Source organism: Pelodiscus sinensis, chromosome 4 (assembly GCF_052426305.1).
Source record: "Pelodiscus sinensis isolate ZL-2025 chromosome 4, ASM5242630v1, whole genome shotgun sequence".
Classification (NCBI taxonomy): domain Eukaryota; kingdom Metazoa; phylum Chordata; order Testudines; family Trionychidae; genus Pelodiscus; species Pelodiscus sinensis.
The window spans coordinates 8,887,497-8,959,585 of NC_143055.1; positions in this window are offsets into that span (position 1 = coordinate 8,887,497).

The following is a 72,089-nucleotide window of genomic DNA, read 5'->3' on the forward strand; positions in this document are numbered from 1 at the left end:
GTGTCTGAGATGTTTGTCCAATGTACATAGCAGATGGACACTTTCGGCACATGATAGCATAGATTATATTTCTGGATGCACAGGAATATGTGTTCTTGATCTTATAACTCACTTGGTTAGGTCCAATAATGGTATCAGCAGAATGAATATGTTGCAGAAGTTTTCAGAGACAGCAGAGTAGGAATAGTGTGGGTAGAAGAAACCAAAAACAATTCATTGTTTTTCAGCAGCAGTGAACAGAGTGGTTGTTGGCTAGATTCAGAGAATACGCAGCACAATGGACATAATTTGCTAATGAATTAGTTTGCCTAATACTGGTCTGAAGCCAGGCATAATTTCTGACATTTTGGCAGCATTGCCAGAGGTCTGACTGCAGCAACTCAAAATATTAACACGCAATTTGTTTAATATAGTCAGTGCATTCTCTTTGAGAGTTTTGACAGAGTGACAGGAAATAGGCACAAATTTCAGAAAACGTTTAGCGGGCTTTCTCCTTTTGTTAACAAAATGAATCGTGAATGCCAGCTGATCAACATGATCAGTATGTGGAGTACTTCCAGGTGCAATTTTTGCCCTGTATGCAGCTGGCCCCCAGATGCAAAATCTCATCACAGATAGTGGAGGAAAGATCTCATTGTTTTCCACAGCTGGCTTACTGACCTCAGTATGATGTGTGAGGAAGTGATCAAATTTGGATAATAGCACTAAAACTCCCTGTAATGGGATGGATGCCCCACTGCATCTGGAAAGGGGTTAAAACAGGCTGGAGGGAGCCCTAGCCAATCAAGGGGAGGCTTGTAAAAAACCAATCAGAGGGTGGCTCATGAAGGCAGCCCTACTTATAAGGAGCTGCTCAGCAGAGCAATGAGCAGTTGGGTCCGGACCAGGGAGGGTGTAGGATTGGTTCTCAAAAGGAAGCACTTTAGAGGGAGTAGTGCTGGGCAGGCACGGGGGAGTGGGAGAGAGGCTCCAGCTTGATTCCTGCCAGGCTGCAGGTCAGGATATGCAACCAGGATGGTGCAAGTCTCACAGTGGAAGTGGCCCAGGGAACGGGAAACAGTAGAGGGAGAGAAATAGGCCAGGACAAGGCTGCCACCGCAGGGTCCGTGGGCCAGGACCCAGAGTACGGGGTGGGCCTGAGTCCCTACTCCCTTCCCATTATACCGCACCTTGACACCAGAGAAGGTGGCATGGACAGACTGTGGCTTGCCCCTGAGGCAGAGGGGCTAGGCTGGAGCTTCAGATGGCAACAGTGGCAGGTGAGACTCAGGACTGCTGGATACTCCCAGAAAGGGGGCTGAAGATGAGTGGAGGAGGGCTGTGTCCTAACGAGGCCACTGTGGTCCTGGGAATGATGCAGGCCCATAGCAGAACATGGGGAGAACGCAGAGGGATGCAGGGTGAGACAACAGCCAGGAAGGTGTGACCTGCTGAGAGCTAATTCCTCATGTGACCAGCAGGAGGCACCACAGCAGTGACTTGCAACCCTGTTATACTCCCCAGACATGTCCATTGAGAAGACGAGACGTTTTTTCATCACCCCGGAGCAATGGGAACCCTCTTTCAGCAAGCAATGTGGTGATCTCCACAACTCGCTTTAATACTTGCCAGGACTGCGTCTCACTTGGAAACTGGAGTGACAACCCAGAGTCGTCATGCAGATTAACCTGAGCTATACAAATGATCCCTGCAGATCAAGAGTCCAAGCTACTCTCATGCTCTGTACTTCAAAAAATAGAATGAGCTCAACCCATCAATCCATTGCAGAGCATGCGTCTTGTCTGAAGAGGCAGGCTGGGCCACTATACCATATGGAGAAAAATTCCCTGCTATAAATGGTTTTGGTATCCATCGCCCTTTCCAGGAATGCAACCCAGACGTGCATCGGGGAGCCCCTGTAACTCTTTGTACCACAGTCTCTTTTCATTAATTACTTTTCATGTAGAGAATCCTCCCTTGTATTCCTGACATGCTATTACTTACATAACATTAGTAGAGCAATTTATCTGTAGCTTGTGCCTTGGGTGTCCGGTTAACTGAGTCATACCAGCTTCCTACGGAGAGAAGATGGGGGCTTTGCGACAAAAACCAATGCAGCAGCATGTCCTGGGTGGTGGTTTTATGCAACACTGTGTACACATGATGTTTATAAGTGGTGTTGATTTGGGATGGCCGAGGTCGGTGTAAGATTATGTATGTGTTTGTGGTGGGGAGTTGCTCCTGGTGTTTGAGGTGGGAGACAGGACCCAGCCATGCAAGTGCACCAAACACACACTGGTTAATCCAGCCCTGCATCCAGAGCAGTAAATAAACTGTCCACCAGCCCCAGTAACTAATGAATCTGTGAAACACCAGCAATGTTCTTACTTCAAATATCCAATCTGGGCAATCCAAACTGGTGTTGCCTATTATGGCCAGTTTCCTCTTAGAAGTCTGTAATGCAGTGGATAGAGATCTTGTTAGTCTTTTATTGCTATTTTGGGGTGGCCTGCTACTCCAGAGTCTCAGTAACAAGCCGAATCTTTTGAATTAATTTAGAATTTAGGATAAGGGATCTCATTGATGATGTTAAATGCTCTGGTTATCAGAAGGGAGCCCCCTGACACCGTATCTGATCACTGGTGATTTCTCCCCAAAAGAGAAACACTTGGGCTATGTCTACACTGGCCCCTTTTCCGGAAGGGGCATGGTAATTTTTGAGATCGTAATAGGGAAATCCGCGGGGGATTTAAATATCCCCCACGGTATTTAAATAAAAATGTCCGCCGCTTTTTTCCGGCTTTTAGAAAAGCCGGAAAAGAGCGTCTACGCTGGCCCCGATCCTCCGGAAAAGGGCGCTTTTTCTGGAGGATCGGGGCCAGTGTAGACGCTCTTTTCCGGCTTTTCTAAAAGCCGGAAAAAAGTGGCAGACATTTTTATTTAAATGCCGCGGGGGATATTTAAATCCCCCGCAGATTTCCCTATTACGATCTCAAAAATTACCATGCCCCTTCCGGAAAAGGGGCCAGTGTAGACGAGCCCTTGGGCTGTGTCTACACTGGCATGAATTTCCGGAAATGCTTAAAACAGAATAGTTTTTGTTATAAGTATTTCCGGAAAAGGAGCGTCTACATTGGCAGGCTGCTTTTCCGGAAAAGCCCTTTTTCTGGAAAAGCGTCCATGGCCAATGTAGATGCGCTTTTCCGGAAAAGAGCCCCGAGCGTCATTTTCGCGATCGGGGCTTTTTTCCGGAAAAGACTACTGGGCTGTCTACACTGGCCCTTTTCTGGAACAGTGTTCCGAAATAAGGACTTGTGCCCGAGCACAAGAATATTTTTTCTGGAATAGCGGCTGATTTTGTACAGTAGAGCATCGTTGCTTTTCCGGAAATTCAAGGGCCAGTGTAGACAGCTCGCAGCTTATTCCGGAAAAGCGGCTGATTTTCCAGAATAAGTGGCCCAGTGTAGACACAGCCTTAGAGTCTAGATTAAAGTTCACTGATACAGTGTAAGAATTTAAATTGACAAGTGCATGAACAAGAGCAACAATCAACAAATCCAACCCCCACCCCAAAACAGAAAGAAAGACAAAGATCCCCAATGCAGGCAAGATATTTATATGATACAAAAGTGTCTGTGTCGCCGATGGTGGTACTGGTGCTTGCGACCTTCTACCTTTGGGCTCAGGTTAGCCCTCAGGGAGGAAACGCAAGTGATCCCTCGCAGATGTATCAATTGCCCTCGGTGGAATCCTAGACTGTTACCACAGGAGCCAAGGCGGATGATGAACGGTGGTACAGTTCTGGTATGATTCTCGTTGGGCCTTCACTACAACGGAGTGTTTCAAGGACGATGACAATGCTATGGTCCGAAACGGGTAGAGATTAAACACCTCTGCCTTCACCACAGCATGGTGTGGTAACCCACCGCAGTTGTGAATGATGCCTTTTCCCTTGGTGGCGCTGTCAGGCTGGAATACTACTCTTGAAGGGTAACCATCACTGGATCCTGATCCCTCGATACAGAAGTGGGCCCTCAATGGCGTTAGACGCTGCCTCTCTGACACACGCTGTCCTCACCGACACAGACGGAACACTGACCACACCCTCCTTTGGGGTGCAGTGCTTTTGTAGAATCTTTGGCGGGAAAACTTGTGTAGGATGGTGTGCACAATTTCGGGCTGGGTGCAAAGGATCGGCGTGCCTGGTGCAAGCCTCTTCATGCCTTGTGCACAGCTTTTGCATGCATGTGCATAAGTTGGTAATGAGCACAAAGACTTCTGGTGGGAAACAAGTCCAGATCTTTCCACAGAGTTCTGATGGTAATCTATTTTGTTTTCCAGTCACTGATGATAATCGCCATTTTAAGTGTGCACCTTACCCAAATTTTGTACACAGCAATTGCACTGTAACCATTATGAACAGGTCAACATTATAACATTAGAGTCCCCCTAACAGGCCTCTGGCAATTCTAACTGGTGGCCTATTTGATTGCAGAACCTACTCAGAAACATCTTACCTTAGATCTGCATGAGAGCCGCCTTCTGCCATGGAACAGTAGGAATCAATGGTACAGAAGGGCCGTCCCTTCCCAACTGCTTCTGTTCATTCTTCTTTGCAGCTGTAGGGATCCCCATGCTGGTCATGGGCAGATTTCTGCAGCAGGTGGAAGGGATTTAATGACAAGACAAGGGCCTAGTTTGGAACGGGGCACTGAACACATGTGAAAGAGATGGTCTTGGCTCCAAAGAATTGATAACTTAGGGAAATGAAACAGATTTCTTTTTAAATGTTTTCTCTGTCTGGATAAGTTAGTCACAGGGTACAGATCAGAAGGGTGGGTTAAAACAGCATGACAAGTTTCCTGACAGCATGTTAAAACAGCATCTCTCTCTCTCACACTCTCTCTCTCTCACACACACACACACACACACACGCTCAGCTGTAGGATTTGCATAACTTATAGAACCATAGAACACTTGAACTGGAAGGGACCTCAAGGGGGTCATCAAGTCCAGTCCCCTGCCCTCACGGCAGGACCAAGCACCATCTAGATCATCCCTGATAGTTAATAGCAGGTTAGATAGATGCCTATCTCCAGTGAAGGAGCTTCCACAACCTCCCTAGGCAATATATTCCAGTGTTTAACCACTCTGACAGGAAGTTTTTCCTAATGTCCAACCTAAACTTTCCATGCTGCAATTTAAGCCCATTGTTTAAGCCTCCTCGCTAGAACACTCTCTTTTAGGAATTTGACAACTGCTATCATATCTCTTCTCAGTCTTTTCTTTTCCAAACTAAACACACCCAATTCTTTCAGTCTTCCTGCATAGGTCATATCTTGAAGACGTTTAATCGTGTGTTCTAGACCTTTAAACTTCTTTGTTTCCCGAAAGCAAACAGTCTCCAGGATATTTGCAATGCGTACACCAACTTAGTATGAAAAGGAGTTAGCGTTGACAGCTGTTGTGCCTAAGCCTGTCTGGCATTAAAGTTCTGTAGCACCAAAGACACAAGCTTTGAGCTGTGAGCCTAGTCTGAGAGAATAGCAGCATGGAACAGTTTAAAGTATAATTTTAACGTACCAGAAGGGAGACTGTGTAAAAACACTAGTGAAGACATGGCACTTTCTGGCTTGCATCTGTCAACTCTCATTTTCAGTTATAGCTTGAGGGTGGAAAAGTACATGTCTCACTGACAAAAGCTGAACTGGGAAGGTTCCAAAGAAGTCTCTCAATCTCGTTTTATACTTTTATTTCAAACAATAAAACAAGCAAATAAATGTCCCCATAAACCCACATTTTATTATGCACACAACAGAGGCAGTCAGAACTCCATGGCTGTGTCTAGACTGCATCTCTTTTCCGTAAAAGGGATGCAAATTAGACACATCGCAATTGCAAATGAAGCGGGGATTTAAATCCCCGCCTGCTTCATTTGCATAAACATGGCTGCGGCTTTTTTCACGAGGAGTAACGGTAGTTCGAACTAGGAAGCCTAGTTCGAACTACCTAGTTCGTGCCCCGTGTAGCCGCGCTGCACGGGGTTCGAACCAGCGGGGTTTTAAAAATGGCGGCTCCCCGCTTATGCAAATGAAGCCTGGGAAATTCAAATCCCGGGCTTCATTTGCAAGTGTGGTATGCCTACATTACCCTCCTAGTTCGAACTAGCGGGGTAGTGTAGACATACCCTTAGAAAGTTTTTCCTAATGTCCAACCCAAACCTCCCTTGCTGCAATTTAATCCCGTTGCTTTGTGTTCTGTGCTCAGCAGTCAAGCAGAACAATTTCTCTCCCTCCTTCTTGACACACTCTTTTAGGCACTTGAAAACATGTCCCCTCTGTCTACCCTTTTCCAAACTAAATACACCCAATTCTTTCAGTTTTCCTGCATAGGTCATATCTTCTAGACCTTTAAACTTCTCCTTTGTTACCTAAAAGCAAACAGTCTCAGATATTTTAGATATCTCAAATATTTTAGATATCTCAAATATCTAAAAGGGTGTCACAAGGAGGAAGGAGAAAATTTGTTCCCCTTGGTTTCTGAGGACAGGACAAGGAGTAATGGGCTTAAAGTGCAGCAGGGGAGGTTTAGATTGGACATTAGGAAAAAATTCCTAACTGTCAGGGTGGTCAAATATTGGAATAAATTGACAAGGGAGGTGGCGGAATCTCTCCCTCTGGAGATATTTAAGAACAGGTTAGATAGACATCTGTCAGGGATGGTGTAGACGGAGCTTGGTCCTGCCTTGAGGGCGGGGGTCTGGACTCGATGACCTCTTGAGGTCCCTTCCAGTCCTATGATTCTATGATTCGCAATGCTTACACCAACTTAAGGCAACACAAAGTGAGCAGATCATAGAATCATAGAATACTAGGACTGGAAGAGACCTCGAGAGATCGAGTCCAGTCCCCTGCCCTCATGGCAGGACCAAAAACTGTCTAGACCATTCCTGATACACATTTATCTCACCTACTCTTAAATATCTCCAGAGATGGAGATTCCACAACCTTCCTGGGCAATTTATTCCAGTGTCTGACTACCCTGACAGCTAGGAACTTTTTCCTAATGTCCAACCTAAACCTCTCTTGCTGCAGTTTAAGCTCATGCTTCTTGTTCTATCCTCAGAGGCCAAGATGAACACGTTTTTTCCCTCCTCCTTATAACACCCTTTTAGATATCTTAGATACAGACATTCACCAAGGTGCTCACAACAAGAGCATGTACAGACTTTCAGACATAGGTCTTGTCCAGGAACACACATTAATGGCACTGTTATTACTGGATTAGGCAGTGTCTTTAAACTGTATCAATGCAGGTTACCAGGGTCTGCATCCACGGGAGCACTCTGCCAGTAGAGAGACTGCTGTGTGACTCATCGTGAGGGTTACTGCTGGGTCAGCAAATGACGCACATCTGCTCTATATGAGTTGGCTCCAATCTGATGATATCATTTTCATTCTTATAAAGATCACTTATTTATATAAAGAGGCCACTATCTTTTATTTCCAAAGCAGACTTGTACAGCTAATTAGCTAGAGGGTTTAGTCATCATTGGAACTATTATTGGAACTATTGTGTCACCATTGTACTCTTATTGTCGGCATGGAGACTGACCAAAAGGTGCATCACCTCTGATTTGATCTAATGGGTCATCCAATGCATTTAACGTGGATGTTTGACCGTAGGTCTTCCTCCTCTCCAACAGACTTTATTAACTCCAGGCCAGCAGTCAGGCAATGCGTAAATTAACTGAACTCCAGTGAAATCTGAGGAAAGCTAAGCCAGTAGTTACCTGGGAAACAGCCAGTATGTCATCTTTGACAATTTTTCCTTTCTTAATGTATTGGAATCACCAATTTTATTGTCTATTTTACACATTTTTTACATCTGTTGGAGAAAGAGAGGATATCTTGATGCTTTTTAATAACACCAAAGAATTGTGGGACACCTGTAAATCAAGGTTACTTACTGGTAAGGGTTGTCCTATGGGAATTGTATATCCATGTGTGGGATAAAGCACTGAGTCACAGAAATTCTATCTAAACTGTGCCTTATTGGGGCTGTGTGATTGTCTTCTAGAGGACACTTAACATGCAAGTGTGTATAAAATTGCAGACCTGCAGCTCCTACCCACCTCTGCTCTCTCTCCAGAGTCATGAATCCCAAAGGTGAGGCGAGCCCTCTGAGATAGAAGGTAAGGTGGGTAGGAAGAGGGAATGCACTGAGGTGACTCTGAAGAACATCAGGTACAGTGAACAGCCTTTGTCTGTTCTTCAAGACTTTGTGCCTGGGAGAGAATATTGTGCAGGGCCACCTGCAGTGGAAGGCGGGTCGAGGAGTTCTTTAATTTAACAGGGAACAAAACACTGCATGGCCATAGCTAGCTTATTAGAGAGACAAGGTCTAATGCAGTGGTCCCCAACATTTTTTGGGGGGCCGTGCATGCGCCATGCGCCCAGGGGTAGCACTAGGTGGGTGCACATAAATGCCCCGGCGGGTGCCATGGCACCTGCAGGCACCACATTGGGGACCACTGGTCTAATGTATCATGCTTAGTGGAGATATCCACCAATTCTTCATGGCTACTGTAGTGGTCCATGACTCACCACCATGGCACCTCCTGCTGGTGAATTGGCTTAGTCCAGCCTCAGAACACACCCTCTCTTCATGCTGTTTTGCCAGTTATTACCTTTTTGTCTGTTGTCCAAACTCATCCGGCCCTGCATCACACCCAGACCTCAGTACCGCCCGTGGAAGTGATCTATGCTCTGGGGCCTTCCCCTCTCAGGGAACCCCCAACCTCTGATCCCCACCTTGCCTCAATGACCCACTGCCAGTCATCAGCTAGCCCCTGCCTCAGGCAAATTTCAGTCTGAAATGGCCACTCATCATTGGCAAGAAGATGCAGACCTGCAGCCTTCGCCTGCCCTGGCCGCTCCTCAGCAGCCCTAGTACCACTCTGAGCCATGGTTGCTGGGCCTTGGCCTGGGATTTATTCAGACATGAGCTCCCTTGGCTCACCTTGCCCTCCCCTAGGGCGGCTCTGTCAAAGAGATCCTGCTAGCAGGCAGCTGGGTCCCTCTCCCTTCAGTGAGCACTTCCTGACTAGACATCTGTTGATACAGCACTGTTGGGCTTCCAGCTGCTACAAGCCCTCTCCCAGTTAGCTTCCAGCCTCAACTCTTTCCCAGGGCTGGTTTAATCCTTTTCATTTCAGTGCAAGGCAATCTCTCCATCACGCTACTTGGCACATTTTCCATATAGGCAACCTGTCCTAGCGCACGTCTTCACTGCGTTGCTCCCCCAAGAGAGCTTGAGTACAGTATCTTGAGGATACTAACCTTCTCCAAGGAGCCATGGCCACACCCAAATAACCATGGGTATGTCTACACTACCACCCTAGTTTGAGGGTGGTTTCCTCATTAGCATATTTTCTGCCACAAAAACTCGTCATGTAGACGTTGCCTTTAAGTGTATTGTGGTAAACCAAAGGCAGCGGGCTGCAGGAGTTTGGTGAGTGGGTTCCTGTTCCCTGCATAGGCTGCTAGAGGCTGCTGCTCAGTAACTAAGGGTATGTCTACACTACCACCCTAGTTCGAACTAGGGTGGTTAATGAAGTCAACCGGAGTTGCAAATGAAGCCTAGGATTTGAATTTCCCGGGCTTCATTTGCATGTTGCCGGGAACCGCCATTTTTAAATGTCCGCTAGTTTGGACTCCATGCCCGCGGCTACACGCGACACGAACTAGGTAGTTCGGATTAGGCTTCCTATTCCGAACTTCCTGTACTCCTCCTATTCCGAACTACCTGTACTCCTCTGCCACAGTATTTATAGGCAGAAGGCTTGTTTGCTATGGAAATTTTTGCTGCCGACTGTGTCCTCGTGTGCTTGTCTGGATTGTTGGAAAACCCTCGGTCCCACTCCGAACATATGTGGCATCCTGATGCCGCTGTGATTTCAGAAAGGCAACCTGTTCAGAGGCTTTTGTGCTGAGATCACACACATTGCTTGTGCCCATGGTGGAAAGAGTGGAGCTATCTAATTCAGACCCTCATAGCTGTGGGGCTTCCGTGTGCCACCTGTGGGTTCAGGACTAGGACACAAGCACTGAGTGGTGGAACTACATTGTCGTGCAGGCCTGGAGTGAGGAGCAGCGCGCGCTGAGTTTTCACGGGAGGGACTAGGCACTAAGCTTGTGTCAATTCTTTAGCACTAAGACACACAGAGGCGCTCTTGCTCCCTGGAAGCTGGCTCTTTGAAACTGCTACAGAATGGTAAACAAATCAATTTGGCATCAGCATGTTGACGGTCAGTGCTGTGATGGATGATAATTAGTGTGGTAAAAAGTCTCAAGGGGGCAGCCTTGTTAGTCTGTAATTGTATAAACAATGAGCAGTCGTATCACGGCGCCACCCTACGGTACATCTACACTGCACGCATATTTCAAAATAAGCTAGTCCAGAATAGTTACTCCAAGATAGCTTATTTCAAAATAGCACATCTACACTGCAGGGAAGCCTCAAAATTAGTCCAAGGCAGGCTTCCCTAATGTACATGTGCTATCTCGATTTAGAGCCCCAGGAGGCACTGGGGAAGAATAATTTAGAATGGCCCTGGTGAGAGGCTATTTCAAAATAGCAGCAGTGGAGTATCTACACATGCCTTATTTCAAAATAGCTATTTTGGAATAGGCATTATTCCTTGTAGAATAAAGTTTACAGATTTCAGAATAAGCCGTCTTATTTCAAAATAATTTTGAAATAATGGAATGGCTGTGCAGACGCTCACATTGTTATTTCGAAATGACGCTAGTTATCTTGAAATAATGGTGCAGTATAGATGCACTCTCAGGGTATGTCTACACTACCACCTTAGGGGACGATGGAACGAGGTGTACCGGTAGTTCAAATCAGAAAGCCTAATTCGAACTACCTACTCCGTGCCGCGTGTAGCCGCGGGCACGGAGTCCGCATTAACGGGCATTTAAAAATGGCGGCGCCTGGCAAGATGCAAATGAAGCCCGGGATATTTAAATCCCAGGCTTCATTTGCAACTTCGAATGCCTACATTAACCACCCTAGTTCGAACTAGGGTGGTAGTGTAAACATACCCTCATAGACTAACCAATTTATTCAGTCATGAGTTTGCATGGGTGAAACCCACTTCATCAGGTGACTTGGAGTGGAAATTACAGAATTCGGGGCATGTATAAGAGCAAAAAACATTACTTGTCAATTGTAAGAAGTGTGTTGATGAAGCTAACTTAATTAGTGAACCTGACTTAATTAGCTTCATTAAAACTCCTCCTACAATTGACAGGTAACTTCTTTTGCTGTAATATATGGCCTGAATTCTCTAATTTCCATTCCAACACATCTGATGAAGTGGGTTTTACCCACAAAAACTCATTACTGAATACATTTGTTAGTCTCTAAGGTGCCGCAAGACTCCTCGTTGATAATTGGTGCGGTTCACCCCAAAATAGGGGTGTGACGGAGTTAGTCCGGGTGTGAGCTCTCATTCCCTGTCTTGGGTGGGGCCCAGCGAGCCCACCGTCTTGGGGTCCAGGTCACAGCGGTCGTAAGGGCTCAAGCTCCCAACTGCCCCCCCACCCTTTCACGGGTTGAGCGGGGCTCAGTGAGCCCAGCATCCGGGTTACCTTGGGACCCTTCTGCCCTTTACCAGGGTCCGTACTAGTTTCCCATAAAACACTGGGGACTATTCTCGTCTTAGAATTCCTTTTGGTTAGTTGGTCATGTCAATATGTGGTTGAGAGGCAATGAGGGAGGGGGGCTAGAGGGACCTGGGCCCTCCCTCTCCACCAGATCCCAGCCCAGGTCCCTGTGGGGCTTGGAACAACCCTTACCCGGCTAACGGGGTCCCACTTCGTAACACGTCAGCCCATGGGTGCCATAAGCGCTCTGCCCCAGTCTGCTTCTTAGCCACCCTCGGTCTGAAGACCTCCTGCCCTAGTACCCAGGGACCTACAGCTCCAACGGGGATCCCGAGCTCCTGGCTTGCAGCTTTCCGGGGTCCACTCCTCCTGTCTCAGACTCGGGGGAAGGAACCACCGCCCCACAGTTCTCCCCACCTTTCCTGCTCTCCCGGCATCATCTTAAGTCCCTGCTGGGACCTGCTCCGCCCCCTCTCGCCCCTCCTCTGGCGTCCCCTTGCACAAAGCATCGGGGGATGGGCAGTAGTTCGCCGCTTACCGTGAGCCAGTGTCCATTCCCAGTGCCGGCTCACACCGTCCAGTGCGGGGATCGGCAGGCCCAGTGTTACAGCCACGCGCTTCCTGCGGTGCACCTCCTCTCCCTCCGTCTGGGCTGGTGTCTTGCCATGTTTAGTGCGGGCCATGGCTTGCCTGTTACACACCTCCCCCCTTGGAGGCTTGAGGTGCTCCTCTGCATCGCTGTCCCATATTCTTGAAAAGAAATTGAAGTTCTGGTGACTACTGCCCGGGCGCTGGTTCACCTCAAAGTCATATGGCTGTAATGCCAAATACCACCGCATAATACAAGTGTTCATATCTTTCATTGAATTAAGCCAGACTAATGGGGCGTGATTGGTAATCAATCGGAATTTATTTCCCCATAAACAGTACCGTAAGGACTCCACTGCCCATTTTACTGCCAGGGCTTCTTTTTCAACCATTGCGTATTTTTTCTCCCGGGGTAGGAGTTTCCGGCTGAGATATAGTACTGGGCACTCAGCTCCTTGTCGGTCCTATGCCAGCACTGCTCCTAAGCCCACTTCGGAAGCATCTGTATAAAGACTAAAAGGTTTCTGAAAGTCTGGCTATATCAGTACCGGTGTGCTAGATAAGAGCCTTTTTAGTGTCTCAAAGGCCCGTTCCGCTTGGGGGGTCCATTGCACCTGCGAGGGTTTTGCGTTTTTCGTAAGTTCTTTCAGGGGCACGGCTATTGTGGCAAAGGCTGGGACAAACCTATAATACCCCACCTGCCCTAAAACTGTCTCTCCTGTTTTTTTGATTTAGGGGATGGGTTGTCCCTCGAGCCTGTATTTTATCCACCAGAGGCTTTAAGATGCCCCTCCCCACAGCATACCCCGAATAGGATACCTCTGTTTTAGCCAGGTGGCACTTCTCTGGGTTCGCCGCCAGACCCACTTTCCCGAGGGCCATCAATATTGCTTCTAGGTGGTGTAGGTGGTTGTTCCAATTGGTACTGTATATGACAATGTCCTCTATATAGGCGGTGGCATAGGCTCGATGGGGGGCTAGCAGTTGGTCCATCACCCGCTGAAACGTGGCCACCGCCCCATGTAGACCAAAGGGCATCGTCACAAACTGGAATAGACCGAACGGTGTAGAAAAAGCCGTTTTTTCTCTGGCGTCTGGATCCAGGGGAATTTGCCAGTATCCCTTCGTTAAGTCCAGGGTGGATATACACCTGGTGTGTCCCAACCGTTCTAGGAGTTCGTCAACCCATGGCATCGGGTAGGCGTTGAAGCGGGAGATGGCATTAACCCACCGAAAGTCGATACAAAACCAGATGGTCCCAAGATGGGCACCAAGATGATGGGGCTGCACCACTCACTTTGTGATTCTTCAATGATGCCCCATTGTTGCATCTGCTGCAGCTCCTCCCATACCGTTTTCCAAACTTTGCGCAGCAATGGTTGGAGTGGCTCTCGTACCGTCCGGCCCACCTCGGTAATTATCCGGTGGCACCCCAGCGAGGTGCGGCTTGGCCATGCCGTGAGCATCACTTTGTATCGTTGTAAGAGGTTCTGGAGTTGTTGCCGTTGGATGGACGTTAGTTCTTCTCCCACCTCGGCTTCAGTCTCCTCTTGACAGTCACTCACCCCGGGCCCCAAGTAATCCACGGAGGGTCACGGGGTTTATCAACAGACTCTCTCGGGCGACCCATTTCTTTAGGAGATTCACATGGAAGATCTGGGTGTCCTTCCTTCGCCCGAACAGATGGACCTCATAGTCCACTGCCCCCACCTTCCAAGTTACTTCGTAAGGCCTTTGCCACTGGGCCATAAGCTTAGAGCTGTGGGTTGGTAGTAGGAGCAGCACCCACTCCCCGGGTTGGAATTCCCTGGTCTGTGCTGATTTGTTGTAACTTCAGGCTTGCCATTCTTGGCTCCTTATCATATTGGCTCAGGCGTACTCTCCCAATTTCTTTAACTTCCCTTACAACTGTAATATATATTGGGCCGTTCCTTGGCTCGCCAAGGGTTGCTCCTTCCAATCTTCCTTTAGGAGGTCTAGAATCCCCCGTGTCCATTGGCCATATAGCAGCTCGAAAGGGGAAAACCCTGTCGAGGAGTGGGGTACCTCATGGATGGCGAACAATAGGGCAGGGAGCATTTGGTCCCACCCCTGGGGGTCATCTTGCATGAACCGTCTTAGCATCTCTTTTAATATTTTGTTAAACCACTTCACTAACCCATCAGCTTGCGGGTGGTAAACTGAGGTCCTGATCCGCTTAATTTTCAGTATCTCACATAGCTTTTTCATTACTCAAGAGGTGACATTGGTCCCTTGATCCATCAGGATCTCCTTTGGCAGTTCCACCATCGAAAAGATTTTCACCAGTTCCCTAGTTAGGGTGACTAGTTCCCTAGTAACCTGTTCATAGTAAAAAACCCAAACCTCGGTCAAGTTTATTGTCAACGAAGCATGTACGGTGCTCTAGCTCTGCCACATTTCCACTCCGCACATGTATGCCCATGAAATCGGACACAGCTCAGTGAATAGTGAAACTTTCCACTTCCCCCTAGATGGGCCACAAACAGTCCCTTTGAGGCTCCATTTTATACACTGATACAAACAAGTTATGTATTGCCTCTCTGATGTGGTTCGTTACAGCCCCCTGGCATGGGTTGCTACCACCCATTACCTTGTGCATGTTGGTTTGAACAAAACATGTGTCTGCATCACACTGGCAATCCTGACCTTATCTTTAGAAGTCAGTGTGTTCTTGTTACCTTGAGCGCATATGCTTGTACCATGCTTGGTACCACCCATCTGGAATGTGTTTGCATGAGTGTCCCATGCCTAGTCTGTCTTTGAAATGTGCATGTTTCTGCAATGCCAGCCCTGTTCTTGCCAGCTTCTGGGAGCTTAAGCAGGCAGACTCTGACTTCTACTAAATTTGTTTCATACTTTATATCAGTCAAGCTTGACCGCTACTACAGGTCAGGCCTCAGGCTTTACACCAGGCCTCCGAGATAGGGCCTTATACCTCAAGTTTTCTTTGTGCTACTCAAACTATGGGCACGTATTGGGAATTGATTGTAGCAAGTATTAAAATAATGTAATTGTTGATTTTAAGTTTACAATGCACCATGGTCATTTGTAGACATGGATTAAAAAATACAAGAATTAGTGAACCACTATTGATCAAAAGCATTTAGACTGGGCACCAAATAAGCTTTGTGCTCAGACGAACTTTGAGTAACCATATTGGGATGGATATTTGGCTAGTAGGTTTGAAGTGCTTTGCACAACAACAGGAGCATAACGGCTACAAACCTGAGGATCAATATTCCCTCTAATTTTTTTCCACCCATGTGCAGAATACATTTTGCCAAAAGCACCAAGGCATATGCAGATGTGCACCCCCAGTAGAAACACATGCTGCCAGCTGTGAGCATGCTACTAATGAGCTAGGCAGCATTTGAATCTCTATGGGGGGGCCACCGAGTGTGGCTACAATGATACTCACAGCACATGCTGAGGGCCGCAACTAAAGTGTGGTTGCATATACACGAAAATCTATATGCAAATAGCTTCTGTCACACTGACAGGCATGAATACAAAGATTAAGGCAAGACTACACAACATGCAGGCCCCATTTCAGTCAGTTCTGCTGATGTTAATAACATGTAATATGTACCTGATTTCCACCCACATGACAGCACTTTTAATGAGCAATGACAGTCCAGGAATTTAACTAAAACGCATACGGGCAGAAGACCATTATATTGACTTGCCGTTGTGGAACATGTTCCCATGTTCAAAAGGTCATGTGTTGAGCCCCCCGTAAATGCAAATCCTACAGTGGGCTGCAAACAAATGGGCCATGGGCCACGTGCTGACTGTTAAGTTGGTATATAATGCCCAGAGCCGCTGCCTGTGAAAAGTGTAACCATCAAGGCAAAAAGCTCTCCCAAGGGCTCTCAAAAATCAGCCAGATAAGTAGTTGCCACTTTTGCATATAAAGACGACAACTTTTCCAAGTGGATTTTACAGGTGAATAATGATAATGTAAGGGCCTAGGGAATACAGATGGTAATAAGGAGCTAATGGTTTATAGCCTGTCTGACACTTGTAAAAGTGATTTTTACTGTTTAAGATACAGAGAACTTTATTAAATCCTGTATAGCTTCAGGTATCTTAACAAGGCTTTGGTTAAATAGATGTGGCTTGAAGTCCCATTGTATCACATAGCGAAGATGTTGTGATTAGTGTTGCTCTAGTTTTATAGCACCCCAAAGCATGCTCAGGGCTTCATATAAACGTACGGTCCCATCTCTGGGGTGTTACATTTTTGCTAGGGCACAGTGAGTGATGGTGGCAGAACAGGTGCAGAATAGGAGCAGGTAATTGGCTGCTGCCTTACCCCCAGAAGCAGCGACTGTGTTCTTCCTCTTACCCGCCCCTTTCCTCTGACTTCAGAAGCAGGGTGCAATGTGGCAAAACAGATTCAGCCGCACCTGGGAAAGGTGACAGGGCCCGGCAGCCGATCTAGCTCAAAGTTGCTCTGGGCATTCTAAAAACGCTTCTCTGTAAGGCTGTAAGGTTGGGGTAGTCGGCCACCCCTCAGAGCTCTTCAGACCAGAAGGCTCTGGCTGGATTCTCCTGCCCCTATGCCCAGTCAGTAGCAGCCATCCAGTTTGCTCCCCCAAACAGTTGGCTATACTGGGGCTCCCATCCTCAGATGGAGCTGTTGGAAGGATGGCGGACTCTATAGCTCCGTCTTTACAAGGTGGAGAAGGAATTGACAGCAGATATTTGCTCAGGGTGCTGTTTGCTCGGCTGCCTCGCACTCTCTCATAGCCCTGAAGCACCGCTATCCCCAAGACCCTGCCTCATACCGAGAGGCGTGGCAAACACGGCCGACTTATCCATTAGGCACGGTGCCTAGGGCCCACGATACTTTTAGGGGCCCACGAAAATGTTTTAATTTCTTTTAAAATCAGAAGGGGGAAAAAAAAGAACTTTTAGGGTCGAAGAAAATGTTTTAATTTTTTTCTCACATCAGAAAAACATGAAACTTTTAGGGCCCATGAAAATCTATTAAATTTTGCCTAAAGCAGAAAAAACATAAAATGCTGAAGTATTTAAAGTTATATCAAAAATATTATTTATTTATTTATTTATTTATTTTATGGAGGAAGGGGCCCACGAAGGCAAAAGTGCCTAGGGCCCACGAAAGTCATAATGCGGTCCTGGTGGCACATCCTCCTCCCAAAACATCCACTGCTACCTGACCCTGTCACAAACCAACAGGGCTGAATGGTGCATAGGTGTCATCTCTGGGGGCATTCTAGGGCTCAAGACACCCCCCCCCCCCCCGGAGTCAGAGGTGTCACATGACCCCTGTATGTGGGAAGGCTGGTCAGGAGCACTGGAAGCTCCCTAGAAGTGTGGGGGAGTCACCAGCACCTGGATTGTGGCTCTGCTCTCATTCAGCCTCCTCCCCTCAAGGCCCCGCTGCACTTCACTCCCTCCTTTGCCCTGAGGCCCTGCTTCGACTCTTCTTCTTTCGCCCCACCCCCTCACTGCCCCTTCCCTCAAAGCTCCTTCTCCCAGTCGCTCCCCCACCCAGTGTTCTCAGCCCTTCCCCCTCGGCTCTGTCTCCCATTGCTCTCTCCTCTCCAGCCCCTTTCCTGAGGTGCCTCTGCCCATGCCGCTCTATCCCCTCCCCGGAGGCCATCCCCACTCACTCAGATACCGATGATGGACACCTATTCCACTAGAATATGGGGAAAAGTGTATAAATAGGCTAAAAAGAGCCTCCCCCAAACTGGCAGAGCCCGCCTCCTGGAACACACATCTCTTCAAAAGCAACAAAAAAAGTCAGCCCCTATGGAATGGTGGCTAGGCAGAAATTTTTTCATTAGACAGCAGTGGGTGTGCTCCTGGTCATAGAATCCTAGGGCTAGAAGAGACCTTGGGAAGTCATCAAATCCAGCCCCCTACCCAAAGCAGGACCAACCCCAACCCACTCATCCCAGCCCGGGCTTTGTCAAGCTGGGACTGTTGCCTGGTCTAACTGTGTTTTTATTAATGCATGGTGGGAAAATGTCCCCTAATGCTTCCAAATTCATGAACCCTAAAGCAAGGCGCTTTGATGTCACTGCAGAAGTTACTCAGCACCAGATGCGTACGCAGTTAATACATGGTGTTGCATGGAACCGTGCTGGCTGAGAGATTCTGAAGCACCCTTGGGAAAACAGATTGAAACTATGCTATGTGGGGTATTTATTATCTGCCTCTGCTCAGTGCACTGCAGGCACACTGCATATTGCAAATGAAATCTAAGCCCTCTTGTTTGTTTCATAAAGGAAATAGCTCATTCCTCCAAAGCTTCCATACTGCCCGGGGATTAAGACAATCTATTCTACATCAGAATTACAAAAAGGCATGTCAGTGAAAGGAGTCTATAAAGCTGTGTTTTAGGAAGCAAATGGCGATGAACAGGCATGTATTAATCTGCTGAGAAGCTGTACAACTACCCCCAGCACTTTATCAGGCTTGAGTACACCAGCCACCAAGAAGGAACCAAAGTAAAAACATCTATGGTTGCCTCAAAGGGGCACATCAGTTCACTAGCAATCAAATGCAAGGTAAAATTTAAACCTTACCTCCCCTCTCCTTTGCATATTTGATGTGTTTTTTCAGACATTTCTGTACACAGGAGAAAAACATTTCAAAATGACAGGTTTCTTTATAATGCCAAGTGTAATATTTATACACTTAATATGTTCTTAATATAGTCAGCACTAACAGGCAGACACAACAAAATTACAGGGTGTATGATCTGGGAGGGGGCTTTTATTTGTAAGAAACACTGTTAGAGCATGTCTCACTTTTCATTTAACCAGCCCATTAACAATGTAGCTCTAAATATATTTCAAGTAGGTGAGCTGAGGCACTTGGAAGAAAATGGTTTTGCTTAGATGTGCATCAGACCTGTCTGAATGTGCCTCTTGTTCAATTGGAGAGTGAGTCATGTCCTCATTCCTCCAAGTGAATTCCACCCTCATCACAGGGAGACAAACCAAGTAATTCCACTGAGGACTGCAATAGCCTCGACTTGCAAATCATGCAATGCAACGCGAGGGAGATGTTCAACATCCCATCCAAAAGGTGGGACAACTCTTCCGACCACACATACACAGACAGTAAGGGTATGTCTACACTACCCCGCTAGTTCGAACTAGCGGGGTAATGTAGGCATACCGCACTTGCAAATGAAGCCCGGGATTTGAATTTCCCGGGCTTCATTTGCATAAGCGGGGAGCCGCCATTTTTAAAACCCCGCTGGTTCGAACCCCGTGCAGCGCGGCTACCCGGGGCACAAACTAGGTAGTTCGAACTAGGCTTCCTAGTTCGAACTACCATTACTCCTCGTGAAATGAGGAGTGACGGTAGTTCGAACTAGGAAGCCTAGTTCGAACTACCTAGTTCGTGCCCCGTGTAGCCGCGCTGCAAGGGGTTCGAACCAGCGGGGTTTTAAAAATGGCGGCTCCCCGCTTATGCAAATGAAGCCCGGGAAATTCAAATCCCGGGTTTCATTTGCAAGTGCGGTATGCCTACATTACCCTCCTAGTTCGAACTAGGAGGGTAGTGTAGACATACCCTAACAGACAATTCACTCCCAGCGTGAAACATTCAAAGTCCAGAAAAAATCCACAAAGAGAATCATATTAAAATGATGCAGAGGAACAGCATGAATATTTCAGAATTAACATACAAACGCACAGTTGTAGTTCTTCAGGGAGGGCCGGTCAGGATTTACTGCCAAGGAGTCCTCAAGGTCTCTGGCTTCGTGGATGATAACCAGAAGGCTGCTCAGTGATGTGGACCGTGGCATCTTGTGCACTTAGTCTCCACATCAGACCCCAAGAGAGCCCCCAAAGACCACAAACCAGATAAGGATTGAAGGTTCCAGGCGAGGTTTATTGTAGAGCGAAGTACAGGAAGACTTGTCAGTAGACTCTAGTGAACCACTACACATATGTACCCCATAACAATAGAATGACTCAATCAGTGCGAGGTCCCACTGCCCCCTAGGTCATTCAAAGTCTGCCCCCCAAGACACCACCTTATATACAGGTACAACAAGTCACACCTCACTGTGGATGTATCAGGTTGCCACATTGTCAGGTTACCACCCTCTGACACTACTTAGATATCAACACATCACCCTGTACCTTGTGGTTTGCTTAGATCATCTCTATCCTTCATGCTGTCATTCTAGACCCTTTCCTGAACCTGGGTCTGTATCTGTGAGGAGTGGGTACCAAGGTCTTTTTAAATGAGCTCGTGATGTGCTTTCTCCTTATGACCAGTACCAATTATTGTTCTGCACCTGGGCCTATTACCAATTAGTCTTGCGCACTCAGCCCTGTTCGTGCCAAGTTCTGTGAGTTGGGGCCTGCCTTTTGCTCACAGCTTAGCTTTGCTTTATGTTAGCCATGTTTTGCCCATTGTTAACTAGATGTAAGGCTTCAAACCAGGCCTGCGCTTCATGGGCTTATGTTTTAGGCCCTCACCTTACTTCAACAATTTTTGCGTGCTCGTGTGTGAATAAACATAATCAAAAATTTCTCAGTCTTAGAAAAAGACAAGATCCCAGAAATGCCAAGAGCACAAGCCAGCTGGTGGATGGTAGAATTGAGATTAACTATGATGCATATAACATCCATGTACTTTAAGGAACATTATGAATGTAGTAAAGTCATGAAGTGAAATATTAGGAAATGTTAGTATTTAACTTGACTGTGCAACCTTACTTCACCTTACTTATGTATAAATTATGATATAGACTTTAATTGCACAATTACATATTATTTTTTCCCCACAATTCATGTACGAAATATAAAATATGGTCCTGCCATTTTATATGGAAACAAAAAGAATCTAGACCAGAGTTAATTTACGAATGACCAAAACACTTTCATTTAGAAACTATGAACAGTCCTGTGGCACTTGAGGGCACGTCTACGCTGCAGGACAAAAGTAGAATTAAGATACGCAATTTCAGCTACGTCAGTTGCATAGCTGAAGTTGAAATAGCATAATTTGGGTTTTGGTGCTGTCTACGCAACAGGAAGTCAAAGGAAGAACACCCTTCATTTGACTTCCCTTACTCCTTGTGAAATGAGGGTTGCAAAAGTGGTAGCAAGACGTCTTCCATCTTGACATGATTTTGAAATAACGCCAGTTACTCCAAAATAATGCTGCTGTGTAGACATACCCTGAGTGACTAACGAAGGTATAGGATCATGAGCTTTTGTGGTTTCAACCCACTCCATCAGATGAGTTGGATTGGAAACACAGAATCCAAGATATATATCTGTAACAGCAAAAACACTTACCTGTCAATTGTAGGACCCTTATTAACGAAGCTAATTAAGTAGGCTGGATGTGTCCCATTCATAGCTATTTATGTGAAAGGCACAGAAAATTGTTGAACTGAATAAAGATATTAACTGGTTAACACACTACAAAGGCAATTTCCCCAGCCTTTGACATTCACATTTCTCATCAATAGGTATGAATGGGACACATCTAGCCTACTTTATTACCTATCCATTGTAGGACCCTTGTTAATGAAGCTAACTGTTTTTGCCATTTTTTATATATATATATCTTGGATTCTGTATTTCCACTCCAACTCATCTGATGAAGTGAGTTTTATCCACCCATGTTCCTATATGTTTGTTAATCTCTAAAGTGACACAGGACTACAAGTTGTTTTTAAAGTTACAGACTAACAGGGCTATCCTTCTGAGACTTCATTTTCATTCAGTATTTTATGAGCTTCACTGGTACGTAACATGCCAGGTATGTGGGCTGAAAGATTTCTGCAGCATTGCTTTCTGTAGTCATGCATTATGCCTCTACAAAAATATCAACATTCCTGCAAATGTTGGCCTGGAAAAAATGCTACTGCTGCCCAGAGTAGTACAGAGGCGTCAGCAGAAGGCAGCATCAGGCAACTTTCATTATCCTTTGCCTGCACAATAGTTGAGAGTTTAAGATGAAGATTAAGCTAATTAAATAGCAACCAATAATTTTTTTTAAAATGTGATATTGATTGCGCAGTGCTAGGATTTAATGGATTTCCAGGCCAGAAGGGTCATGTACTTTGACTCTCATAATACAAACCATTACATTTCATCTAATAGTTCTTGCTATAAGTCCAAATTGTGGTTGAACCAGAGAGCTTGCTTAGAAATAGACTTCAAAAAGATGGCGCCTTACAGCCTGCGGTAAGCAGTTCCCATGTTTAATCAGTCTTCCTCTTAAAAATTGAAGGAACAGAATCTGGACACTGTGAAGCAAGCAAGAGAGTTTATTACACACAGCGCTGTCGGAGTGTCACATCACTTATTAGAGCTCAGTGAACACTGCCGAACAATAGGGTACAACTAATTATGTAGGATGCTCAATGGGAGGATCAAAGTGATTGAGGGGAGGGGCTAAGATCCTGGGCCCCTGGCTAGGTTCTAATTGTGAGGCAGAATAAGAGCAATCATATAAAGCTACATAGTGTTTCAAGTAAAACAAGTATTTAAACAAAGCAGACATCAATTATCAATTATGTGTTAAGTGGTGATATGTCCATCAGTTTCAAGAAGGTATCTCTGCGGGATGTGGTCCATCTGGGGATTAAAGCAGAGACATTAGGAGTACCTGACAATTGTGCATTTGTTCCTAGCACCATTGAATGTGTCATGTCCTGTCTCCTACCCTGGGGTGGGTGTGTGGGTAGGTAACAATCATCTACTGTGTTTGTGTGCCAGTCCCGGACTCCAAATTTAGAATAGGGGGTTCTAAACAGAATATCATAGCCTGCCTCAGAAATTTTTATCCTACAAAATTCTTTCGGGAGGGGATACGAGCACTTAGTCCTGAACTGTCCTGGCCGTGCTGCAGATGGAACAGCACCCAGAGAGCCCAACCAGAGTTATCCTGTCCATAGGATGGTCCAGGGTGGCTTCTGTCTTGGGGGGGCCTCCACAGCTGCTGTCTCAATTGTCCTATGGATGGGATCCACTAGGGTGCCTGATGTGGGGAAGTCAGGTCCCCCCCCCAACACACACACACACACACACACACGGCAGCGGCGGGAGCTAGAACAACTCAGCAGCCTGCTCCATTCCGCTGTCCTTTCCCAGCTTGCTGTGCTCCACTTCATTGAGTCCAAGGGTGGGAGGAGCTTGTGCCACTCAGGAGAGGGGGCTTTGAGCAAAGGGGCGGAGCAAGGGCAGGGTGAAGGTGAACCAGCAGTAAGGTTTGGGGAAAGGGTGGAGCCAGAGACAGGGCAGAGCCTGTGGCAGGGTGTTGCCCCCTAGGGGATGGCTCTGAGCTCAACCCTCAGTTCCAGGGCCCGGGAAAGGTGCAGGGTTTCTTCCAGCCAGGAATGCACTGGGTTCTGTGGGAGAGCTTGGTTTCACTCTGGTGCAAGGTGACTGTGGAGTGGAGTGGCTGTGCACCAGTCTGCATCTTTTGCTTCTTCACTGCAGGGGTAAATGTGTCTACATCCTAGACCAGCCTGGAGCATTTTATCACATGCCGCCTTCTTTATCAATTCTGTGCGGATGCTTGGCTGAGACCTCTTGATACTGCCAGGCTTTTACTGACACGACCAAAAGCACTGGTAGCTGCTTTCTGCAGCAAGGTCTATAATGGCCACCAAGGGAAGGGACTTTTCTCAATTACTCCCTGCTGTACAATTTCTTCCTACATGTGCTGCATGTGTGTGTAGCAGAGGAGGGGGATGCTAAGGCAAGACATTATAGAAGTATTGCACTCTCCTTCATCCAACACCTTAGCTTAACTCTGTGTAATGCTTTTGGAAAAGCAGATCTCTGGGCTCCACTTCAACAGAGTTAGACCTCCTGCCTATTGTATGAGAAACCCTGAAAGAGAGAAGTTAATGATTCCTACTCAATTTCAGAGAGTACTTTCGTAATAAAGATTTTAATGTACGCAGAATAAAACTGTGTATAGAATTAGGAATACTATTGATAACTTTTAAACAAAAATGATTAGACCATAAATCTATAAGACTTTTTCCTGCAGGCTTCCCCATTTCTGTTACATACAGTCAAATATAAGGATTCACCAGATCCATCGCTATCCTCTGGAATGGGGTCTCTACCACCGGTAACGGGATGAGTGGAGCCTTGGGCACCCACCCGGGTCCCGTCTTCTGGCACTCGGGACAGGAGTCATAAAAGTCCCGTGTGGCGCGATAAATACCTGGCCAATAAAACTGTTGGAGCAAGCGACGTATAGTCTTCTCGTACCCTAGGTGTCCCTCCCAGGGTTTGCTATGTGCTAGTTCCAGTAGCTGCTGGTGATACTTGCTTGGCACCAACAGTTGGGAGATCACTTCTCCGTCCTCCCTTCCCTCGGTGATCCGGTACAGACGATTGCCTTGGATCTCGAAGCGCGGGTAGGCCAAGGCCTCCTTCGGAGTATCTTCTGTTTCCATATTCGTGGCGGCATGCTCCCAAGCTTGCTGCAGAAGGGGGTCTTCTCTCTGGTCTCGCACAAAGTCTGTGGACCACCCCCCCTCAATATCGCCGCCTATCCCATCCGTCCTATTGGCTCCCTCCCCCCGGGCTTCCCCGGGGTCCACGGCTAGGGCTGGTTCTCCCTCTCTCGGCTCCCGCCCTGGCCACTCGCGAAGGGCCTGCTCGAAGCCCTTCCAATCCCGCCCAAAGAGAACTGGGTACACCAGTCCTGGGACAAGGGCTACATACGCCCACCCCTCCTGGTCCCCGTCCTTTAGGCGTACCCAAGCCATGGGGTACGATTCCACCCGCCCGTGCACACATTGGATGAGTACTGGGGGACCCCGGGGACCCTCCGCCTTCACGAGGTCAGCACGTACCAGTGTCTAGCCGCACCTGCAGTCTACCAAGGCGGTGGCCACCCGCCCTTCCACCTCCACTTCCCTTAATATCCTTCCGGTGACTCGGGGCCCTGACTCGCACTGCCCCACTATTACCTGGCCATACGAGCAGTCCATGTACGGGCAATCCTGCTTGAAGTGCCCCTCCTGGCCGCATTGGTAGCACCCTCCGGTCGGGGTCCATGGTGGGGGCGGACTTTGCTTACGGATCTCCCGGGGTGGTGGCTGGAGCGCGGGTTCCTCCTTCATGGGTCTGCTCCACACGGGGGCCAAACGCCTCGTGCCCCCCTTGCCCAGACTGGGTGGCCCCCCCGTTACTCGCCCCTCCCCCTGCCGCAGGGGAGGGTGGGCCCCCCTCCTACTCCAGGGATGTGCTCCCTCCAGCCTATGCTCCCTCCTTCGCCCCCTCCACTACTAAGTAGTTCTCCATTAGTGTGTCCGCTTCGCTAAGCGATGAGGGGTGGTGTCGACGGACCCAACGCTGTCCATCCCCTGGCAGAATGTGGACGGACTGTTCTAATACCATGTTTTCTGCCACCTGGGGCCCCGTCTGCTGGTCTGGCTCCAGCCAGCGCCAGCCGGTCTCCCTCAACCATTGGGCTACCACCCGGGGCCATGCTCCGGGAAGGTAGTTCTCCTGCCGAAACCGCTGACGATATGTCTCAGGGGTGATCCCTAATTGGTCCAATATGGCCTCCTTTACTTTGAAGTAATGTAGGGCATCCCGCAGATCTAAGCTCCAATAGGCCAGCTGGACTTGTCCCGTGAGGTACGGAGCCAGAATCGTGGCCCAGTGTTGCTCTGGCCACCTGGCAGCGGTGGCCACCTTTCAAAAGTGACTAGAAACGCCTCGGGATCGTCTGAGGGCCCCATCTTGGCCATCCTCACCGGCAATTGAGCCAGAGCTCCCCCTTCCGCCATTTCCCCACCTTGTATTAGGGGTTGCCCCCGTCCCAGGCTCCCCCATTGTCTCACCCATTGTTCTTGCTGCACCTGGTATTGTTCCGCCACGTCCTTCAGGAGCTGCCTTTGCTGGTCCTGTTGTTGGGCGGCTAGTTGTTGTAAGAGGGCCGTCTGCTGCTGCTGTTGCTGCCAGCATATGCTGTAGAAAGGGAAAGCTGGTTTTAGTGTATTCTTTCTTTAGTGTATTCTTTATTAAATTCAGCAGACTGGACACATGTTCCACTTTTGCATTGTTGTGTGGTGAAGCGAGGGTACTCAGCAGACAGTTATCCTGCTTTCTGAATGGCTGTCACCTGCAGCATCTGTCGATGACTCCATATCAGACTAGACATTCTTGGTATTCTCAACGTTTTCCCCATAGGTGTAGCGTGCCACTGACCTTCAATTCTGAGAATTACTTCAGTTGATTTCACAACTGTTGAGATCAGCTGAATTATTCGTTTCTTAGCATATCAAAAAGTTTTCCCAAACAAAAAAACCCATTGTTTTAAGTATTTCTACATTTTCTAATAAACACTTTTTAGTGGTCTCTTATGCAGTAGGGATCATCACACTGAAACCATCCTATATTCTATTGATGGGATAGTCTGGTGTTGTAGAACAGTGTTTCTCAAACTTTTTGATACCAGGGACTGACTTCCTGCCTTCTTAAACTGTCAGGGAAATCTCAGGTTCCGGGGCCAGTCTGGTGTTGTAGAACAGTGTTTCTCAAACTTTTTGATACCAGGGACTGACTTCCTGCCTTCCTAAACTGTGTCAGGGAAATCTCAGGTTCCGGGGCCAGTCCATGTACTGATTCTTGAGAAACACAGCTGTAGAAGACACAGCCCTTAGCTTTAGTTGCTCACGTTGTAAATAAACAGACAACTCAAAGCACCCAGCGAGACCTAGATAATGGGTGTACCGTGGAGTGGAGATGTTTTTGGGCAGAAGAGCTGGCTGTACTGGATTTACTGACAGTGTTTTCTGTCCAAGAGTCCTTGTAAAATACTCTCCCTTTGAAGTGTCTTATCCCTAACCTACAAGGAATTGTTTCCATTGATGTCAGTGGCAATCTGCCTATTGAGCTCTCTGAGGATAATTCAAGCCCTTCTTGAAGTAGCTTAAGGCTAATTGTCTGTCTTGAGGATAATTTCGTTGTCCAAAAGTATCCATCAAACTTGTTCAAGTTGTATTAGTATCATGCACACTCTCAAGCATAGGTGAAAGTAGTATCGAACTGGTCTTGCCGCTTGCTATATGTCCGTCCAGTGCCTAGTACAATGCAGCACCAGGCAGAACTGGGGGCTGCATAATCCACGGTAAGAAATAATTGGAATCCTGTAGTTGATTAACTTTGGAGAAATAGAGGAGCTTTAGAGCTCTAGCAAACAACATTAAGACATTGCTACAATACTCTCAGTGCCAGATATTTCAAAGATAGGCATGCGCCTAAACTATTCACACAGGCACATGATTTGGATGGACGTATCTGGAAAATCACATCAGCAAGTAAGTGTCTTACATGGTCACTCATTTTGAGGGTGAGATAATAAAAAGTGATCTGTCACCTTCCCTTTTTCTGTATAGAAGGGTGTAATGGGGCTAGGTTCTGAGGCCAAAAGGGCCATAGAGAAGTCCTCCAAGTGGCTAGAACGGTTAGGAGGAAACCAGCCTATCAAGGACCAGGAGGAACTATATATGAGGAGCTGCAGGACTGGAGGCAGCTCAGTTGCAGCCCAGACTTGAGGGAGAGGGGACCGGGAGTGGCTCCATGGGGAGAACTGCTTGGAATACGAACTGGAAGACAAAGCCCTGAGCTAAGGGAAATGGAGTATTTCCAGGAGGGGAAGCCCTGGAGGCACCATTCTTGTCCAGAGCGGGGTAACAGACCGAGAAACAGACTTGGAGACTCCAGCAGAGGGCTCCATTTGTTATTGACGTAAAGCTAGTGCCACGCGACAGACCTTTGGTGGCTTGCATGGAATGAGATGAAGGGCTCAGTCCAATCTCTATGGTCATGTGCTGGCGATAATGATTTGGGTGATGGAAACAAGTTCCCGAAAGAGGTTTATGATCCTCTAAGGCTATGTCTACACTTCAACAGCAAAAACTTGCCGAGCGTCCACATTACGAGCTCGTTCTTGTGCAAGAAAGTTTACAAGGAATAAGCCTTTTTGCGCATGGCACAGAATACTTTCCAGCAAGGAATAATCACACAGGACGTGCCTTTGCACATAGTCGGGAATATGTCCCTGGCTCCCACGCAACACACACGTCTGTCATCTCCATCACACATGTTCACCCCCGGAGCAGTTTGGGCATGAACCTTCAATGTAAGTAGAGCCCAGCAAATCCACAGAGATCCACTTTATAACTGTGGAGCATGACAGGGATAGAAGGAGAGCACGGGTGGGAAGAGCAGGGACCAGGGTGGGGACCTTAGTGGAGTGGGGGCAGTTTCTGGGGCAGAGGGAGCATTGAGTAGGCTTAGGCTAGAAGGAAAGTTGGTGCCTCTGGCCTCAAGCATGCAGGTGTGTGCAAAAGTGTTCTTGTCCCAATGGTAAGTGCCAGTCTCTGACTCTTGTCCTGCAACTGCTTCTTGGTATCTGGCACAATCATATGCACACAGACAGGAGCTTGAATTAGAACCCTGGTTCTTACATCCTGTAAAGGGATAGGCCACCCCACAGGTGTGACAGCCGGTGAGCCCCATCTGACCTTCCCCTAGCTGGGGTCAGACAATTGACCTGCACAGAGCAAGGCAATGAGAAGCCAAACCAAACTAGTCCAAAGAGAAGTGTCACCTTTCAGGAAACCTCAGGCAAGGAGCCCTCCTGAGTAATAACAAATCAAAGGCCCTTCCCTCAGAACCCACATCTGGATTGCCCACAGTGAACGTCCATACCAGTGTCTCTGGGACCAGCAGGTTAGCCTTCCTCAGCTGGTGGGAGACCCACACTTCTTGCAGGCTGTTCAGTTCCTAATCTTCACTCCCTGCTCAGCTTCCAAGTTACTCTTCCTGTTTAAATGTGTAACCCAGAGGTACTGAGACCGCGGATAAGGCAGAGTGAAGTTTGCTCTACAGCCTTAGCTGAGAGCCAGTCGGGTTTCAGCTCATGCTATAGAAGTACATGACGTCAGCTCCTAAGGGTATAGGTTCAGTCCCTCTTGCTATCTGTGGGCTCTACAAATGGGTCGTAAGGGTGGAGTGGGGCAGGCATCTCCTTAATTGTAGAGGCTGCTCTGTGTGTGAGCACCAGGCTGATGCTAAAAGGAACGATGACGACTCCGCAGCTTTAAAAACTCAGACCTCAGCTGGATTCCTAATGCATCGCTGTGAGGAATTTCCTTTTACTTCGCTGTGTTACCCGGATCGGACACGTGCACATTACTTGCCAACTCACTTTGCTCAGCTTCTGTTTAAATAGAAATCAGCCCAATCAGTGGGCATTTTACAAGGATTCTTGGACAGCAAATATCCTGTCAGTAAAGCCAGTATACCCAACCCCCCCTCCCAAAACTCCCTACACTATAAGGCACATCCATTGTCTATACTCCTCGTGAAAGCAGGGCTACCAGCATTGACCTGAGCACCCCTCTTACTTCGAATTAGATGTCTCAACTAGACACGCTAATTCAAACCCTGGAAATTGACAGTGGCAGCTTCGATCTTCCTCTGTTGTGGAGACGTACCCTGATTTATCAGTTTATTTACATCATAAGCAACTCAAGGCAGGAATGGTATCTTTTCCACTACCAAGCACACCGTCACCCTCAAATAAGAGCTCCTGTGATCAAGGTATTAACAGAGCTTTTATCTCTCCTGTAAGTCACTAAAGATACCATTTTTCTCTCATTCATACATCAATGCAAAGTGCCATTCATTACAAGCTTGGCCTAGAAGAAAGTTTTCACTGCAGAACCGTAACTGCAGCCAGCCTGAGCACTTGTTTCCTGTATTTTGTCTTGATCACAGGGAAATATCAAAGCTTTGCACCACTTGCTTTTCTAGCAGTGTGGGAAATGTTTCCAGTAGTTAATATGAAAAACAAATGAACGGCTGATAGAAGTGCTCCTTTTAATATAGAAGTTGGCTTTCAGAGTCCGTTTCACACACTAGGAAAGGCAAAGGATTAAACTGAGAATGGAAAGAAAATGAGAAGCGACTTAGCTGCTAACATACCACATTGTGCTTTGATAAGATCAAATCTCATGTTGTTATCTGAGAGGGTTAGGGCGGGAGTAATACTTAGTCTTTGGAGATCTCCCATTCAAGTTGTGCAGGAAGAAGTGCTGATGAATCATAGGTGAAACTCATTGGAATCGATATTGACCAAAACAGTACTAGTATGTTGTCAGTTGCTGCTTGAGGTTCCACCCTGTGGAATTAATTAAACAGGATTTTACATCCCTAGTTGCTGTGTTATATTTCAGATCTGGCCGCATTTTCAAGGTGGAAAAGAATGAACCCTGTGTGTAAATTGTATATTAATTTATTAAGTATCAGAGGGGTATATTCATTTATTGTTAGTTAAAAGTACTTTGAATATTCAAGCATCTCACTGCTCAGTGTTGTGTTTTTAATTTTCCATTGCACAATATATCTCAAAGTAACATAAAAGCTAATTAGTGTAAGCATTAGAGTTCAACAAACATTTTAACATAAAAATGTATGTCTGCTGAGTAATATGAGGAAGCTCTGGATTCACCCTGAGCAACACAGGGAGTGTTTCAGTATCATGCCCCATAAAGATCACATCATAGAAGGGCCAGGGGCTCTAAAGAGTTATTCTTCTGCAGATAGTTTAAAGTTGCTCTACTGCCTCCAGAACATTAGCAGGCCATGCTTCCTGTTATCTCGCATACAAAGAGAGTCAGTAACCAGCTGCAGAGGATATAACCAGGTTAGATTACAACAACATCAAGACAGCGTCTGCTTCACAAGCTCTTCCTTGCAGTTAGTAAAGGGGATGAGGCTAGCCTGAGAACTGAGATCACCTTCCCTCCAGAAGGGGGAAAACGTGGACAGTGATGCCTCAGGAGGGCGGAGTCACAAAGAGGACGTTGTCGTAGTTGGACTGAGGTGGGCCTGCAGATGGTGATGCAGGGTGATGTACCACCAGGTGACAGTGGACTGGCTGGCAGAGCTAATCCTCATAGAGGCCAGCAGGAGGTACTGTACTACTGAGTGAACCCATGATAATCATTGTGGTCATGTAGGCCAGGGGCGGGGAACCTTTTTTGAGTCGGGGGCTGCTTACCCGCAGAAAAATCTACCAAAAACTAAAAAACAAACTCTCACTGATGTGGCCCCCAACTGAGAAGGAGAAAGATACTTGTTATGTCGTGGGGAGTTTCAGCGCTTAGGAAGAAATCAGTGGAAAGGCAGAGAGCTGGAGTAGGTGCAAGTGTCCATTTTATTGCATAGCACAGAACTCACCAGAACAAGCCCAGACTAGCTGGGCTGACCCCAGTGACCTACTCAGTTACCATAACAACAAGATCTATATCTACAACCCAATATACAACAATACTCCCCCACATTCACCAAAGCCTAGGAGTGCCCAAACCCGTACTCTATCTCCCCACAGTGGGGGAGGGGAGGCTGGAACGTTTGGGGGGGATCCCTGAGCCGCGAGGGCTGGTTCCTGGCAAAGAACTTCCCAAAAATAATGCCTAGTTAGTATCTGTCAGAAAAATAACATGACTAATCTTGATTTAAGAATTATCGCTGACAGAAAATCCACTCCGGCCCTTGGTCGATGGCTCCAATGGTTAATTACTTCCACTGTTAAAATGTTATGCCTTATATCCAGCCTGAATGTGTTGCGCTTCATCTTGTACCATTGGATCAAGTTATACTCCTCTCTGCTGGACTGAAAAGTCCATGATTAAATATTTGTTCCATGCGGAGGTATTTAATAGTCTGTAACCAAGTGACTCCTCAACATTCTCTTTATTAAAATTAACAGATTGAGCTCCTGGAGACTTTCTCTGAAAGGCAGGTTTTGAAATCCTGTCACCATTCTCATGGCCCTTCTCTGAACCCTCCCCCCTTCAGCAACACACTTCTCGAATTGTGGGCACTAGAACTGGAGAGTTCCAGCAGTGGTCACACCAGTGCCAAATACTCTCTCTTCCTCTTTGAGAGTCCCCTGTTGATGCCTCCACGGATTGCATTAGCCCTTTTGGCTACAGCATCACATGGGGAGCTCATGGTCAGCTGATTATCCATCACACAATCCACCTGTGGAACTCCTTGCCAGAGGATATTGTGAAGTCCAGGACTTTCACAGAATTCAAAACAGAGCTAGATAAATTCATGGAGGATAGAACCATCAATAGCTATTAGCCAGGGTGGGCAGGGATAGTGTCCCTAACCTCTGTCAGAGATGGGGAATGGGTGACGGGTTGGGATTGCGTGATGATTCCCTGTTCTGTTCACTCCCTCTGGGGCATTGACCACTGTGGGAAGATAGGATATTGAGGCAGATGGACCTTTCGTCTGACCCAGTATGGCTGTTTTTATGTTCATGCCCAGGGATCCAGATCTCTGTATCAGTGACCTGAAACACTTGCATGCTGCCTGCACAGCATGAGCATTGCTGCATTTTTGTCCCTCCTATTCTCTGCCTGTGGCATAACATTGCTTTAGTCTCCTGAGGTCTCTAACAATCCAGGTTACAGGCTCAGTACAGAAGTAACTGAGCTCAGCGGTCTGTGATTTGCAGAAGGCCAGATTGGATGACTGGAATTTAAATTAGAAATGAGAATCATATAAACGGATGCACTTTAAAAATGCCTAGTCAGCTGAAAGCAGCCGGCCATGGGTTAGGTGCCTTTCTCTTCAGAGAGCCATAGAATTTAAAGTGTAATTTTCTGTTCTATCCCTTCTGGTTCGCCTGTATGTGTGTGTTACAGTTGTTTAGCATGGTCCATGTCTTATATCTCTGGGACAGAACTTTTGTGTATACTCTTTTCTCAAATTCCTTCTTGGAAGCTCTCCTCCTGAGCTGTGTCCAGACTTGGGTTTTTTCGAAAAAAGTAGCCTTTTTTCAAAAAAACTTCACCTGCGTCTATACTGCAGCCGCGTTCTTTCAAAATTAAATCGAAAGAACGCGGCTTTTCTTTCGAGGGCGGTAAACCTCATTTCACGAGGAAGAACGCCTTCTTTCGAAAGTGCTCTTCCGAAAAAAGGCGTTTTTGAATGCCAACAGGACTTTTTAGAAAGAGAGCATCCAGACTCACTCGCTGCTTTCTTTTGAAAAAGCGGCTTGCTTTTTCGAAAGTACTGCTTGCAGTCTAGACGCTCTTTTTCGAAAGAGGCTTGCAGTCTAGACATAGCCCTGTTGTTAAAGGAGGCATCTTCTATCCATTACCGCCTATGGTATTTCATCATCATCATCGTCGTTGTCGTCATCATCATCAACAACAACCATGGGCTCAGTGCGGAGTGGCTTAGATTGGTGCAGAGCTAGTCTACAGAAACTACTATATTATCTACCCATTCTCTGTGAGGTCTGCCTCTCCTATTCGGACCATCCATTATGCCGAATACCAGGGTTTTAACTTTTCGCTCATCATTCATTCTGCAGATATGTCCGAATAGCTTTAACTTCCATTGTATAACCTTCTGCAGTAGTTTCTCTTTCAGCTGTATCTTCCTATATAATTCCTTGTTGGTGACCTTTTCAACCATCCTATTCTCAGGCTCTTTCTATAACGACTCTTCTAGAATGCCAATATCCTTCTCTTCGAATCTTTCGTTATCGGTATTTGCTTGGTACTAAATAGGGACTTGTATTTCACTGTGTCATTATTCTCCATAACACATGAAGGTCAAGTTAGCTGTAATAATGTGTTAAACTAGCATCAAATTGAATGTGATTTGGAAACTAGCTATTTTTGGTTTTGATCTTAGAAATTAAAAAACAAAAACACAAACCACCTCCAAGATCATAAAAACTGTTTTCCTTTTATTGCTGTATATAATCCCATTATATAAAACAAATAATAGAAAATATGTAAAAACGGAAGGGTACAACACATAATCACTGACTAAGATTGGCCATGGGGATAGAAATCTATATTTTCTGCCAAATAAGACAGAATCAAATGTTTACTCCTTGCGTCCTATTACACATGATTCATCTTGGGCCAATCCAATTATAATATTAAATATTGGAACTGCTCTCCAAAGTAAGTTGACATCATCCTAGGCAACTTTCCTTGTGCCATTTACTAAAACTGACCAAGTAGCAGGTCTAATTAAAGCAAGGTACACAGCAAATGCATTACGAAAGCGTAAGGACTGCCTTTTAGATACATGCGTTGAAAGGAGAGATTTAAATAAAAGTGCCTGGAATTTGCGTTGGAAATCAGTTTGGCAGTCTCATGGCAACAAAGAGCAAGAATGCTCAGAGCACGTGGCTTTCCAGAGCAGAATACAGACGTTTCGTGGAAACAAATGTTTATAGTTACAACCAGTTATGGGACATATGGCAAGACTTACAAATTATTAAATACATTCATTGTTTAAAAGCCAAATCTTTTGGTTAGATAGAGCTACTTCTATTAATACAAGTCCAACATCTGGCCCTTTATCTAAGAGTTGACTGTACAACAAGGTAAAGGAATCAGGAGTCCTGAATTCTAATCCTGCTACTGACTTACTATATGACCTTGTGCAAGTCAATGGGAATCTTGCCACTACTCTCAGTAGCAGCAGGATTCCATCCCTGAGTCCTTAATGTTTAAGTGCCGGTTCAGAAGAATACATAAGCATGGCTTAGCCCTTGAGTGCTGCTCTCCTCGTGTAGCAAAAAAACTTGCTTAAATGTCTCTGAAGTTAACTAGAGAGACAAGGTAGGTAAGGTAACGACTTCTGTTGGTGAAAGAGAGATCTTAATCATCTGCACCTCTGAAGATTAACTTAGGGTGGCCCAGAACTTGAATCCAGGCCTTGGGGTTCTCAGACAGCTGCTGCATTGTGGCCTCCACTCAATATCTACTGACATGTGCCCAAGGCGAGAAGCTAATGAGATTATAGCCTCCTCCGAGCACCACCTCTGGGAGCCTGGACTGGAGGATCTTCAGGCTCCACCGACTAGTCCAACCACTCTAAGCCAGAGGGAGGCACAGGAAGCTGTTGGGTTTTTTTGTTGTTGTGGCTGTACTGGCCCCTGCTTTTGCTGCATCCCGGACCCAAACCTGTTCCTGATTCCTGCTCCACTCTGGGTTCCTGCCTCGCCCCTGCCTTTGTGCCTGTTCCCACCATGCCCCTACTCCATGATCGGTTCTTGCCTCTTCTCCTGTTCCTGCCCTTATCTCAATTCTACACTCAGTGACCAGTCCTGATTGTGATACTGGCCTCTGTCTTCTGACTCCGACACCAAATCCAGAAGGATGGGCCAAGTCAAACCTTGGCTTGGAAAACCCTGTCTCTAACTTGACCCTTGGCTCTGGTAATTGGCAGCAGACTCTAGTATTGACTCTCAGCTTCATTGCCCAACTTGGATGCCTCCACCCACAAGCCCTGACTTCTACTCTGACCAGTAGGGAAGCCTGTCTACATCCCAGACTATAACAGAGCTCCATGTAAGCTTGAAAGTTTGCCTCTCTCACCATCCAATAAATCCTACTAGCTGATCTGTCATTTCTCTCTCACATCCTAGGACCAACATGGCTACAACCACACTAGACGTGCTGAATTTCATATGAATGAAGGACAAGTGTAAAGCGAGGCTTACATGCTTTTCTCAGTAGGAATGGGGTGGCTACATGCTTTGCTGAATTGGCACTTAATAAGTTGAGCTGGTCCAAAGCTCTTTGAGGTCAATGGAAAGGTTCCCATTTCAAGCTTTGGATGAAGCCTTTGAAGGAAAGAGGGCATACAAGTGCTGCATCCAGTTCTGAAGTTTTCCAGAGGCTGAGGTGGGTGAAGTCCAGGGTATCAGTTCATGACTTTCTCTATTGTGGGTGTTTGTCTCATTTAATTCTGCTGGAGCTTTTACAGACAGGTATAATCTCAACAGGAAGAAGAAAGACAGGAATGTGAGTCACAAACATAGTAGGAGAATATTTAGGATCATCTGGCACATGGGAAACATGAGGCCACAACCACCCAGACTGCTAAATGAGCAAAGGACCCTGAGAAATTATGGATACACTAGCCAATTAGCCCATCATAAGATGGGATTTTCAGGTCTCTCCTCCACGTTGGTCTTCTCTTCTGAGCCTCCGGTCTCTCTCTCTCTCTCTCTCTCTCTTCTCTCTCTCAGCTCTCCTCCACCTCCTGCCTCTCTCTCTCTGTCTCTCTTTCTCTTCTCCTCCCCCTCCTGCCTCTCGGGGGACCACGGAGCCCAGCTCCGCACTCCCTGTGCTGCATGGGGGGCGCGGAGCCCAAACAGTCGCTTGCACCACTTGCTCCCACGCGGCAGCCTGGTTGAGCGGTGCAGAAGTCAGCTGAGCGCCATAGCAGGAGGCGCAGGGGGGCGAGGCAGTGACATTCACGGCCAGGGGGCGGAGCCTGGAGCCATTGTCACGCCGCACGTCACCACCCCGCCCCTCTTCGCCTCCCGCTGTTGTGCTCGGCTGACTTCTGTGCCACTCATCCGGGCCGCCACGGAGAGCCCAAATGGCCGCTTGCTCCCCCGCGGCGGCCCGGCTGAGCAGCGCAGAAGTCAGCTGAGTGCCTTGGCGGGAGGCGAAAGGGGGCGGGATGATGACGTGCGGCATGACAGCGGCTCCAGGCCCTGCTCCCTGGCCGTGAACATCACCACCCCGCCCCCCTTCACCTCCTGCCGTGGCGCTTGGCCGACTTTTGCCCTGCTCAGCCGGGCCGCTGTGGGGGAGCAAGAGACGCAAGCGGCCATTTGGGCCCCGCTCTCCCCATGCAGCATGGGCTGCCCAGAGGGAACAGCCAGCATTTCAGCAACAGCACCGCCCAGAGGGAACAGCCAGCATTTCAGCCTTACAGACTCAGACATTGGGCTACTATATATATTTATTATTATGGATACATAAGAGAAGGGATTGGGGCAGGAATTCTAATAGCAAAATGGTTAAAAATCCTGCTGGGCCATCAGAAGTTTTGCATAATAATTCACCCGCTATGCTTCTGCAAGCCTAACAAACAAGTATGCCATAATTACAGTGGCTCCAATTTCTTCCGGGTATATTAGCAGATTAACATTGACTTATGTGTTTCAGAGAACTTCATCTAATCTAAAAGGAATCTGGCCAGTAAATCAAACAACCTTATAAAACTAAAAGCAGGTAGTCTTGAAAGTTGTGTACTTTTTCATTATACGGAAACGTTGCATTCCAGGAGTCCCATAAAGACAAATGACATGTGGAGAGAAGACATGGACCATGAGGTAATGCAGAAACCTTTTTTAGAGAGATGTTTTGTCTGTGGCAAGTGCTGCCCACACCAACTTTGTTCCACGTTGCACAATGAAGACAATTAAATGTAGTGTTTTTCATACTTGTACAGTACTTCTGCAGAAGAGACAGCAAAGGAGCAAATGGACTCCTCAGCAAAATGAAACCAATAAAAAAAGAATCAACTCTGCTTTATTAAAGACCATGTCTTTATAAACTTTATAAATCTCCAAGGCAGTAACACTTCATATATGGGGTTTTTTTTCTTGTCAACTTGCATTGTAGGAGCTGGAAACTTTTCCAGCATGATTCTAAGTGTTAAAAAGTATTTAGTACAATTTTCCAAAGATAAAGTCTTTATTTGGCACCGAATGAAGAAAATTAGCATCCCTGGTGCAGTAAACTGTAATTAATAGCTACGTGTTGAAATGGGAAAGATACAAGAGACACCAGCTAAGCAGTCAGGCCTCTACTTCTGCCACCCCTTATGGTCCACCAGCTTTTCCCCATACTCTTGCTGTCCTCAGCCAATAGATGAGTAGCTCCCATAGGGGACTGCTTAATCCCAATTCTCCAAGTGCACATCTACACTGCAACCTTAATTTCAAAATAACGGGTTTGCTGTGTGGACGTTCATCTTGTTGTTTTGAAATATTTCGAAATAACAAGCTTCTTATTCCAGAATAATAAACCCTCATTTCACAAGGAATAATGCCAATTTTGACATTGCTATTTTGAAATAGAGGTAGTTTCATTGCTACTATTTTGAAATAGCTCTTTCCCAAGGCCATTCATAATAATTACTCCCCTGTGCTTCCTGGGGCTCTAAATTGAGGTAATGCATCCACATTCGGGGAGCCCACCTTGGATGAACTTTGAGGCTTCTCTCTAGTGTGGATGTGCTATTTTGAAATAGTTATTTTGGGAGTTCTTATTCCGAAATAGCATTTAAGGGAAATTCCAGGCCAATCCTGGAGGGTTGGTAATCCTAAAGGACGTTAAGACATTTGAGGTCTGTGGTGCTGAATCAGAAACGCTATCGTATTTGGAATCAGAGCTTGAAGAGTCATTGTCAGGTACAATTTCACATTTGCAGAACCCATTGCGAATAGTAGCCAGTTTTACTCTGTCCCAAGTTGCCAATACCTATTTGCATACTTCCAAGTAAGTAGCACGCCGCTGTTGTCCTGCCGCAGTGAATATGTATTCCCCATTTCTCATCCAATTGTCCCATTCCTCTCTGATGAAGCACTTGAAAGGGTGGTTCACAGCCACGTCAAGTGGCTGCAACTTGCTGGTCAGCCCTCCTGGAATGATGGCAATATATGCACCCACAGAGTTTAAAAGTTTCTGCACTGAAGATTCTTTGTGGGCGGCCAAAGAATCTAAAACTAGGAGAGATTTAGGATTAAAAAACCCACCTTTTCGTGCTCTAAAGCAACTGTCTGACCACATCTTAATTACATCAGTATTCATCCAGCCCTTTCTGTTACAAACAACACAAACTCCAGCCAGCATTTTCTCTCTTGGCATCGTAACCCTCTTGAAAATAACCGTAGGTGTTAATTTTTCACCATTTGTCGTGCATGCCAAAACTACAGTAAAACACGTCCACTCATGGCCAGTAGTTGCCACACATACTCTTTTCATTCCCGTTTCTGCAACAGACTGCATAGCTGGAATATCAAAAGACTTGGGCACCTCATCCATGTTAAAAATGTTGCTTGGTTTCAAGCCCAGCTGCTGAAATTCTTTATGTACAAAAATTTTAAAATCATGCATTTTCTTCTCCCATTCGTCGGGAAGCCTCTGGCCAGCAGATGTCCACACGTGAACTGACAAATTATTTCTCCGCATGAATTTGTAAACCCAATTTGCCGACCCCCTCCCCTTAAAATCATAGATTTTCTGTTTCATGGCCATTACTCGGGCCTTGAGTTGTATGGCAACTGTTGACACTGAACTATTGCTCTCTCTCTGTGTACGGACCCAATGCAACAAGTTTTCTTCCAGGTTTGGCCACTTAGCTTGCTGTCCATGTCGTGCACTTTTCCTCAGGTGTATTTTTTCAAGCTCTGCTTCTTCCTTTCTCCACTCCTGAACAGACTTTTCGTTCACTGAATACTTTCTCCCTGCGGCTCTGTTTCCATTGTCCTTTGCAAAAGCTACTATACACTGCCAATTTTAAATTGTGTATGATTTGCACTTAGGCATTTCTAAAAGCTTTAAAAAGCTTGAAAAGTTTAAAAAGTGTAATGGTTTAAATGTCTAAAATACAAGTTAAAACCAATGAAGGAACAAATGAATGGAAAAGCGGTATTCAAAGTGGTTATATACCCCTTACTGCTTGGCATTATCAGCTGTGGGTCATTAACAGGTGATTACAGGTGCTTTGTACTACCATTATGCATGGAGTTTCTTCTGCAGGCTATACTCATGCACAGGGTATACAGGTTTTTTTTACTCAAATAGCAAAAACTGCAGGGTATATTCATGTGCGGGGTATATTCGCTAAAATACGGTAATGAAAATCAACACGGGCTTATGGAAAATGGATCCTGTCAAACTAATTTGAGAGCTGATGAGATTACAAGTGTGGCTGATTAAGGAAATAATGTAGATGTAATATACTTAGACGTCTGTAAGATGTTTGACTTGTTTCTGCCTGATGTTTTGATTAAAAAAACTGAAATGATATACAGTGATACACAATGAATATGGCAACCATGAAATGGATTAAGAGTTGACTAACTGATAGGTCTCAAAATTAAAGGTATTTGATTAATATATAAGTATCTACATGAAGATCAAATATTGAATGAAGAGCTCTTCAACCTAGTAGAGAAAGGTGTAATACTGTCCCGTGGTTATAAGTGGAAGCTAGACAAATTCAGACTGGAAATAAAGCATACACTTTTAAGAGACAAATGGGATGAATTTTAAAAAGTTTAGAATGAAATAGCCTAGTATATTAATAATACCACAATTACGTAGTGTATTTGTGACCGCATTGCGGGGTGCAATCACCCTCTCCCACCAGGAAGAGGGGGTCGGCGAACCCCGTCACCGGATTCTGGTCTGCTGGTGCCGGAGTCTAGTCTGGATTAGCGTCTTTGGGTGTGATCACCCCGCTCAGCCGAGTCTGGGGAATCCGCGAACTCAGGGGTCGCCTGTTCCTTTGCGTGGTGCTTTTCCTCGCGGTCTCAACTGGAGGTTCCCGCTCACAGGCGCTGGAGCGACTCTTGGCTCCCTACGGTGGCGGGAGGGGAGAGGGATCCGGGCCCACCTGCTCCACCAGGTCCCAGCCCGGGGCCCTAAGCACAGTGGTCTGCTGGCTCCCTGTGCGGTAGACATGGGATGCACTCTCGAAACATGTCTACCCACGGTCACCACAAGGGCCCCGCCCCGGGTTGCTTCCTCCCCCCGCGTATCCTGTTGTCCTTCCCATGGGGGCCCCGGAGCCTACCGTGATTCGGTTGCTCGGCGCCGGAGGCGTCTGTTCTCCGTAGCAGGTTCTGGGATCGACAAGAGCCTGCGTCCGTGGGGGTCCTTGGTCTCTGGGTGTTTGCGCCTGGGCACCAGACTCCCAGGCGGGCGGCATCACCCTGCTCCCGGCTCCAAGCCCCCCTGGAGCTAGCCTTCGGATCCGCCATCCTCCATGCTGCCAGCGGGTCCTTTTCAAATGGCCCGCCAGAAGTGGCGGGCTCCCAGCGCGCCGTTCCTTCTGCACCGGCATGCGCTCCCCTGCCCCGTCCGGCCCGGCTATCCCTGTGCCCGCCCTCGGCAGGTGCACGCCGGGAGCCGAGCTGGCCGCGGTGCGGTTTCTCAGCCGCGGAGGAAGACCCCGCGGCCAATGTCCGCTGCGCGCCGGCTCCCGATAGCCGGGCGCTGCGGCCAGGGTCGCTGGCTCACCTAGCCCCCTCCGTGCTCCTCTGTGCGGGCCGCCTTCAGCCTGTCACATACCCCCCCCCTTAAAGCGGAAGCGGGTACTTCTTCCCCTGGTTTGTACACCCTCAAGAAGAAGTCCACGTTCTGGTTTTTGGCCTCTGCCCGATACACTACGTCAAACCGATAGGGTTGCAATGTCATATACCACCGCATAAGGCGAGGGTTGGTATTCTTCATAGAATTTAGCCAGACAAGGGGACCATGGTCGGTGATCAATTTAAATGTATTGCCCCACAAATAATACCTCAATACTTCTATCTATCGCCCACTTGACAGCCAGGGCTTCCTTTTCGATAGTCGCATAGTTCTTTTCACGTGGCAGGAATTTTCGGCTTAGGTACAGCACCAGGTGTCCTCTCCTTGTTGTTCTGGTGCCAGTACTGCTCCTAAACTGCACTCGGAGGCATCTGTGTATAAAAGAAACGGCTTTTCAAAATCGGGCTGGGCTCAGATTGGGGCCTGGGTCAGTTTCTGCTTCAGCTCCTGAAAGGCCCGTTCGGCCTGGGAGGTCCATTGCACTTTAGTGGGTCTCGCGTTCCTTGTCAATTCTGTTAGAGGCTTCACGATTGTTGTGAAATTTGGGACAAACCTCCTATAATACCTGGCTAATCCCAGAAATTGGTGAACCTGTCGCTTTGTTGTGGGTTTGGGGTAATCCCGCAAGGCTCCTACCTTGTCTATTAACGGCTTCAGCTTACCCCCTCCTACCGTGTATCCCAAGTATGACACTTCCTTCTGGGCGATGTGACACTTTTTGGGATTGGCTGTCAGGCTGGCTTCCTGCAACAACCGGAGTACCGCCTCCAGCTGGGCGAGGTGTTCTTGCCACGTTAGACTGTAAATGATAATGTCGTCAATATACGCAGCGGCATACCGGTTATGAGGGGCCAATACTTTGTCCATTACCCGCTGGAAGGTGGCCGCCGCCCCGTGCAGACCAAACGGCATCCTCCGAAATTGGTAGAGCCCAAAGGGCGTCGTGAATGCTGTCTTCTCCCGATCTGCAGGTTCCAAGGGGATCTGCCAGTACCCTTTTGACAGGTCAAGGGTGGATATATACCTAGCTGTTCCCAGGTGCTCCAATAACTCGTCCACCCGGGGCATCGGGTAAGCATCAAACTGTAAAATGGCATTCACTCGACGGAAGTCAATACAGAATTGCGTCGATCCATCACTCTTGGGGACCAACACGATAGGACTCCGCCAGTCGCTCTGCGACTCCTCGATAACTCCCCATTGCAGCATATGGTAGATCTCCTGTCGGATGGTCTCCCATAACTTCCGTGGCAAGAGTCTATGAGGTTCCTGGATGACTCGTCCTACTTCCGTGATGATACGATGTTTCCCTACCTTTGTCCGTCCCGGGATGGCCATTAGAATGTGTCGGAATCTCCCTAGCAGGGCTTCCACTTGCTGCCATTGGTCCTCTCTCAGGTCGGCCCCTACGGATACGGTGCCCTCGGTCACGCAGTCCTCCCGCGAGGGCCCTAGGTCGTCTTCAGGTGCCAGGAGGAAGCCTTCGTGAGCCACCCATTTTTTAAGGAGGTTGACGTGAAATATTTGGGTATCTCGCAGGCGTCCAGAGAGTCAAACCTCGTAGTCGACGTCCCCCACCTTGCGGAGTATTTCATAGGGCCCTTGCCACTTTGCCAGGAGTTTGGACTCCTTCATGGGCAGGAGTAGCAGGACACGGTCTCCGGGTTCGAACTGGTGGATCTTGGCCGAGCGGTGGCTGTAGTGGGCCTGGCGGGTCTGGGCCTTCAGAAGGTTTAGCTTCGCATAGCCCCCTAGTCGCTGGAGCTTCTCCTGGAGCTGTAACACATACTGGACAGTACCCTGGCATCTTGTCGTCTGTGCCTCCCAATCCTCCCTCAGGATGTCCAATATTCCCCGGGGCTGGCGCCCGTACAACAGTTCAAAAGGAGAGTATTCCGCGGAGGCTTGGGGCACCTCGCGGACTGCGAATAGGAGGGCCGGCAATAGGTGGTCCCATTCCCGAGGGTCATCCTGTACCACTCGTCTTAACATGACCTTTAAGGTGCGGTTAAACCTCTGGACCAAACCGTCAGTCTGCGGGTGGTACACCGAGGTCCTCAACGTCTTTATCCTGAGGAGAGTGCACAACTCCCTCAGCAGTCGGGACGTGACGTTGGTGCCTTGATCTGTCAGGATCGCCTTTGGGAAGCCGACTCTGGCAAACAGTTCCAATAGCTCGTTTGCGAGGGTCGGGGCCTGTGTTTTTCGCAAGGGGATAGCCTTGGGGTATCGGGTAGCATAATCAATCACTACCATAATGAATCGGTGCCCTCTCCGGGACGGCTCAAGGGGTCCCACTAAATCCAGCGCGATCCTTTCAAAGGGCACGCTGACGACCGGCAAGGGTACTGGGGGGGCCCGGGGAACCCCTGCCGAGGAGACCCTCTGACAGTCGGGGCATGATGCGCAAAAATCGCGCATCGCCCGATAGACCCCTGGCTAATAAAATCGTTGTATGACCCGGGCCAGCGTCTTTTCTCACCCCAGGTGTCCCGCCCACGGATTGGCGTGGGCTAATTCCAGCACCTCTCCTCGGTGGCTTTGGGGAACAACCAACTGGCGTCTATCCCCCTCACCCTCATGGCACTCACCACCCAATACAGGCGCCCCTCATGTACCTGAAAGCAGGGTTCTTGTCCCCTCCAGCTGACAGTTTCCTCTCCTGGGCTGGGGGCCTTTGCTTGTTCCCAGGCGTATTTCAGCGTGGGGTCCCCTCGCTGTTCCTCCAGGAAGTCCCTTGGATCTCCCTGCCCGACTGCCATCTCTGGGCCCGTTCCCGGGTTCCTCGGGGGCTGCGATCCCCCGCTGTCCGCGACTGGGGCTTTGGGGTGGACGTAGCCCTCCATCTCCCTGGGCTTGTCGCCTCCTCTGGCCTGTCGTTCCGGAGGGTTCCTCACCTGGAACAATTGGTGGAACCTGGGCCAATCTCTGCCCAGAACCATGGGGCAGGGCAGTACTGGTGCCTTGCCCACCTGCCATCTCCTTCTCCGCTGTCCGTCCGAGAAGTGGGCCCATACCGTGGGGTAGGCCCTGACATCCCCGTGGACGCATTTCCTCCAGACCACCTCCCTTGTCGTTGGAGCCTGCGGGAGGAGATCCTCTCTCACCAGCGTGAGGGCTGACCCTGAATCCACCAGCGCCTGTACTGCTCGCCCTTCTAGCCACAAAGTGATCAGCGGCTGTGATCCCCCCCGGGGTCCGGGGTGGCAGCATTTGGCAGGGTACAGTCCATCATGGGGCAGTCTCTCTTGAAGTGGTCCTCTTGGCCGCACTGAAAGCATGCATTGCGTGGCGGTCCTTTCCTGCCTTCGTCTATCTTCTCCTCCACCCCCGCTTTGTCCTCGTCGGGCCTCCTCTCGGCCGTCCGGGCCAAACGGGGCCTAGGGGTGGACGTTGTCCTCTAGGGCCCTCCATCTGTGCCCCCCCTTTTTCCCGGCGGCCTGCCCCTGCGCCGGGACAGGTGCTCGCTCCCCGGCATACCTGGCAGCTTCTCTCGGAGACTACTCCCTTCCCCGCCTTCGGCTGCGAGGTGGGCCTCGGTGAGGGCAATGGCCTCCGCCACCTTTGTGGGTTGATGTCTCCACATCCAGCCTTGGGCCTCCCGAGGGATGGCATGGATAAACTGTTCCATTACTATGGCCTCTGCCACCTGGGCCCTGGTCCGCTGCTCTGGCTCCAACCACCTCCAGGCCCAATACCGTAGTCGCTGGGCAAAAGCCCGGGGTCGTTCTCCGCTCTGGAGCCGCTCCTGCCGAAAGCGTTGGCGGTAGGTCTCGGGGGTGACGCCCAGCTGGTCGAGGATCACCTCCTTAACCTTAAAATAGCGTAGCGCATCCTTGGCGGCCAGGCCCCGATAGGCCATCTGCGCGGGTCCGGTCAGATAGGGAGCGAGCAATGTGGCCCAATGCTCCTCAGGCCATCGTGCAGCCGTGGCTACCCTCTTGAAGGTTGTGAGGTACGCATCTGGATCGTCCTGTCGCCCCATCTTCGTCAACCGTACGGGAAGAGAACCCAACCGCTTCCCTTCGTCGTCCTCTTCTGGCAAACTGGAGCTCCCGCCGCCCGCAGTCTGGAGCCACTTCTCATGTTGCGCTGCCAATTCCTGGACCAGCTGCCGCTGCTGGTCCTGAAACTGGGAGGCTAGTTGTTGCAGCATTTGCGCTTGCTGCTACTGCTGCTGTCTCTGGGTCTCGCTCACCTAGTCCAGTAACTGTTTCGGATCCATACTTCGTGCCGGGGTTAAGACACGTTATCCTCTGTCGCCGATGTCTAAAGGGCCGTCCCCTGGCCCTCTTCCTAGTGGGTCCCCACCCACATTCTCTTCCAAGTGTGACCGCGTCACGGGCTGCGATCACCCCCTCCCACCAGGAAGGGGGGGTCGGCGAACCCCGTCACCAGATTCTGGTCTGCTGGTCCCAGAGTCTAGTCTGGATTAGCGTCTTTGGGTGCGATCACCCCGCTCAGCCGAGTCTGGGGAATCCGCGAACCCAGGGGTCACCTGTCCCTTTGCGCGGGGCTTTTCCCCACAGTCTCAACTGGGGACTATCGGCTCCCTACGGTGGTGGGAGGGGAGGGAGACCTGGGCCCACCTGCTCCACCGGGTCCCACCCCGGGGCCCTACGCACAGTGGTCTGCTTGCTCCCTGTGCGGTAGACGTGGGATGCACTCCCGAAACACATCTACCCACGGTCACCACAAGGGCCCCGCCCTGGGCTGCTTCCTCCCCCCGCGTATCCCGTTGTCCTTCCCATGGGGCCCTGGAGCCTATCGGGATTCGGTTGCCCGGCGCCGGAGGCGTCTGTTCTCTGCAGCAGGTTCTGGGATCGAGAGCCCGCGTCTGTGGGGGTCCTTGGTCTCCGGGTGTTTGTGCCTGGGCACCGGACTCCCAGGCGGGTGGCGTCAACCTGCTCCCGGCTCCAAGCCCCCCTGGAGCCAGCCTCCAGATCCGCTGTCCTCCACGCTGCCGGCGGGCCCTTTTCAAACGGCCTGCTGGAAATGGCGGGCTCCCGGCGCGCTGCCCCTCCTGTGCCAGCGTGCGCCCCCCCACTCCGTCCGGCCCGGCTATCCCCGTGCCTGCCCTCGGCGGGTGCACGCCGAGAGCCGATCTGGCCGCGGCGCAGTTTCTCAGCCGCGGGGGAAGGCCCCGTGGCCGATGTCCGCTGCGCGCCGGCTCCCGATAGCCGGGCTCTGTGTCCGGGGTCGCTGGCTCACCCAGCCCCCCTCCATGCTCCTCCGTACGGGCCGCCTTCGACCCGTCACAGTATTGCTAACATTAACAACAGTCAGAGAGAACAGACTGCAGATTGATAGATGCACCAGTTACAAATTACTCTTATAATTGACACACAGAAAATCAAATATTTTTGTTTTAGGATATAGAATATGGTAAGCCATTCTTTGAATTACTAGTAACAATAATACATGAAGACAAGCTACCATGTATACGGAACCTTCCCTATTAAGAAGTGTATGCATACATATATAACTTAGTTTAATAAATATGTGAAGAATATGTTAGGTTTCATTTATTAACTCAATCTTGTGAATTCACAATATTGAACCATACTTGCTAAGCTTTCTATCTTCAAGGTACATCTCTTCAAATTTCTCTCACTCTTGTTAGTTAAGGATATTAGGCCAAAAGTTTAGATCAGGAATTTTATACACCCAGGACAATGAAATCTGGTTATTTCCAGCAGCATAAGTTGAATTACTATGGTTTTCAGAATTTTCTACAGCTGGAAACTGTTCAGCTTCAGAAAGCAGACTCCAACTTGCCAGGGAAACATTTAGCTTCTTCTCCAAAATAATATTTTCTGACACTTCATTTTGTACAAACTAAAAGTAAATCAACTAAAGTTGTAAAACAAACACAGAAAACAAAGGTATGCCTTTACTGTTCAGCAAAAGTTTCCAATCAGTCCACACACATGTTGAGTAACATTGGATGGCTCATTACCAAATGTTTAAGGGCCATAATTGTCATGAATGTTCTGTGGGTCAGATTAACCAGCTGCTAGATAATGCATAAGACAATTGTACAAAATGATGGTGTAAGGTTATATGGTTTTAAAAAAACTTAGAGCCACACAGTGAGCACTGGAAATTGGACCACCATGCCCCCCAGTATTTGTAATGTATTTTCACTTTGTCTTTAAAAAACACAACAAAAATTAACTTCTAACAAAAATGTGTGAATTGGATGTGAGTTGAATGTCATATTGTTTTCCAAACAAGTGACATCTCTCTGAGTGGCATTGATCTTTTTGAAGGCATGATATTGGACTAGTGACTAAAAGCACAAGGAAAAAAATGCCATTAAAAATAAGCAAGAAAGCCAGGATCTAACAAGTGAACAACTTAAAGAATCAGAATAAAATAGGAATGAAACAAACACAAAATGCAAGTTGTTTAGCAGCTGGTGTTTTTATTGATTGGCCAAAAGAAAGAGAAGGTAATTGACTTAAATCATTTTTATTGAACATTTAAATGGTCTGTTATGAGAGTTCATGCCTCTGAAAAGATCAAAGTTGTTATGAAAAGTTAATGAACCTCGTTTCATTAAGTTATCATGTTTTCTATTTTTAACAGAACATTTTACAATAAATGGAGATGCTGAAAACCTCTAGTTTAAATGATTACTACAGTGACTTTTTTTTTCTCCAAAGTAGAAGGATATGTTATAAAAATAATAATAAAAAACTAACTGGTTTGGTTTTAGTTATATAGTATCCATTTATAAGTGGGATCATACACTGCAGAGTTCTTACAGTTTGTTGGTTGAAGGCACTCAGCATTGCTTTCTGTGGTGTCCAACCCAACTACTGATGTATGTTATTGCAACACAATACACACTGGCTGCGTCTAGACTGGCAAGTTTTTCTGCAAAAGCACATGCTTTTGCGGAAAAACTTGCCAGCTGTCTACACTGGCCGCTTTGAATTTGCGCAAGAACAGTGACGATCTAATGTAAGATTGTCAGTGTTCTTCCGCAAATACAATGACTCTCCCGTTCAGGGAAAAAGCTCTCTTGCGCAAATGCTTTTGCGCAAGAGGGCCAGTGTAGACAGCTGAGAACCGTTTTGCGCAAAAAAGCCCCGAAGGCGAAAATGACAACCGGGGTTTTCTTGTGCAAAACCGCGTCTAGCTTGGCATAGACGCTTTTCCGCAAAAAGTGCTTTTGCGCAAAAGCATCCGTGCCAATTTAGACGCTCTTTTCCACGAATGCTTTTAAAGGAAAAACTTTTCCGTTAAAAGCATTTGCAGAAAATCATGCCAGTCTAGACGTAGCCACTCTGTTGTGTGTATTCCCTTACATATGTCTTGACTTTAACACTTGGTATGATCAAGATGTGCTTATCACAGGAAAATAGGAGTGAAAAAATACCATGGTGACTAAAAGAGAGAAACTGCATCTACACTGCTGTTTTTTACCTGTTTCTCTCTTCCAAGGCCGCTGAGACCTCATTTATAACCACAAGGCAACTTCCTGATCAGTTTCAACAGGTGATCTTTCCCCTCATAAACCAGTTATCCTAGGTGGAAACTAGCTTTTTGCCTAGGATGCTTCTCTTTGGATAGAAGAGGATCAGGCTTTAATGATCATCTATTGTTAACTCTTTGCTGCAGGCCCTTAGAATTCCAGCCCAACACAGAGGTGAAAGGACAACCGCGAAGGCAAACAAACCTTAAATTCAAAAGGAAGTTTGATCCTGGGGGTTCTTTATGTGTATCTGTGTCAGACTTCAAACAAAGTTTATTTGGAAAAAATCTGTCTGGGTACTGTTTATAATCACACAGTCCCTGCTTCAAACCGTGTAGTCTAGATAATCAAGGCAGAAGAAAGGAAATGTTGTTATCCTTGTTTTACAGATGGAGCACTAGGGCACCAAAAGATATTCTTTGAAATTGACCAGGATATGACAGTTCAAAACTAAGTTAAGAGTCCCAATCCTTCAAGTATTTACCTCTGGGAATAGTGCTTAATACTTTGAATAGTCCCTTTGCTTTCTACAGGACTATTTATTGTAAAACACGGGCTAAATTCAGTAGTGATAACTTGCTTAATAATGTAGCTGAATGTACACTTATTCTGATCTTGAGGTGAGAACTTAAGCGATTCACTACAGTATGGAAATAATTGAGGGTCTCTTGAGTTTACTTTCTCCACATTTAATTAACTTATAAGGAATAGGTTGTGCTCTTGATCCCATCGATTTCAATGGGAACAAAATTGCACCTAAAAAAATTAGTTTTAAAACTCAGCACTAGAGCCTCAAAACAATTACAGGTACAAATGAAGGCAAAACTTGGCCTGGGAAATATTTACTGATGTGTGTCGGTGGCCATGGTATATGAGAAGAAAAGAGCCTAGCTGGCAGTTAGAAAACTCTCTTCACTTGGTGTCTTGTTCTCCCTAATAGGTCTAGTTGTGATGTTCCTAATGAGCTTTGTGTAGTCTCCAGTATCTTGGCTATATGTCAGCTGCCTACCAGACATTCTACTGTAGTTGCAAATGGACAGTATACTGTCTCCTGCTGCCTGCAGACCATCTGCAGGATTGAGTCCAAGAGCTGCAGGGAGCATGGGAAGATATCTCCATACTCTGCTTCTGCAAGGCAAGGGCCTTTTTCCTCTGCTATCTGCAGCCTGTGTGCTTCAGGATCAGAATTTCTCCCCCACAATGTAAGGTGACCAGTTGGGATGGGGGTGGAGGGTTATAGGTGCCTATATAGGACAAGGCCTTGACTATCGGGACTGTTGCAATAAAATCAGGACATCTGGGCTCCCTACCATATAAAATCCAAAGGCACTGCTTCATGGCTATGGAGCCTTTAGGTAAACAAGCTGGCATGAGCCCCCTAGTGGCTTTCCTCAAGCGGGCCAACAGAACACTTTGTCGACTCTTCATCCCTTGCCTTACGCCAGTGTCTCTGAGTTTTGACTTCATAAACAGGTGGAACTTGGGTAGGAGAGGAGAGGTTATTTCACCTCAGTATTTGGCTTGTGTGTGCTTGGAATACTGTGTCCAGTTCTTGTGTCCCCAACTCAGGAGGGACACTGGTAAATTGGAGAGGGTTCAGAGAAGAACCTTGGGAATGGCTGACAGGTTATAAAACTTGCCTCTCAGTGGTAGACTGAAGGAGCTCTATCTATTTAGTTTAAGAAACAGAAGGTGAAAGGGTGACTTGAGGAGTCTAGAAGTACCCACAGGGAACAAAAATTGGATAATAGGCTCTTCAGTCTCGCAGATGAGGTAGACAAAATCCGACTGGTGGTAAAGCATACATTTTTAAACAATGAGAGAAATTAATCTTTGCAACAATTTAAAGGGGTTGTGGAGGATGCTCTATCTCTGGCAATTTTTAAATTAAGACTGGATGTTTGCCTAAAAATCTGCTTCGGCTCAAACAGGAATTCATTCAGGGAAGTCCTATGGCTTGTGTGATGCAGGTGGTAAGGCTGAATGATCACAGGTGGAGACTTCTGTCCTTATAATGAACCTGCCTTTCTAGTCCTGCCTTTGCCACTGATCTTATTGTGTGGCCTTGTGCACATCATTTCATCCCTGTGTGCCTCCATTTCCCCATCTGGAACATGACACCTTCCCACTGGTGTAGAGCGCTCTGAGATCTACAGATGAAAGGTGTTCATGTCAATGGGAAGGGATGGCACTTGGTACCGTGCTGCATAAGGACACTGCGCTGATGGAGCACTCTGATTAAGAAGAGCTTAATTTCATGTTGTGGAGTCACCTTGGCTCCCAGAAAATTTATCCCAGGGAAGCCTTCACTAGCCTGAGGGAAGGCGACCGTGGGAGGCCCAGGCCAGGCCTCAGCCTCGTCAGCCAGGAGTGCTGGGCAGCCCTCTGTCTCCCTCAGAGGCTGGGCCCCAACTGAGCTCCCTGGCAGAGTTCTTATAGTCCTAGCCACGCCCCTTATCTTCCTGTCAGATGAGGGGGTGGGGCAAGGTTGTGCACAAAATGGCTCCCAGGGGGGTGTGAACATAAAATTCACTTTCAGGGGAGGTGTGAAGGTAAAAAGGTTAAGAACCCCTGCTATAGACTATATGCATTCCCTCCCCCCACACCCACCAGTAACATTTTTTAGCAGGCTGGCCAGCAGCCCAGCTCAGTCCCAGCTTGTGTCAGATCCAGGACCTACCCTTGGGCTATATCTACACTCACGGCTTCTTGCGCGAGTAATATGCAAATGAGGCTAAGCGTGGAATATCGCTGAGCCTCATTTGCATACCTAACGAGCCACCATTTTTTTCAGAAGAGGCTCTTGCGCAAGAAGGAGCATCTACACTGCCCCTTTTTGCGCAAGAAAAACCCTCTTGTGCAATGCCGTTCTTCCTGTCAAGTAATAGGTGTAGGGGCATTGTGCAAGAGGGTTTTTCTTGCGCAAGAAGGGGCAGTGTAGACGCTCCTTCTTGCGCAAGAGCCTCTTCTGGAAAAAAAAAGTGGCTCATTAGGTATGCAAATGAGGCTTGGCAATATTCCACGCTTAGCCTCATTTGCATATTACTCATGCAAGAAGCCGCGAGTGTAGACATAGCCTTGCTGTGGCTCTGCATTTAAAGTCTTTTGGGAGCTAGGCGGGCAGGCAAGGCCGGCTTAGTTTAAAAACCAGCTCCCCTTACGGACAGACTGCCTGTCACCCCGCACTGCTGCCTCTGATACAAAGGCAGGGTGGCAGCAGTCCTTGTCCGGGGTCAGTCCTGAGCTCCCAGACCTGCACAAGCCAGAACTGTCTCCCCTCATGAACCAGTCCCTGCCTGGCACCCCACACAGCTGCCTCTGATACAGAGGCAGCATCGCGGAGTGGCAGGGGGTTCCTTGGGGCTGGAGCACACTGGTTGTTGGCCCCGCCCCTGGGGACTATAGAATAGTCAAGTAACCGATAAGAATTCAAAAAATAACGACTAGTCTTGCAGCACCTTAGAGTGGGGCTACTCAACATGCGGCCCACAGCCCGTTTGTTTGCAGCACATGAGCACCGCATAAACCCAAACTACACCAACAGGTGGCCCACGGGTGGAATCCTTTGAACATGGCCTCTACTTGGAACACGCTCCACAACGGCGAGTCAATATAATGGTCTTCTGTTGAGATGCTTTTTAGTAGTTAAATTCCTGGACTGTCATTGCTCATTAAAAGTGCTGTCATAGGGGTGGAAATCACGTAAGTACTGCATTTTATTAATAACCGGAGAACTGACTTAAATGGGGCCTACGTGTTGTGTAGTCTTGCCTTAATCTTAGTTTTTCACACTGATGGGCATGAATACAATTTGCATATACTTGCATATTGATCCGCATGTATATGCAACCACACTTAAGTTGTGGCCCTTGGCATGTGCTGTGAGTATCATTGTGGCCCCTGGGGCTTCCCAAGTTGAGTAGCCCTGCATTAGAGACTAACAAAAAATATAGGTGGTATCATCAGCTTTCATGGGTAAAACCCACTTCTGCAGATGAAAGAATGCATGAGGTTAATTGACTATTTAATTAACCAATACTTAATTTTGTATGATGCATGTGTCACAGATAGCAGATATGTCTTGATCATAGTCTGGCTATCTGAGGAGATACTTCATGTTACTGTGCCTATCCTAACCAATGCCTATTATTATTATTATTATTTATTATCTATTATCATCATGTGAACACCAAGAATCCCTAATTACAAAACAGGACCCCAATATGCTAGGTGGTCTCTGCCCAGAAGAGTTTACAATCTGAGTAAATCAACCGCTTGCTGTTGTAACTACCAGAACAATTCACGAGCACAAACAATTTTGCTGCTTAACATTTATTTCCAGGATGGTTTCATAGCATCTAGAGGGGGTCTTTATTTGAAAACATAAAGCAAGCCTGGCAAAACTTTTTTTATTTATTGTATAATTGCTTCTCAGTCAAGCTGCGACATAATGGAGTAATTAATTAAACCAACTAATGTAATATCCATATCTATAATGACCCTCAGTGCCCTGAAATGCTCCGCAGATTGACATGAGAGAAAGTTGGTTTATAAAGTTGCTGCTCTATTCTATTCAACATAGTGGATAATACGCGTCCTCTAAAGGACTTGGTAAGTTTGAAATAGTTTTAGATTCTTTGGTATGGTAATGCATGGAGGTCATAGCTGCCTGTTACTCTGTTGCCCCAGGCACTGTACAAACACATGGTAAAAGGAAGTTCCAATCTAAATAGGGTAGGCAGACAATGGATATGTTAACCCTCATTTTACAGATAAGAAACACGTTCTATTCTTGCCTCTGTCACTAGTGCCCAGTGTATCTCTGGGCAAGACACAACCTCTGTTCCTCAACTCCCAGCCCAATCTCTAACTGATTTGCTTCCTGGGACAGGAAGTGACAGCCCTATTGAAGGAAGGAAGGTCTTGTTTAAGCCATTCCAGGTGAGAGAGTTTAGCAATGAGAGAAAGAAATGGGATTGCCCTACCCCACCCCCACCTCGATTGGCTTAGAGCTCAATATTCACCATGTGGAGTTTTCTTCCTACCATACCTTCCCTTCACACCCAAATAGCTCTGCCCTTTCAATGGGAGGACTTGGAGGAGATAGCACCAAGGGCAGGGGAGAAGGGAGGGAATGTGTCCATGACTGGTGTGTGTTTATGGAAGGACTGAGGGAATAGTGGAGGAAGCATTCCTCTCCGGGGAACCTAATGTATCCCCTCTAAGCTTCAAAGGAAAGAGATGCCTGTTGTTCCCTTTATGGAGCAGAAACTGCTCCGTGCTGACAGAGCTCCATAAAGTGGCACTATGGAGCGTGAGTAGCAAAACCAACACTCACATGTCCACCAGCTGCTGCTGAGGTGGGCCCCCATGCCAGCTGCAGATTGGGCAATATTGACAGGTCCCCTCTCCCAACATGCAGTGTCAGTGAAAAGTGAGGTGTCCTGCTGTGCTCGACACAACCCGTGTCCTCGCATCCTGGCCGAACAGGCTCTCACCTATCCATCTAGATCCCTCTGTGTCCACTGTCGCTCTCATTTCCGGCTGTTGCTCTAGTAACAAGGGGTGTAGGCTGGAGCTCCTCGCCTGCCCTTCCTGCAGCTCTGTGGGCTGGAGACTTCCATATGATTTACCACGGCTTTTTAGGAAGGTTCCAGGCTTTTACAGGAAACAGCCTCAAGTGGACCCAGAGGGAGGAGGCTAGCTGAGCTTCCCCCCTAGATTCTCTCAGACAGGGCTCTGTGGGCACCAGGAGGCAGCTTCTTGGTCCTCTAGTGTGTGTGTGTGCGTGTGTGTGTGTGTGCATGCTACATGTTAGCATTGCACAGGGACTTAAGATTTGATGATGAATCTTTAATGTGAGTGTAACCCACACACCACCTGGGTGTGGTTCACTCAGGCCCGACCCTAGGGCAAGGCGAGCAAGGCAAATGCCTTGGGCCTTGCACTTTCGGGGCCCCGTGCTGCTGAGTATTCACCATCCACTGGCTGGGCCCCGGGCCCTGCTCCCAGCGTCCTGCCTTGGTCCCACAAACCCTTTGGTAGGCCCTGGGTTCACTGTCCCATATAGTGGCATTTAGAGCACTTACAGACCCTGCACGAGCCTCTACTCCTTGAGCTAAATGCCAGAGGACTCTCAATTAAGGCTGCAGAAGAAACTCATTCTTTTTCTAAGCTCCAGAGGTCCTAGGTTCGGTTCCTCCTATAGATGTTACATGAGCACAAAAGAAATGCTGCTGTTTGGGTGAGTCCTGATTGGTGTGGCAGCCAACTACCTGGTTCTCTTTTGTAGCTTTATCCTCTCAGCACCCCTGTGAGACAGGGAAGTGCTATTTTCCTCCTTTTATGGTGGGGGATGCGGGACCCAGCTTATGCTACATAGCTGGAGTTGTGTAGCTCATGTAGCTGGAGACGGTTTACCTTAAGCTGAGTTTGGTGGCATCCACACAGCAGGAGGTCAATGAGAGAAGATGCTCCCATCAGCTTCTCTTACTCCTCATGAGGAGCAAGACTACTGGCACTGATGGGGGGGGCACCCTCTCAGTTCAAATTAGTAGTCTTCACTAGATCCACTAAATCAAGCCTCAGAAGATCAATCAACGTCAGTCTTCCATGTAGGGTAGACATAGCCAGAGAGTGACTAAGTGAATGCCCCCAGGGGATACCAGATATCTGTGGCAGGCTAGGGAATTGCACCCATATCTCTCTAACCACTGGGCAATTCTTTCTCTGCTGCTAAGAGCATCTGCAACCATATGAATGTATAGTCCCTTTGTCTGCTCATCCTCACCCCTCTCTTACTACACTCCTATGGTGCAGCTAGCCTTTAACTGGACTGCTAACTCCTCAGGGAAGGGACTCTTTCTTCCCATGTTTGTGTGTACATGCACATTCAGGCTAACAAGTCCCTGATCCTGATTGGTACCTTGGGGTGCTGCCACCGTATAAACAAGGCTGGGAAATAGCTTTACCTTTATCTTACCCTTTTTTATGGCATCTAGACCTCACTGGAATGCTTGGTATTCAAATTCCCTTGGGGCACACCTGAGATGCTTTTATTTCAGGATGTGTGATATCTTACCTCTTGAGCACACTCATCGAAATGAGTTGAGATTATTTCAGTAGTAAAGTACGACTCACTGATCATAAGCATATCAAAATCTGGCCCATGTACTGGAAGAGAGAGAATATGCCTTATGGCCATAGTCTGGCCTCCTGGGTTATACTACCATGTATGTATAGTTGGAGAGAAACCAGTCTTGCTGTACCGTGGTGTTTCATGTACTGCATGCTGGGTAATTACGTGGAAGGATTCCATGTGTGTAAAAGTATGTTTTCATTTTTAGCATGAGACAATAGTGTGTGTGGAAAGGAAAGGGAGGGTGTGGGTGTTGGGATGGAAGGGTCGTCCTGGCCAAATGGAAAAATGGTTCAAACTCCAAGGTAAGTATTTTGGGAGGACATCTGACACCAAGCAGGAAAAATTCCAGAGACTTAAAGGTGAGAAGGGACCATCATGGGCAAATCCCATCTGACCTTCTGTCCATCCCAGGCTACGGAATTTCACTCACTCTCTCTTGTAGTTAGTCCACAGCAGCGTTTCTCAATTTTTTTTAATAAAATACCCCTTTAAAAAAAAATAAGTACCCCCAGTACCTACAGTTTTCAGACACACACAGGTTTTTTTCTACCGTTGCAACACATTTGTTTAAACAACTTAATCGTAGCCAGGCGGGCAATAAAATTTCTGGATGTAAAAAATACAAAAATAATAAAACGCTGTACAACTTAAAACAAAAATTCAGTTTTCTCCAAATTTCAGTACCACTGGTTGAGAAACACTGGTCCACACATGACAAAGGTCATCAAATCTTGATTAATGACTTTCAGTGACAGAGAAACTATCATTTGCTATTCAGTCCCACCAGTAACTTGTGCTCCATGCTGCATTTCAGGCCAAAAGGAAACTTTGTCCTAAAAGTTCTGCAAATCAGAGATTGTAATATATGTTGTTCGATGTGCTTTCGGAATCATGTAGTTCTAAGTTGGAGTGATAATGCTTAGCACATCATACAGAACTTCCCGCACCTGGCAGAAGCATTAATGAACCATAATGAAGAATAGAAAGAAAACCCCTCGTTAAACATGGCTATTAACTAAAATGCATTTTTAATGTACGGTATACATTTTGGAAAGACCTATAATTAACATGGGGGGAATGGAAATTTTGCTGATTACAGTTGTCAATCAAGCCATTTTTATACCTAGGTCTGATCTCCATAGAACATTTTGGATTGACAGGGAAGCTTCTCTCTGGATGTAACATCCTATTCTTGTATAATAATGAGGGGTTTGATTGGCAATTTAATGAGGACAGAATCCAGTCGTCCTTTTTATACTCCAGTTATCTGTTTCTGTACGGCTGCATCATTCCTCAGCAGCCCACTGTTGATAACATAATGGGGTCTAACTCCAAACACTATACAGCCCGCGAGAGTAAAGGCATCTGTACTGTAAATACAAAACAATCAAATCATGTACACACTGAACTCCCTCCCTTCTCTGAATGATTGGGCCAGGCTAGAATGGGGTTCACTTCACCAGACAGTCGGGTGATTAGTTTGTAATGTCTGCTAGAGCTTTTTTATTTTTTAAGTAGGCTCTGCTTTTATTATGGCACCATTCTGGGGAGCTCTGTATTACAAGTGTAAAGAGCTAGGGTGGTCAGACTTACGGACCCTCCGAGCCATATACAACAATCTTCAGAAATCTGGGAGTGAGGGTACACCTGCCAGGGTTTGGGGCATCTGCCCTGCTCCTGCTGAAAACCTTGAGCCCCAAGCAGGAGTGCCCTGCAGGGCTAAAGCCCCAAGCATCTCCTCCTCCTGGACAGAACCATAGGTGCCGACTCCATGGCTGGAGCACCCATGGGGAATAATTAGCAGGTGCTCAGAAGGTGGAGCTTGGTTGCTGGTGAGTTCTGTCCCCTCTTATCCACTGGGAAGTCCACTGACTCTTCCCTCCCTCCCAGTGCCTCCTGCCCCCCATGAAACAGCTGTTCCACAGAGTACGGGAAGGAGAAGGGACTTGGCACACTCAGGGGAGGAGGCAGGGAAGGGCTGGGGAAAAAGAATAGAATGGGGGCCCACGGGCATAGCCAGGGAGAGAAGTTGCCCCGAATGCCACACTTGGGGGGTGCCAATTAAGTTCCCCTCAGCTCCTCCTGTCATCCCTCGGCTCACCTGCTCCTCCTCCGCCCGCCGCCGCCTCACCACCCTCAGCCCCATCCTCCTCAATCTCCACCGGCGGATTAGTGCATGTGGGGACCTGGCCCCAAACTGGAGGGGGGGGAAGACATCTACAAGCTCCCCTCCTTCTCCAAGGGTTGGGCTCAGCTGCCTGCTAGGTTCAGGGGTGGGAGGGAAGGAATTTTGCTTTTGCCCCTGGGTGCATAACACCCTCGCTATACCTCTGTGGGGCAGAGTGAGAGCAGAGCAAACGAAAGAAGAGGTGAGAGACGCTGGGGCTTGGAGAAAGGGGTCAAGTGGGGGTGGGCCCAGGGGGAAAGAGGAAGGGTCAAGCATTCCCTGGCTAGAGCGCTGCTGGGCACAACAGAGGGGATGTGTGGAAGCATGTGGGGTCATGTTCCCTCTCCCCAGATTTTAGCCAGGGTTTGCTGGCCCTGCTTGGTTACATGGTGCTGCCAGGCCCTATCCCTGCATGGCAGCTGCTGGAGCTGGAGGCATAAGGAGAAGTAGCGGCAAAGAGCTAGGAGGGAGCTGCAGGGAGAGAGGTTGTTTTTGCTGCTGCCTGTCCAGCAGAGCTCCCAGCTGTGTGGTTCTGCTTCTTCCCAGGGTAGAAGCTGCAGGGAGGAACCACAGAGGGCACCTAACCTAAGTGGCCTGCTCAGCACAAGGGCTGTGCACTCAGTTCCCTTTGAAGCATCTAATAGCAGGTTTAAAATGAACAAAATGAAGTATTAATTCATGACACACACAGCCAACCTGTGGAACTCCTTGCCAGAGGATGCTGTGAAGGCCAGGACCTTAACAGGGTTCCAAAAAGAGCTAGATAAATTCATGGAGGACAGGTCTATCAATGGCTATTGGCCAGGATGGCAGGGAAGGTGTCTCTACCCTCTGTTTGTCAGAAGATGAAATCAGGCAATAGGGCTGGAATCACTTCATGATTGCCTGTTCTGTTCATTCTCTCTGGGGGCACCTGGTATTGGTCATTTTCAAGAGACAGGATATGAGCTAGATGGACCTTTGGTCCGACCCGGTGTGGCCGTTCTTATGTTCCTCTCTGAAAATCTGGCCAGTTATTTGTGTACTTAAATTTTCATTTAAGTGCCTTAACTTTCGGCTTCACTGATTGAAAATCTTGGCCTTCATATATATATGAACTTACATTGTCACTAGGTAAAAGTTTAAAAATTCTATGGGTTTGGATTTGAGTATGTCACAGGGAGCAAGAATTGTGGGTCCAAAACAAAGGTGATCTGATCTATATTCCCAGCTCTGCTACCAGCTTCCCTTGAATTTTGGGGAACGTCACACAGGGCCCAGCCTTGACAGGTGCTGATCGCATCCTATACGGTGCTGAATGGGTGATTACAATAAGGGTAGAAAGAGCTCCAGGTTCCCAGAAGGTGTTCCGTCTTTTGCAGATTTGGTCCTTTAAGTTTCATATTTCTCTGTCTCCCTGTGCTCCATCTCACAGGGGCATCCTAAGGATTAATTCCAGAATGCCTGAGAAAAGTCGCAAGAACAGAATAGTAGTGATTCTCTTGGGCTTATAGGTCATTCTGAATACCTGCTGAAGTGCAGAATCATAACATCCAAATTTAATTTACTGTAATGTCATTTTGCCCTGCAGAGTTTAAAAAAAATTAAATATCTTGAGTCTAAACGTATGGTTTTATGTCTAGGTAATAACACTTAAAGCTGAGCAGAGCTAGGTTCAGGAAAAAAATAATTAAATTTGACAAGTGTCAAGCAGCTCAAAATTGCACCAGGACATGGTTCTTACTAATAATATTCCCTCAAGATAGAACACAGGGTAAGAGAAATGGGCTAAATATTGCAACATTTCAAGTCAGGTAAGTAACTCTTTCAGGAAACAGCTATATCTCACTGCACACTCACAGAACTATGTAAAATTGCAGACAGAACTTTTGTCCTCACATTTCATAGATGATGTTGCCTAGGAGATTGAAAACAAAACGATTTTATCCCCACTAGAACTTTGAGGCCCTTGTAGGGTTTGGTTGGTGATGGGAATGTAGGATTGTTCACAGTGAAGTGATGAATCCTAGAATCATAGGGTTGGAAGAGCCTAAGGGCGTCATTGAGTCCAATCTCCTGCCCAAAGCAGGACCAACCCCAACTAAATGATCCTGGCCAGGATTTTGTCAAGATGGGACTTGAAAACCTCTAAAGAAGGAGATTCTACCACTTCCCTACCTATTCCAGTGTTTCCCCACCCTCCTAGTGAAATAGTTTTTCCTAATATCCAACCTAGACCTCTCCTATTGAAACTTAAGACCATTGCTCCTCATTTTGCCATCTGTCACTATTGAGAACAGCCTCTCTCCATTCTCTTTAGAACCTCCTTTCAGGTAGTTGAAGGCTGCTATCAAATCCCCCCTCACCCTTCTCTTCTGAAGACTAAACAAGTGCAAATCCCTCAGTCTCTCCTGGTAAGTCATGGGCTCCAGCCCCCTAATAATTTTGTTGACCTCCACTGCACCTTCTCCAATGCATCCACATCCTTTCTGTAATGGGGTACCCAGAATTGGACATAATACTCCAGATGTGGCCTCACCCCTGCCAAGTAAAGGGGAATAATCACTTCTCTAGTTCTGTTGGCAATGCTCCTCCTTAATATACCATTAATATACCTTATTGTACCATTAGCCTTCTTGGCTACAAGGGGACGCTGTTGACTCCTATCCAGCTTCTCATCCACTGTAATCCCCAGGTCCTTTTCTGCAGAACTGCTACTTAGACAGTCAGTCCCCAGCCTGTAACAATGCTTGGGATTCTTTCATCCCAAGTGCAGGACTCTACACTTGCCCTTGTTGAACCTCATCAGATTTCTTTTGGCCCAATCCACTAATCTGTCCACTGATGGACCCTATCCCAGCCCGCTTCCCCCAGCATATAGACCTCTCTCCCTTGCTTAGTGTCATCTGCAAACTTGCTGAGGGTGCAATCCATCCCCTCATTCAAGTCATTAATAAAGATGTGATTCTATGATTCTATGTTGAACAAAACCAGTCCAAGAACAGATCCTTGGGGCACTCCGTTAGAAGCCGACCGCCAACTGATCATTGGGGGGAAGGAATATCTCAGTGGTTTGAGCATTGGCCTGCTAAACCCAAGGTTGTGAGGTCAAGCCCCCTGAGAGGGCCAGTTAAGGATCTGGGGCAAATCTGTCAGGGATGGTACTTGGTCCTGCTGTGAGGGCAGGGGAGTGGACTTGATCTCTCAAGGTCCTTTTCAGCTCTATGAGATAGTGTATCTCCATATATTATCACTACCCATTGAGCCCAACAATCTAGCCAGCTTTCTATCCACTTTACAGTCCATTTATTCAATCCATACTTCCTTAACTTGCTGGCAAGAATACTGTGGGAGACAGTATCAAAAGCTTTGCTTAAGTCATGGTATATCACACTTTCTCCATGGCCACAGAAGGCAATCAGGTTGATCAGGCATGACTTGCCCTTAGGCAACTGTTATGTATCCCTTACAGTTGGGCTACATCTACCCTGGCATGATTTTGCGGAAATACTTTTAACACAAGAGTTTTTGCATTAAAGTATTTGCACAAGAGAGCGTCTACACTGGCATGTGCCTTTGCGCAAGAGATGTGCTTTTGCTCAAAAGCACCCATGCCAGTGTAGATGCTCTCTTGCGCAAGAAAGCTCCGACGGCCATTTTAGCCATCAGGCTTTCTTGCACAAGAAATTAACGTTGCCTGTCTACGCTGGCCTCTTGCTCAAGAACAGTTACACAAGAGGGCTTATCCCCGAGCGAGAGCATCAGAGTATTTGCACAAGAAGCACTGATTTTATACATTAGAACATCAGTGTTCTTCCGCAAGTACTTGCGGCCAGTATAGACAGGTGGCAAGATTTTGCGCAAAATCTTGCCAATGTAGACACAGCCTTGGATTCACTTAAGATGGACAGATGGATTCAGGGGGGTAGATTTGACCCATCTGTTTACAAATGGAAATGTACAAGAGGGTAAATGAATCAAGTCACTGCTTAGCCATTGTTGCAATACAATTTAAATGTGTCATTTCTTTTTTCTAATGGCTGATCCATAGAGAAGCTAAGAGCTAGGTATTGTTACCAGCGAGAGGAGTTACTCTGTTATCTCAAGTAGTAGAAGCTCATACTTTGGTCATGGGTATTATTCCTGTAAATAACGCATCATTGAATGAGGAGATAAAATTGATTGTTACCAAAATTGTGGCAAATATTCTATCGCTCCAAGTCTTTAAATCAAGCTTGGTACTGAATATGAATGTATGGCTTGGAAATCAGACTCGGTAGTCATAATTTCTCCCTTTAAACCTTGATATCCATGCAACTTTGACCTGCCAACCCACTTACTTTGTTAAATAGTGTGCACCTGTTGCCTTTTAATATAACTTTACTGTTAAGTTTAGCTCTTTACCACAGTTATTGAGAAGATAAAGGTAAAGGAGATGTTGTACAGGTTGGACCTCTCTAGTCTGGCACCCTTGGGACCTGACCAGGGCTGAACCAGAGAGTTTGCCAAACCACGGAAGGTCAATATTATCTAAAAGCATTGTCAAAGCTTCTACTGCTTACTGGACTCTTAGAAGGCATTTAGGGTTAAATTAAAGATAAATAACAGCACAGAACACACAGAGCCAGGACTGGTGGCTGTAAACCAACTTTATGGGACTGCAGGAAACTTGGCCACACTCATAAGTGGACACCCTGTAACTAAAATCATGCTGTATCACGGATGATCTGGACCAGAATGTGCTGGACTAGAAAGGTTCAACCTGTAATATTTTTCAATTAAAGCTTTGTCTTTTGCAATGTGTATTAGACTGGGAGCCTTTGAAAGCTAAGTGTTGAGAAATAAGTATTCTGAGTAAGCTTTCAGGATATTGTAAATCACTTTCTGGCAAAATGAAAACTGATCAGAGTTCAAATGTATACACAAATGTCTGCAAGATTAAAGTTATTGAGAACAAAATAAGTGGTACTTAAGAGAGATTGTTCACAGAAGATTGAATTAGCCACGCATGATCAAGCAGTGTAGTGCAGTCATTGTACAATATGACAGCAATTCAGATAACTGATTATATATAGGCACTGACATAAGTAGCAGTGTGCTAAGAAATGAAGCAATCCACCACACTGCTAGCACCCAGGCTCATGATTGGTGCAATTCATGAATTACAGGAAGTCCCTGGGTTACATACAAGATAGGGACTGTAGGTTTGTTCTTAAGTTGAATTTGTATGTAAGTCAGAACTCATACATATTGTAGGGGAAACTCTAGCCAAACATTTCTCCCGAGCTCAGTTTTATTCTCCCACACCTCACTTCCCTCAGTCCTTTATTCTCAAGCTGAGGTGTCTGCTGAGAAAAGCCGCTCTGCGTCTCCCTGGTCTGCTGGGGAGGGGCCCAGCAGACCAGGGAGACGTGGAACGGCTTTTCTCGCCGCGGAGGACGTGGGTGGCGGGACCGCGGTGCGTCTTGGCAGTCTGCTGGGAGGGGGGGAGGGTGCAGCTAGTGCGGGGTTGCCTCACCCCGTTTGTAAGTAGGGATCCGATGTAAGTCGGATCCATGTAACCCGGGGACTGCCTGTATAGCAAAGAGAGGTGAGATTATTTGCTGAATCTGAGAACTGGATGGTCATGCCAACAGCAGATTAGCTTCCACTCAAAAGTTCCAGCATGGGGAAAGGACAATATTTTTCACGATTGCAATAGCTGGTACCGACTTGCAATTATGACATAAGAATTAACCATTTGAGTGCGTTCTTGCACTTTTATTATTCTTTACTCTAATTAATTCATTAATACTGCTGGTACTTTATCACGTACATAAGTTACAGGTAGTACTTGTGAATTCACCTTTGGTGAGTTAACCTGGTAAGCACCCTAAGCTTTCAAAAAAAAAATCCCTTTTTCCATTGCCTCCAGTTTCTTGCTGCACTTCCTTCAAACAGGAACTTTGCTGGAGACTTTAGTCTGTCCATATTTTTTTGCCAGATTGGTGGTTCTCTGTTGTTTCATTTAATTTTGTTCTGACACCAAGTGCTGCTGCCAACTTGCTATTATAACATAAGAGACTTTTTGCAGTCACACAGAACTTGTTGCTGAGAACGGTACAGATAGGTGTTGCTGGCTTGCCGACCTGGCCCAAAGTACTAAAGCATTTTGCCAAGGAGGCTCACTACAGAATTCCACCCCCTGCAACGCTATGAGTAACTTTGGTTCCTACAGATTGAACCGCTCTCGTCTGGCACTCTCTGGTCTGACAACATCCATGGTCCGGCATGATTTTAGTTAGCTACAGCCATGATAAGTGGATATCTGGCTAACTAAAATCTGGCTAAGTTCCCATGGTCCCATAACGTTTGTTTACAGCCTCCAGTCTTGGATCTCGTGGTTCTGTGCTGTGATTTAGCTCTATTTTACCCTTAAATGTCTTCTAAGAGACCCGTAAGCAGCAGTGTAAGTGCTGGCAATGCTGCTAAGCATAATTATGGTTTATGTGCTTTAGCTACTTATTTTCTTGTGCCAATACAGTAAAATTATGTAACACTTACACTTTGTTATGAAGAGAGATGATAGGCCTGGGCTAGGCATAGGCTTATATAGTATAGTCAGACATTACTAAGCAGCATGGCAAGCATTGTTCCATTTATTCACCTTGGTGAAATAAGAGACACCCATTCACTATAATATTGACCTCCTGTGGTTCAGAAAATTCTCTGGTCTGACGCCAGTCAGGTCATGCCACTTATAGCCTCTGTCTGCTCCATATGTTTACAACAAAGGCCTGTGGGCTGGATCTTGGAATCCCAATTTTCATTTGTATATTCTTTGTGTGTGTCTTTTAGGCCCCGAGCCTGCAACAAGCACCATGTAAACCGAGTGTTAACGTTTATGGGGCTCCATTTAGATGCAAGACTCTGCAAGCCCCAAACTCATGGCAAGATCAGAGGCTCCCATTGTGAGCTCTTGGGAGCAAGCCCAGTCTTCCACGCTGTCAGGGGCAGCCCGTGAGCCTAGGCGAGCTAGGCAGCTGCCTAGGGCGCCGCTGGCCCGGGCGCCCAATGATGACATCATGGGGTGCCGGGGCGCCCCCTGATGACGTCATGGCCATTGACAGCCGTGCAGGCAGGGGTGCTGATTGTGCCGCTCCGCCTAGGGCACCAGGTGCTGCAGCTGGCCTCGGGCTGCTCCTGCACGCTGTACAACACCAAGTACCTTCTCTGCAATGAACAAATAATCTTGCAGACAGGCCATGCTGGGCTAGAGCAAACTCTGAATATTGTGTGTGCTCTGCTCTCACAATGTGTTTTATTTATATATAGATATAGAATAGATATTTTAATGGAAGCCTCCAACACTCATGTTCTTCCTCTCTCCCACAGGTCCATGGTATTTGCATGTTGATGTAATAGCATTCCCCCCATGTCTTTATATTTGTTCGGCTGCTGCAGCTTTGTGTTCCATTAGGCTACGTCAAAGCTGCCATGTTCAAGGGAGTGGGAGGGGGTGGAGGAGAACAGAGGCAATGTTACTCCCCTTAGGCAGCCACTTTGAGGGGTTTGCATGAAATTAGTCACATGAATTCCCTGCTGGGCTACATCAATGCATTTTTCCATTTCAAACTGGGAAGAGAACATCGGAGAGAGAAGACAGGGGAAGACCAGGGCTGCAGGGCGAACCGATCACTGCCCTTCCGGGCCTGCTGCAGTTCTGCATTAAACATGAAGGCAGCTGCAATCCACTTCATTTCACGCAAAGCAGTTATAACCCTCACGCTGCTGGCAAGCATAATTCCATGGCCGGGCAAAGTGGGAGCATCCCTGCAACTTGTGAATCTGGAGTTTGGGTGCTTCAGATGAGCGTTTCATCTCTTGTTCCCTTCCCACCGACCTGGGCTAGGGGAGCCTCAGAAGTATAACATGACCAGGATGTTTTGCATCACTGACTACAAGTGAGGAGCATGGATCTGCAGTCACATGGCTCTTCCCATCGCTACCTGGCCTGAGCCAGGCAAGGTAATGATTCAACCAGTGGACCCAATTTGGTGGTGAATTCTGGTCACGTGCTACCCGAGGCATGTTGTGCATGCTAGGGATGTTAAAATGCATGTAATTAAGTCATCATGTAACTACTGAAAAATTCAGTGGTTACACAGTTACATGGTGGATGGCAGGTGGCTCCCTGTTAGCTGGTGCATGCAGGGAGCTGGCTTTTAAGCCAGCTCCCTGTGTGTACCAGGAGTCTGCAACTTTGTTAGACACTAAAAATCATAGAATGAATGGAGACATAGCTAATTATACCTATCAATAATCCACTAGCTCCATTCCCTCCCCCGCTAACTCTATCCCCTCCCCAAAGCCTTCCCTCCTTCCCTCACTGCCCGGGCTTATCAGTTAACCGTTTACATGGTTTCCTACCCCGAGCATTTGCTAGAAAGACTTCAGTGCAAATGGAAGTGCCATGAATGAAGTCACCTGCCCCAGTGTGTTTCACTGATACTTGTTCATTCTACAGATGCTCAAGACAGAGGTACATTTTATAATGAACAATTATTTACATTGCTTTAGAAGCATGTAAGGAGAATTTACACAGATCTTGGCCGTGCAGTCTGATCCATGTAGGAAAATTTGTATACCCATGTCAAAATCTGTGGACAAGCGATGGAATATTTTTTTTATCAAAATCAAATTCTTTAGCCTTGTACCTACCTATCACTCTGATATGTTCTTACCCCTTTTGCCTATTTCTTTTGCTCTAAGATTTTTGTCTGTCTATTTTTCCTGTTTATGGCGGGTGCGGTCTGATCCTTTCTTCCTTCCCCTCCCCTATAAAGGGAATATTTGCAGTCTCAGTTACTGGCTTCACTTTCTTACCCATTGATCAGAGTGGAGAAGACATAGGCCACCAGCAAGCATGTTTGGAAATCCTACTCCATAGGACCTTTGGGGTTTTGCTACAAGCAGATTGGTGACTGCAAGGTTAGCACCTGTGGCTGAGATGAGGTAGGTGGGGGATGGAGAGAGTGGGATGTGTGCTACACAAGGTGAGGTTTTGTGGTGACCATTGTGGGGACCTGTTTATGAAGCCAGGCCCATGGGAGTAAGATTGACTGTGGTAGAGATTCATTCAGGGTTGGAATTAAAGTTCTCCACAGAACGTGAACTCAGAAATGTCTCTCTTGAGCTTTCTTTGAAAATCATGGGCATGTTATAATAATGAGACCAAGTGGGTGAGATAATATCTTTTAATAGACCAACTCCCACTGGTGAGAGAGACAACTTCTGAGTTTACACACAGCTCTTTTTCAGTGTCCACCCACAGGTGATATGGTGGTTGTGTCACATCACTTTGCACATTGAACTCACAGGAAAATAGAAGAAACATCATATGACCTGGGGGTGAACACTTTTCTCAAAGCGATCACTCCATAGCTAACCTCACAATCCTCCTCCTCAAAGAAAACTACACAACACTTTCAAAAGCTGAGCTTGGGAGCTTAAATTCACAACTTTGCTAGACACAACACCGAATGGAGACGTGACTTGTTACAATAGTCTGTAACCCACTAACTCCTCTCCCCCATAGCTGCCTTCCCTCCTTCCCTTTTTGGGTCATTTCATCTTGAATGATCCCTTGAAATGTGAGTTAACTACTTATGCTAAACAATCTGTTCCAGCTTGCATTTAGCTGTGACACTCGGAGTTCTTCTTCGTGTGCAAGAAACTTATTCAGTCTAGCTTGAAAGCTTGTGTCTCCAATCAACAGAGGTGGGTCCAATCAAAGCTACAACCTCATTCACCTTGTGTCTCCAATATCCTGGTGCCAACCCAACTACAACACCATGACATCCATATTCTGATACTGGCATTTTAAATGAGTAGGTACGATCAATGTCATACAGACCTTCTAATCAGCGTAGGACTGATGTGCACTCAGTTCTCAGGCAGTAAACTGGGTCAAGACAATCATAGAATACTAGAACTGGAAGAACCTCAAGAGGTCACCAAGTCCAGTCCCCTGAATTCACAGTAGGACCAAGCACCATCTAGATCACCTGACAGGTGTCTGTCTAATCTGCTCTTAAATATCTGCAGTAATGGAGATTCCACAAGCTCCCTAGGCAATTTAGGGAAGAGACACACCGTGATGCTGCCCCCAACCCCACCCCTTCTACCTGAGTCCCTGCCCCTCCTGGGAGCATGGAGCATCCCCCTCCCCCCACACACACCTTGCCCAGGGGCCTGTGGAGGCTGTCAGCCCCATGTGTTCCATGTTCTCTCCTCCATCACTTCTCCCCATGATTCACCTACAAAGAATGGCCAGTTAAGAATTACTCCAAGAGGGACAGATGGGAACAGTCTTTCACCACAGATTTATATAAATAAACGGAAACTGCACATGAGTGTGTACATACACTGTGAGTTTGTGGGATCATGATTTTCTCCGTGCTCATTGTAAGCAGCTTGTCTTATTTCTCATCTTAATTTTGAGAACTTTTTGCCAGGGTCCATATCTACACCTCTATATGTAGAGTGCCTGGCTCAATAGAACCTTCCTAGTATGTGTGTCCCCTCAACATTGCGAACAAAATAGATATTTTTTTCTTTTTAATATGTTATCAGCATTTGCAAACCAAACCCAACCCTCACTCTACATATCTCTCTTTTCCTCCATCGGATAGGGCTTTTTGAAGTTGGTAGTGCTCCCCCATGTTCAGCTGGACACTTTTGTGAATAGAGGCTCTTAAATGGTATACACAATTATTGCATTCTCTCTTACACAGGGTAAACACACACAGATCTCTGAGAAGCAGCAGGGGATGTTACATGGTCTTGAAAGCTTGTATATTTTCACAGCTTGGCCCTAGAGCTCTTTCAAGAACAAGGAAAAGCTGAATTATGACAATTAGTGTGGCAGGGTTATTATTTATTTATTTCCTTTTAAAGGGTTCGGCAGGCAAGTCACATAAATGCCTTTAGCTCAGACTTTAACCGCGTATCTCCCAGCACAGCTATCTAAAGAGATGTTATCTCCATTTCTGTGCTGACTTGTGTGGTATCTATACACCTGATGTAGGATTTGCTCCTCCTCTCCAAACTGGACAGGCCTAACAAAAACCAAGAAGAAAAAGGACTGTAAAGACTATCATGGATAGTTCATTTTGTTTAAATCTCCTTTCAGGATTAAGGCTAATAACATACTAACCCAGCCCTACATCACTTTCTATTTAAAAAAAAATCAATGAGGTGTCCCATGGTCCCTAAAAGATTAACAAAGTTATTTGGGCTTATGCTTTTGTAGGTTGGAGCCAACTTCGTTACTTCTAATTAATCATTTATTTTATAGCATAATATTCCCCCACGCGGTTATTGCTTATGAAAGTTTGTTCTTCAGAGTCTTCTAATCAGTTTGATTAACTTCTGTGTAATCTGCCGGATAGTGTTTGGGATGTTGTTTCTTACATCAATTAGCCTCCTAGGAGACGTCTACACAGCACAGTTATTTCAGAATACCGGAATATCCCAGAATAGCTATTCCGAGTCTATTGAAGCAGTCCATTATTTCAAAATAGATTTTGAAATAATGGGCAGCTTATTCCAATATCCTGGTAACCCTCGTTCCATGCAGGTTAAGGGTCATTTCAGAATAGCGAGTTATTTAAAAATACACTCGAAATAAGTTATGCAATTTACGTAGTGCAAATTGCATAGCTTATTTTGAGCTAAGGTTGCTGTGTAGACACACCCCTAGACTGTTAGTGTCTGCTTGTTCAAGCATCTCCTTTTAACCTCCAATACTTAGGTGATAGCTCTTCAGGTCAGATCTCTTTTGGGGTGCCAGATGTTTCACGTATGTCATTTAGAAAGTTCCTTGGTTGTTACTGTGATTTTACAATGTAATCAGCTCACCAGTAAACAGTGTTTATACATGAGGGGCGGGGGGGGGGGGGAGGAGTCAAATGGAGACAGTATTTCTTGTCCAAGTCCTTGGAACTGACGTCACAACAATTTTCCTGCCGTTTAACAGAACACCAGGCCAAACTAAGCAATTGGGATGGAATTTCACCGTGAGCTGTAATTAAAGGAGACATTGAATTCTCCACAGTAAAATGAATGTTTGCTTCGTTATCATCACCAGTTGTATCACAACTTCATCCTCATAATCCTTTTCCTCATGCTTGCATTGGTATTTGCTGACTTTAGCTCGGAATAACTTAAAAAACAGCCAATAGTCTAGCAGCACATTAAAGACTAACAAAAGGTGTAGATGGTGGTATAAGCTTTCGTGGATACACCCTACTTCTTCAAATGAACGGAGCATTTAAAGTCCAGATCCAAGAATAAATAAGAGAAGGAGTGGGGGGGGGGGGGGGGGGGGAGGGAGAGAAAAAAGTGAATTAGAGGGTTCAAGTTACAAGAAGCTGCTAAGAAGTATTTGCAACTTCTCTAAATATCCATCATTTAGTTGGTTAAGTCTTTAGCTCAGAATGTTACTGGTTTTGCTGCTTTTGTTACATTTTCGTCTTGTTGAATTAAAGTAAAAAAAAGACTTCTAAGGTTCAGCTAACCTCACAGTCCTGCTACAGCTGCATCTCCAATTTTTTCATTATTAATTATTATTATTATTATTATTATGTTCAAAATAGGGATAGGCACACAGCAGGACATGGAAAGTGGTTCTCACCCTGCATAGTGTAGAATCATAATTGGTCTTGTGAGGCAGTGAGACTGGCAAAGCAGTCACTGCAAAGGGTGAGGCAGAAAAAGGGTTACTGTTATAAACCCCTCAGGACTGGCTTGTGCACATCTTGAGATTCCATTGCATATCATTCCATACAAACAGCCTTTAACTCACTTTACCACCTGTGTTCTTAGCTTCTTCCTGGACTGGAGAAAAAGGACAAACACTCCCCCTAGTGTTCTTTAAGGCTGTGTGAAGTTCAGTCGTTTGCAGAGACCTTGGTCCAACCTTTCATTTGGATTTGATCCCTGCTGGCCCCCGATTCTTGCTCTAATTTTTCAGTTTGGGGAAGAAAAAGCCACAGAGGCAATTCAGAGGGGGCTCACGTTTGAAAGTAAAATGAGGCTGTAACCGCAAAATTCCAACCTCGACTGGAAATTATTATTTATTTGTACTGTGGTAGCAGCTAGGAGCCACTGCCCTGGACTAGGACCCTAGTCCTGTTTAAAAGTGGACTCTGTTAATGGAATGAGGAGGCCCCTTCTTAGTTTGTGCCAGCAGCATCCACCGAGCAGGTAGAGGGCAAATTTTCATGTGTGCCCTGCAGTTCACGCCCCTGTACTGTGCACTACAATTCCCTACAGACATAACCTAAGATTAAAATGAGAGCAGGGGGATTTGGATCCATTGTTTTCATGTGCCCTACTCTGGAAATGCCCTGCTGCAAAGTCTGAATTCAGATCTAGCACTAGGGTCACCTTTCGGCATGTTTTTTTTTTTTACTCTAGGATTTGGTTCATGGTCAGTTCAACTATCATGGGTTTCATGGCCAAGTCCAACCCTAATGTTCCCAAAAAGAATTGTGAAATCCTCCCAAAAAATCCTAGTTCAGTTTCTATTTTTAAACAAAAATCTGGGATGGTTGAAGTTTTTGCATGGCTTTGTTGTATAGTTCTACTATAGCTAAACAATGCCTCCATTCTCTGTGGCTATTCACATCAATCATATTTGTACTTAGTATTCCATATCTCTGTTCTTGCAGGTCAATGGACTTTCATTCCTCCAAATGTTCAGGGCATGGCTGTTTTACATACAGAGGCCCACAGGCGTATTTGTCTTGAAACAAGAACAATCACTGACCTTAACCATTTTTAATTTGCTATTCTTCTGTTTGAAAACTCTCAGGGGTAGAACCACTGTCATGATCCCAGTGACC